Source organism: Aythya fuligula, chromosome 14, assembly GCF_009819795.1.
Source record: "Aythya fuligula isolate bAytFul2 chromosome 14, bAytFul2.pri, whole genome shotgun sequence".
Lineage (NCBI taxonomy): Eukaryota > Metazoa > Chordata > Aves > Anseriformes > Anatidae > Aythya > Aythya fuligula.
This window is the reverse complement of record NC_045572.1, coordinates 1,683,411-1,755,499: the sequence shown is the minus strand read 5'-3', so window position 1 is coordinate 1,755,499 and position 72,089 is coordinate 1,683,411. Positions and strand designations below refer to the sequence as shown.

The 72,089-nt window shown below is 36.7% G+C and overlaps 1 protein-coding gene across 3 annotated transcripts; it reads right to left on the bottom strand.

Annotated features, from left to right (window-relative positions):
• Positions 1-21,434: 21,434 nt before the first annotated feature.
• On the bottom strand, positions 21,435-64,000 carry GABRA1 (gamma-aminobutyric acid type A receptor subunit alpha1). 3 transcript variants are annotated; one of them, XM_032197237.1, is made up of 10 exons: positions 63,904-64,000; positions 61,638-61,725; positions 57,675-57,787; positions 45,650-45,717; positions 39,245-39,465; positions 37,424-37,506; positions 33,009-33,152; positions 28,348-28,500; positions 25,485-25,687; positions 21,435-22,613 (listed from the first exon to the last, which is right to left on the bottom strand). In XM_032197237.1, exons 2-10 carry the CDS (start codon positions 61,709-61,711, stop codon positions 22,305-22,307), a joined length of 1,368 nt encoding a protein of 455 aa, XP_032053128.1. In that variant the 5' UTR covers positions 61,712-61,725; positions 63,904-64,000; the 3' UTR covers positions 21,435-22,304. The 3 variants fall into 3 exon arrangements, with proteins under 3 accessions (XP_032053128.1, XP_032053126.1, XP_032053127.1); XM_032197236.1 differs by lacking the exon at positions 21,435-22,613 and adding an exon at positions 24,342-24,475 and having other exon boundaries at positions 63,904-63,938; XM_032197235.1 differs by lacking the exon at positions 28,348-28,500 and having other exon boundaries at positions 63,904-63,938.
• Positions 64,001-72,089: the final 8,089 nt, after the last annotated feature.

Below are 72,089 nucleotides of genomic sequence, written 5' to 3'. Positions count from 1 at the left end.
GAGGTTCTCACAGGAATCACTAAGGCAGAAAGAAATCGAAATGAAATTGTTACAGTAACATATTTTCTGGTACTGCTTTCTTAAAACTTTGGAACTTTTTTCCAGTACCTTCTGAAATCTAAAATAGACTTTTCATTAATTCAGGAATTTTATTTACAATGGAAATTGTTGGCAAATTTAAAACAGGTACCTCAAATCTTAGGAAAGGTATCTCTAAGAAAGTAGGTCTGTACAAATAAAGTTTAAGTTTCAAGATGTACTGTACTACTCTTTGCAAGTTCCCTGCATAAACTTCTTAAAGACTGTTTTCCAGGTTCTGTCCGCATTGCATGTTAACTTTCTTCTCTCCATTTCTCCTTGTCACAGGAGAGGATGGGCTCATAATTCTGAAGTTTGGCATGACCTTAGCAATCTGGTGTGCTTGAACTAACTAGAAATGAGATGCAGTGGGGTAACCTCCATCTATAACAATGCAAGAAAGTCATAGTACCAAAAAATTCCCTTACACTGGAAAAAACAAGTTGAGTTATGTTAATGCAGGAGATGAGATTGAAAAAGGCCATGAAGTCAATAGTGTTTTGCCTGCTTTGGGACTGCAGGGAGCAGCCCTAATACCAGCAGAGAATAGTAACAATTTGAAAAGGGTCACTAATTGCTCAGCTTTGCCTGAAGTATTCTACTGCGTATTATAAATAGGAAAATTGTGCATTGAACTCATGGAATTATGGGCATCAGTTACACATTTGTGGACTTCTAGTCAAGGCAAGACCACAGTAGATGTCCTTGAATATGGCTCAACCTCTTCCTAATTAACTGCCTTAATGTTGGTGAAATCTGTTTTCCCCTCCTCTACAAATACTGAAGTATTGAAATAGTATATATAAATTCTTTGGGATCAAAGTAATGAAAGACAGATATACATTTGGGCCTTTATATACTCCAAGAAATAAACGTAAGCAATTATGAAAGTTGAGAGTGGGATGCTTTTTGAAGAGATTAGTACTCTGGTTTACATAAGAGACAAATTAAAACTAAAAAGGTGACATTGTTTAGGCTTGAACTGAATAGATGATGACAGATTGTTTATTATTGGGAAACATCTCACTTCCCTCATCTATATGTACTTTTGCAATGGAGCAAAGGACAGATTTTGAAAGTAGTTCCTATGTAGGACTACTGAGATGTAGCTTGTTCTGAGAAGGTATTTAGTTCTTTAAAAATCGATGGAATATCACAGAACTGAACTGTAGGGGTTGGAAGGGACCTCAAAAGATCATCAGTTGGACCATCATGGTAGGCGTCCAGACAGGCCTTGAATATCTCCAGAGAAGGAGACTCCACAACCTCCCTAGGCAGCCTGTTCCAATGCTCCGTCACCCTCACCATGAAGAAGTTCTTTCGCATGTCAGTGCAGAACTTCCTGTGCTCTAACTTGCAGCCATTGCCCCTTGTCCTATCCCCACAAACCACTGAGAAGAGGTTAGCTACATCCTTCTGTCCCCCACCCCTCAGATATTTATATACACCGAGGAGATCCCCTCTAAGTCTTCTCTTCTCCAGGCTGAACAGACCCAGGTCACTCAGCCTTTCTTCATAGGGAAGATGCTCCAGGCCCCGTATCATCTTTGTGGCCCTCCACTGGACTCTTTCCAGGAGATCCCTGTCTTTCTTGTACTGGGGAGCCCAGAACTGGACACAGTACTCCAGGTGAGGCCTGACCAGGGCAGAGCATTTTCCAATATTTGTTGCATATTTTTAAAAGTAAAAATTTAGATTAATAGTTAGGTAACCTACAAACAGCAGGGCTGTGCCCAGGTGTTGCCTTACCTCGATGAGGTGTTGCTGGATCTCATGAGAACATGCCCCTCTTATAGCAAGGGATGAAAGCATTAAAAGCAAATAATCTTTCTTCTTCTCTGGTGAAAATTGTATTTGAAAATAGTTACACTGTTCAGAAATTGAGTGCAGAATAGGCACATCCTCTGATTCACTCTTGTCTGGTGTTTTCTGTGGCTCCTTTTTTTTGGGTACAAGTAAACATAAAGCACTGTTGTGGTTTGTTAGTCTTTTAACAGTCACTTTACTTTCAGTTTGTGCCAGTGTGAATTATGATTGTCAGTTCAGTGAAACTGAACAATAAATCAGAATTTATGAAAAACAGTCACTTCAATACACTGTTAATTTCAGTTGCCTGTCTTTCTGGCTATGCAATATGCTGGAAACATTTTCCTCACCAGTTATCACAGTAGTCTGAGCAGTTTTTTCTTTTGATTTCCCTAGGCCTGTTTAAATCATTTGAATTTAATTATTGTGATTCAAAGCTGGTGGTGGATTTGTAAATGAATCCACTGCAATTAAAGGAGCTGACTGCTGTAGTATAGATCCTTCTATGTGCAAGTACCTCAATTTTCTTTTTAATTTATGTATCTTAAAGGCTATACAACCTGTTAGTGAACAGGTTTTGCATGTTGTTGTCTTGTGAACCAAAGCAACACTTTTTTCAAAATGAAAAAAATTACCCAAGTCAAAATGAAGGAGACAGGGATGAAAACAATTGAAGAGAAACAAGCCTGAGTATGAAATGAACGTTAACATTTTTTGTTGAACTTTAAAGTTATTGTTTGTATCTTATCATTAAGGAAAGAAAGTTTGCAATCAAAGATACAAAGAAATTGAGAATGAGCTGATATCTACTAATATAGCATCAATGCATTTTATCTGCCTAGAATCTGCATCTCGTAATTCCTGCAAAACAAAATGATTGTCATTTTATTATCTCAAGCATACGTATTAAAAAGGTACAGCTCTCCGAAGAGCTACAGAAACTGGAAATAGATTCAGTAAGAACTCCTTTGTCATACTTGACTTGTATAAGGGAGCATACTGTGTTATGGATTGCAAGTTATGATAGAAAATCAAGATGGCACGCTTGCAATAGTTTGAAATTGGTCTTTAAATTTTACAAACTAATAAATCAAGAGCAAAAGTAGGAAATAAAATATATCATGCCTGTGTGTATTCTAATGAATTCCCAAAGCAATTATTTACAGATCTATAGTTTCTAGCATTCTCTTGATCAAGGAGAGAACAAAAAGCAATTGCCTAGCAGAGTTTGTATATGAGACAAAATGAGGAGATAGAACAGGAAGCATAGTAAATCTCACCAATAGAGGATTATCTGATTTCTTTAGATGACAGTTATGAAAGAGCAATACACACGTTATTTTTATGAGTTTAGTAATACAGGCATCCCGTTCCTGCAGAATTGGGTATGGGTACTTGCTCTGAAAAGTGCCGGTTTAAGGGTTGCGGTAGATTATGAACTGAGTAGGGAGGGTAACTGGTAGTCAGAAGAACAATCAATGCAACTTAATGCAGTTTCCCTGTGGTGACTTGATTGCACTTTACCTCTCTGTCACTGATGTTGGCAAGTATGAAGCCTCAGTAACAAAACAAGGTATACAGGTATAAACATCAGGCTCTTTTGAGTGGCTGCAGTTAACTCTGAGAAAAGAATATCAAAGCTTTAGGGCAAAGCAGCAGCAGACAACTATAAAATAGGAGTAGCTGAAATGAAACTTTGTGCTAGGGGAGCCATATTTATTTATGAAATAAAAGTTGTTTGCTTATGGAAAAGAAATAAACTTAGGGAAAAAAAATGTTGCAAATGAATACAGCCAATGAATAGAATATGCTAATTGATTTGAGTTGAATGACACATAATGTTGACTTGTGTTTACCTGTGGAAAGAAAGGTAGCAATATGAAACCTTGTCAGAATCCATCACTTGCCTCCCTCTTTCCCACTGTGCTGTTGACTGATTGCCCAGTAGTTTGTATAATATAGAAATGGCATGTCTGACATCTGGCTCTGTGTCTTTTCCTGGAAGAATCAAACAGAGCAGTAGCTAGAGTAAATGCTTTCAGGACATTGCTTCAACTCCTGGGCATCAAAACAAACAAGGCTGTCTCTAATCCTTCTCTGGGTTTAATCAAAGTATAAAAAATGGAACACTCCCCTGAAACATCAAAGTGTTTTGGTGTTGTGGCTATTTAGGTATTGTGCCTTCAGAGGAAAAGGTGAAGCGTCAATATTTCTTCTGTTATGTCTCTGTACCATTTTTGGCTAATGTTCTCTGCGTAGTAGTCAGGTGGTCATCACACCTAGTGGGCTGGCTGTCAGTAACATCAGGTTTATTAAGAAAAATACCAGAAGGGAATCTTAAGTTAAAACACAGAAATAAATGAAAACTTTTGGAGTAAAACTGCAGTCTTCCTTGAATGGTGGAGGGCAGTACATATGTCCTTGCTGCCGTGGTTATTGTTGAGTGTTGAAAGGGAAGAAGGAGGTTGTTATTGAGTGTAATTGCAGATCCTCAAGTTTTGATGGCAAGAACACTGGGAACAGCGTGTCCTTCTTCATCTTTCTGTCAGGGGAGACTGGAGCCTACCCTATATTTAGGTAGCATATGCAAATTATGTGATATAATTTGCATGATCAATCACTATTGAGGTACCTGTTTTCAGAAATGTTGGCTAACAGCTTGATTACAAGTGTAAATGCTAATACAGTAGCCCAAAGTGAGTTTTAGCAAAGAAACTTGTGTTATTGACACGTCATAAGTGTGCCTGTTCCACACAGTCTCTGAGCTACCCTGGCAGGGGGAAAAAGGTTACTGGTTTGGATGCTGATACCTATTCTGCTTTAAGTTCTGAATGGGCCAAGGTATGGCAATGTATGTGCAATAGGTCCATGTTTATAGCTACTGATGATATAATGAAGCAGGATTTAAGCTCACAGCCTGGTTCAGTGCTATGGTATAAGTACTCTAGGCCTAGAGACTTAAAAACAAATTGAAAGCAGGTCACCCAGCTAAAATGAGCTTTTGCTAATCTGAAATATTTCATTAAATTCCAGGCTTAAAAATTTTGTCATAGAAAACAGGACAGTTTGTGCCTATGGCATCTATGTGAGATGAGGTACTAAAGGATCATGCATAATGCTATTGATGAATAGATATTATAGTTGTTCAGATACTATGTGATCCGTATTAACCATCTTTTAGGTATTATAGACAGCTAATTTATATTTGCCTTTTAAACTTTTTTTTTAAAGAGGTGCAACTGGTACAAAAGTATTATTTTGTCTTATGATACTGAAAATAGTTGGGCCTCCTCAACTCAAATATTTCTCTAATGTGATTAGAAAACTTTCAAATGTAAATATTTATAATATAAAGTTGCAGAAAATTTTACCTTTTTATTTTCTAACTGTATCCTCTCCACTTCTATTAAACGCACTTAAATTCTGGATTATAAACTAATACACTGGAACTCAAAATGCTAAAAAGATAGCTTACAGTCTCTCAATAACGTTATTACTTAGTGCTCTAAGTTAGGTCTTAATTATGGTAAAATAAATGACTTATTTACTAGTTCACAGTCTACTGTAATTTGTTACTTTATCTCACTAAGAATAATTAAATTCCATCCAAACATCCTATCGGTTAATCCTCACTAGAAAATGAGCTCATTAAATATGTGTGAGAAGGGTACTCTATGTCAAAATTTTTCTCCTGGTTGAATAAACAAAGCTCTATTTGTATTGCTGAGTTAGGAACATCTTGAGTTTCTTGGTGACACTTTAATAATTACTATTGATGCTATGATTAAGAGCTTAGTGAATCAGCACAGTAAGACAACGCCTGTCCCAAACTTTGTCTAGTTGTTGCTTTCAAGACTTTTTTTTTTCCTATCTGTTGCATGGGAACACATGGAAGGAGGGGGCTAACACAGATGTGGTTCTTAAAGCACGGAAAATTATATTTAGGGCTATTATTTTCAATCTAGACAGGTGATCTGAACTGCAATTGCTACTCTGACAGCTTTTCTACTTCCATTTGAGGACTGGTTGTACACTAGGCGAAATTCAGAGTGCAGAATTTCTAGAATATAGCAATTCAAATGCTACTGTGTGATGTAGTGAACAAATGTTGCAGGAAGAGAATTGCAAGTCTGAAAATGAATGATTACAAAATTTCTAACTTAAATACATGTATTTGAATGAATACAAATATTATATTGTCATATGTCTGGCACTCTTAATTTTAGGAATTTTCAATTTCAGGAATACTATATTCCTTTTATTTTTGTTCTTAAAATGTGCGTTTCACTTATTTCCTTTTTTTTCTTTGCATATGCTGTCTTCAGTATTCTAAGCTATTTCAGAGATTCCTTTAGAAACTTTTTTTTTTTTTTTTTTTTTTTTTTTTTTTTTTGGTGCGGGGGGGAAGTCTTTTAATTTTTCATTTCTGGATGATGGCAGTTACCTATAAGTTTCAGTAGATATTTCTATTATGGAAAAACTGGCTCTTTCTTTCCATGCTGGGCTTAAAAATCAATAAAGTATTATACGCAATGACAAAAACTCGCAGTGAACTAACAACTTGATTACTTACCATAATTATTTTCTATCACTTTTTGTTCCCTGGTCTCTTTAGATACCTGTTGTATGGAATCCTGTTTATGAACCAATCTGACAGCTGTCACTCACAAGCTACTTGGAGTGTAACTGTGCAAAGAACTTAGTTTTTGTTGTATGTTGAAGAAAATGCCTTGGAACTAACCTTGACTTCCGTTACTTTTAGGTCAAAATTAGCAAAACTGTTAAATTTATAGTAATATCTATGATTGTTTTTAGTTGTGTTCATATTCATTAAAATAAATGATTTAAAAAAAATAGGGAAAGGAAGTCCCTGAAGTACTAATTTTCCATTTATCAATAAGTGTAGGGAATAGAAATAACTAAGGCATCTTGTTCTTTAAAAAGGCTGGAGCCATTGTGAGTTAACATAAATTTCAAGTCCCTTTATGATGAACTCTTCATGATAGTGGGATTATCTGGTAGAGTGACACCACAAGTGAGCTGGGATCGCTTAAATCTACTTATAGTAAGGGCTATAGCACTTTGATTAGTAGAGGGGTTCAGAAAGACTTATTTTAGATTTCAGAATGGCAAGGGGCTGTGGTGAGCTGGGAGGTTGGGAGATTAATTTTTCAGAGGTTATACACAATCATTTTCAGCCTTTCAAATATTTGTGAAATTATTCTCATAAAGCTTTGAAAGTGAGCTTCCAGTCTGTTATCTTGCAATCTTCTGGTATCTTAAAAGGACAAGGCGGGCGGGGAGAAATAAAAAATTATTTGGGACTAGGAGAGAAGAACAAAAGGAGAGCAAGTGGTGTAAATTATATATCCTGGGTGTGACAGATACAGTATTGTATGGAGATGACACTGGGCGATGCTCAGATGTGCTTCTCATTCTGATATTGATCTGTTCTCTTAACTGTGTGTCTGGTTCTTGCTTCAGACTTTCTTTTGCTTAGTTAGTGCTGTTTTCTTGAAAACTTGTCGTTGAAACAGTCACTATACCAACAGAGCTACGGCATTGCCTGGGGGCTCTGGGCTATATGGAGTGCTAACAAACTAAAGTTCCTTCCAAGGGGGACCAGATGTCTTTCAGATATTGAAAAAAGCATTTCCAAATCTCTTAACTGTGATTAACTGATCATTGACCAGTATAACTTACAATGAAGGCTCCCAGACCAGTTTGCTTATGTGTTTCTCAGCAGTCTGAATTAAGCAAAAATTAGCACTTCTGGGTTCACGCTTGGCCACTTGAAAAGATGTGATGATGAGGAAGATTAATTTCCTTCACTTTGGATTAGGTATGGGAGCTTTCTGATAAGCAATAATTCTACCTTTAATGAAAATATCCCAGTGGGCGTATTAATTTGAATTTGCTATACAATATTAATCTGTCTAGTTAACTGGCTTCATAATGAAACTGGCTTTCATTTTCTGTTTCATTGTCTGACCTACTGCACAGACTTTCCTTGTTCTTCTTGCCACTGCATTTTAAACTTCCCTGTTGGAGATGTCCTTTTTTTTTTTTTTTTAACAGTGTATTTTAAAAATTAATTCTGATTAGTATTACACAATGTGATGTACATCTAGGTATGCTGCTCAGGCACTCCTGGGTCACCTCTTTTTCATTCCTTGTCTCAATTTTCTCATTTGGGGTGGACAGTATTTCTGCATTTACATTGTAGTGCTGTAGGATACCACCATCAATACTCTTTCTTACTTACATTCCATTTCTGTCTCTCTGGAGCTTTGCTTTGTATTTTTATGTTCCTCCTCCATGACAGCAGTGCACTGTATTCAAGTCTGCACATTTTCAACAGTAACTCCCAAATCCCTACCCTGGTCAGTATGCAGCAGTATAAGCCTAAATGTCACATCAAAATCTTTTTAGTTTCCATTTATTTTACTTTTCCAGTTCTGGCTTGGAGGTTTTCCTTTTATTGCTAAATTAAAGGATACTACTACCTGCAATCATCTGCAATTTCTATCATATAAACCCAGGAAGTAAAATGATACTATAATCCACTTCCAATCATATTACAACAATCCCCATTAATTTAATCACCTCATAAGAGATGAATTTTTGCTTAAAAACTACCACCTTAGTTGAAAATCTTACTTTGCTGAAAGTCTCACTTGTGTGCTGGGATACAGTATTTTTTCACACATGACTCAGCAACGTACTCACAACCTGTGAACTGTTTCACATTACTCAAATCTCTGCTCAATGCTGAGGTGCAAAAAAAACCACAGCTATAACCCACATAATTTTAAACTCTGAATGCATAAGGGTCTAAAGCTGGATGGTTGAAACTGATTTTCCTAATTAGGGCTGCAGTTTCTCATTAGATCTTTTGGCCAGGTAGGAGGTGATAGTGGCAATTATCTTGATGTAAGTGCAGGTTTTTCTTTTTTCTCCAGATGTCTTTCTTCCAAATGAATCTGGAATTAAATTCAATTGTATGCTGGCTCAATTCCTACAATAACAAAAGTTTTATGATGTAGCTGGAGAGGGGCCTGATTACTTAGATAAAATCACTGCTTAGATCTTGGTTTCTCAACATGAACTGAAAATGAAGACATGCAAATACATTCCAGGACTTTACCATTTAGCTGTACAATAACGTCTTCTGATTTCTTTACCAGGGAATGGGATTTTGTTCCCTGTTTCTGATGCAGCCTTTTTGAATATTTCATTTCTTGCACATAGGGTTTTTTCACTTCATAGTTCCCCTCCTCCTCTCCCTGTCCCGTCAGATCTCTAAAATCCAATACTGTGCTGCTTATTTTCCTTGACAGGCCTCACTACTCATCATCTTGCCTTTTGTAAATAGTATGTTTTTACACTATTCCAGAATCACAAGGAAGACTTGGCAGGAAAAAATCATTTTATGTAGCAGAATATATCTAAAACTTCCAATAAGTTTCATTAATTTCAGGGAACTGATTTGTCAGCTATTCATTTTCTGTGAACCATTTGATACTATATTAATAATGCTACACTATCAACCTCGCATTTAAGTCATCGTATTCAGACTTTCACATTTCTTTTCATAGCATATCCTTTATTCACTTGGAAATAAAATTCTTACAACTTCTCATCAGTTCTTTTAGAGCAAGAATATATTGCTCAAAGTCAAATACATCTGTATCTTTAAAAGTCTGCAGGAAAAAAAAAAAAAAAAAAAAAAAAAAGTGGTCAGTCAGGTAGATTTTGATATACCAGTATTTAACAAGCTATTTCTCATAGAATCATAGAATGGCTTGGATTGGAAGGGACCTTAAAGATTGTCTAACTCCAACCCCACTCCCATAGGTGGGGATGCCACTCACTAGATCAGTTTTGCCAGGGTCCCATCCAGCCTGGTCTTGAACACACCTGGGGATGGGGCATCCACAGCCTCTCTGGGCAACCTGTTCCAGTGTCTCACCACCCTCTGAGTGATGAATTTCTTACTAGCATCTAATCTAAATCTCCCCTCTTTCAGTTTAAAACCATTCCCCCTTGTCCTATCTTTACCTACATGAGTAAAGAGTCCCACTCCATCCTTTTTATAAGAACTCTTTTAAGTATTTAAAGGCTGTAACGAGGTCTCCATGGAGCCTTCTCTTCTCCAGGCTGAACATCCCCAGCCTTTCTTAACAGGAGAGGTGCTCCAGCTCTCTGATCATCTTTGTGGCTCTCCTCTGTATGCGTTTTAACAGGTCCACATCTTTCCTCTGCTGGGGGCCCCAGACCTGGACACAGTACACCAAGTGAAGTGGAGATATTAAAAAAAAATCTGGTGAGAAATATTATCTTATCCTGTGTTATAATACTAAGAAGCTTGCTGTTTGAAGACCTTATATAGCACCAACTATAAATCAGTCAAAGAGAGGTACGTGATTGCTTTTTTATAGTGGCAGATATGATATATCTCAGATTACACATGAATTAACTCTTTTTGGTGAGGTAATTTTGGTCATGTGTCATAATATCTCTCAGAAGAATAAAAGCTTCTAAAAGCTTATTTTTTGTCAAATACCAAGACACTTAGTTAAAGATAAGGTTTTCAGAATGAGGTGGGGGCAGTAGCTACAGATAACAGATAAGAGTTAACTAAGCTGTTTTTTTAATTATTATTATTATTATTTTTTTTTTAATTTTTATTTAGGCTATACACAGTTGTTATAAGTCACAGCCATGAGGCTCTGTTGTCCTGGGACTATTGCTTTCTAATCCTGACCCAGGTTGTCTGCAGCTACACAATGTTTCCACAATCTCTTTGTGGTTTTTGTCCAACAGTCCTTATAGCATAATCCAATCCATCATCTCAGTTTTGTCCTGAGTCCATTCCCTATAGTTAGCCCTCACAACTCAGCAAAAGGAAGAGTGAAACAAAAGCATGTAATTAAAACTTTAGCAAATTAGAGTGTATCAGAAAGAAATTCCAGTTCAAGTAATACTGCACAGAACTGTGTAATTTTTGCCAACATGGTCTGAGACCCAAATTTTTTCAGGCAACCCCATTTTAGTGTTTCTTACAAGTTAAGGATGAGATACCTGGTGATCATATGCTCAGCCACATTAACTTTCATAGTTCAAATGATTTGACTCTACCTAGGTGAACATAGCTTGAAAAACAGGTTTTTAGAAAAATCAGAAGACCTTCAAACCCAATATGCATCTAAGACCATTATCTTAAGAAGCAAGGAGGAAGATGGCAAAATAGAGTAGCAAAGCAGAATGCAGAGCTCTACCTCTATTGTAAGTTGCAATAAGCCTTTTAAAGCCTTTTAGAATCAGGCTTCCAGGATAGGGATGTAATTGATTCACACATATGAATAACTTGCCAGTTTTCTCCATGGGAAATTGGAACTGAGATCTGGGGTTACTCATGGAGTGCTACTCTAAATGCTAGCTCATTTAGAATTGTGGTCACAGTTCAGACCACGGATTTAGAGAGATTCTCCACAGCTGTGCCTGTGTTCACAGTTTGCTCAGCCAATGCATTCACAGCAAATCAGAGGTGTACTCTAGCTGGGTAGAAGAAATGGGGTTGGAAGGTACATCGGCCTCAAAGGTTGTCGTGCCTGTGTCTCAGTGGCACTGTGCAGTTATACTCAAACATGCACTTGGTATTGAAGATACTTAAATATACTAAACAACAATAAACACCAGATCAGAAAAATTACTTTTAGGGTATCTTACACTGTGTTAACAAAATGTTAATAATTACAATTTGACAAATAAGGAAGGTTTTCAGGTTATGTGTACTGTTGCACCACTGAAGTCTATGAAAACAAATTCATAAACTTACTAAATTAAATTTAATCAAAATCACCATACTAGCAGCTGTCAAGTAGTGGAATGTTGTACCTGACCTGAAGTGGATGCCAAACCCCAAGCTTTCCATTTATTTCATCGGGTTTAGTAGGAAAATGTTACCATTTACACTTCTCGAGAGATTATGTAAAATAGCATAATTTGCATGAAGGCTGTTGTGTTAGTAGGTAACTAGACAGTAAAACTTAAGCAAGTACAAATGAACACTGAAGCTAAGGATGAGAGAAGAACCAGCTGAAATTAGGGAGGAAGTTAACACACGTGTGTATTTATATATAATATCTATATCTCTATACTTATAAACTATTAACAGTATTCTAATCAATTGATTACAGGGTTAGTGTTGTTTCATTAGGGTTGACAGAGCCCAAATCATCCCCCTAATCTGAGCTCCAAATATACATATTTAATACTAAGATGTTTTGACCAAAGGATGTTCTACCCTTGGCTAAGTCCCAGAGATGATGCAAATTTGTCTAAGGGTCAGAATGTTTTACATTTCCTCTAATATTAGCCACAGAAAGATCATAGTGTATTTTGTACAGATATACTCTACCACTTTTTCCCTGAGCAAATGAGAAGAAATGGAGGGGGGAAAAGTGTTCTCAAATCACAAAGAATAAGATCTTATATTTACTGAAAAGCAGCCTCACAGTATTGTTCATGGAAGATTCCCATGCCATAAGGCAACTGGTTGTATTTAGTAATCTTCTGCATCAGTAGCTTTGCCTTTTGGGCTCTGAGATTGATTTTCCTTATCTTGGCACATCTTTACACATCTTTACAGCTATGTCCCTTGACCTATTGCACTGCACTTGCCAGTAGTGGCATGAGTAGCAGAAGAAATGCAAGTCAGACTGGTGATTTCTGAGACCTCAGGGCTTGTGGTTTCATGAGTAAACAGAGTTGAGGCATTTATTTTAAAATATATTACAGCTGTGAAGCAGTCACACAAAAAGCAGTTCAAATTTCAGAAACTTTCCTCTTCGTGGAGAAATCCCATGAGTAGGAATGTGTCTACCCTCTACGTGCTCAACTCCTAGTAATTTTGAACATGTTTTAGAATTCTGCTAAAGACTTTATGAACTATGTGAGAGTCATCTGTCTCAACCCACCCGCTTCCCCCCTCCCCCCCCTTTTTTTATTACAGAGACTTGCTGGAATAAAAAAGCCTCCACAAAATGAATTCCCGTTTTATTTAAAATTTCTTAAAACTGTCTTAAGCCACGCTATTCTCTTGTATAGTATTCAGTCATGTGGGGCAATAGCTTCTGTGAGGATTGTTGCCCTGTGTTTGGAGCCACAAGGGGAAACAGGACTGTTTCTTGCAGCCTTATTTTTTTTAATGCTGTCCTTGTGATGATACCACAGAGGCAGCCCCATGCCAGGTTTTAAGATTTTCCACAGAAACCTGTGGCTGGTGTGATCCTGCCCTGTGCTCAGTTACTCCTGTTTGGCTGTGGCTAGGGGAAGCTGGGCGATGCAGGCACTGGTGGCTCAGGCCACTCTGGGCTCCTGGCTACTGCTGAAGCCCTGACCAGACCTGGAGTCACGAAGAAGCAGATCTGACAGCTGTGGCATTGCCTCTTCCCCTCATATACAAATGCATTTGTCCGCTGTTTGCCAACCTTGTTTGACCTGTGTTGCGCTGCTTCACCTTTCACTTTGCAGCCTCCTTGTCTTCAGTTCCTCCTGGTCCTGTATAGGCCAAGTCGTCCCCCCCCTCTCCCCCGAACACTTATGAGAACAATGTGTCCATTGTCCATTCCTATAACTGTGCATAGGGCTAGAACCCTTTGTGTAGTGCTTGAAGTAATGGAGTTGAAATCTCAGACAAGTTTTTCTCTGCTACAGTACAAAAACTAGTAATAATAGAAACAAGGTATATTTTTGGTCTGGGTTTGGGGACAAGGCATATTACAACTCAGTTTCTGCTGTGTTGGTTTTCTGTTCAAGCTGTTGACCTTGAAACAAGTTTTCCTTACTTCACTGATGCACGCTGTCCAGAGGCAGTTATGATGTGAAGTGGATGATTATTTGCACTGACCATGGTTTCAGATACCATCAGCCTTCATATCTTTTAAACATTACTTTCTAAGCTATTGAATATTAGATATAATAAAACAAAATAATAGCTAATAACCCATCTAGCTTGCCTGCTATACAGAGGTATAATTGCCTGTCTGAGATTTTTTAGAGCCAATATTTACCTTTATCACTGGTGTCTCCTGAGACTTATTATTCATGTAATTCCCATTAAGAGGCAGTAGTTTGTTGTCTTACAAGTGTTGTTGCCAAGTACATGGCTTACTAATAAATATGTCAGATCATGCTATATCAGAGAATTATTATTTATCTCTATACATTTATAAATAAATGAATCATGTTTGTTTATAGTCTTCTTTTCACTTAGTTCATGCAGTGGCCAAATGAAATTTCATTTCTTCAGGAGAGCTTCAAGAAATATGACCATATACTACTTTCTACCCTTTGAATCTAAGGCTGTAAAAAAAATAACATTCTTACTTTTTAGAAGTCCTACTTTGCAATGGACTGAGAATGCTCTTTAAGTTGAGGGGAGGGGGGAAGCACTGAACTATAAATGTCAGGTCTAGAATAACGCGAAAGGCCTATTTCACAAAACTGAGTTAACTTGTTACTTCCACTTGTGTTATCAAGGTGTGATGCAGGATGGTGATGATTAACTTGTGTTTCTAATTTGATCTATGGCTCCACAGAGTTTTGTGGCAACCCTCAATATCAGTCTTCCAGTTCTGATTTATAATTTAAAAAAGCTTTGAGAGTGGCATGAACACAACTAGAATTTTTTCTCTTTCAGACACCTGAGACACAGGTTTCTGTGGCATGCCAATGCAGTATTCATGGCACTGGTCCTGTGCCTACCGGAATAAGATTTTTAGCCCATGTACTGGCAAAATACAAACTAAGAAAATCATCAGCTGAACTTGCTGCAATGTCAAATTCTCTGCTTTCTGTTGCTTTCTCTTAAATATTATTTAGCGGCATAGTATGCTTTAAAAGTCATTCTGTGTATGGATAGAAATATGAAGTAAGGTTTTCAAAAGCACCCAATGCTGGTTTTATTCTGCTCTTACCATTTGAAAAGATTTTTGTTGTGTTATATAATCATTTTGCTAGTACAAGACCAAATCTGTCTAAGAGAAATTCTGTCTAGGAAGTGTGTGAAGCTGTCGATAGTCAGTACTAAAGCTGGAACAAACCTCCAAATGTGAATTTCTGGTTTACCAGATTTCTGTAATATCTACAATCATCTTTCTCTTCTGTTTCAATGTTATAAAAACTAATTTGCTCAAAATTTAAACTTCTAATGACAGGAGTTGCAAGCAAAAAATCCTTCCATTGAAGAACCAGAATGGAAGCGGATACTCTCAGCCCTGCTACCTCTCTTGAAAAAGAAGGCCAAGGAAGGTTTGAGGCATTTACAAATAAACATAACCATTGAGATTCAGTAACACAATGACCAGGGAAAAACTCCTTTTCTTTCTTAGAAGTGTGCTATTAAAATCATGGGTGAGAAGCTCTGGAATTATCTTGTGGAACTGCAAAAAGACTTTTCTCTGCTGGGAATCTGGCGGAATATTTTATCTGGCATTTACATATGGATGTAGTAAAATAAGCATATTCAGGTGTGAAAATTCTGGCTTTGCAGCTATCTAAATATACCAATGTATATATATTACTCACAATACACAGTGTATCCTTTTAAACTGTTGAAATAGTTGTGTTCATTTGTTTTCTGTGCCTTGCTGCAGAAGAGACACTTAGGAGAGAAGATAATAGCAAACAAGCTGGTAAACACCCTGATGACCCAAGGACATATTTTGCTTAGTCTAAATTAGCCCAGCTCTTACAAATCAAGCAAAATAGGGAGGAGATGATGGAAATATGCAGAAATCAGCAGGCTGACTTACAGTAGGTGTTGTTTTCAGAATAGCTGTGCATAGCATATTTTTTTTCATCAAAGCTTGCTTTAGCTGTCTGGTATAAATGAAGAAACAAAATCCTATCAAGCCCTTGCTTTTATATTAATCTGCGTATTATTTTGTTGTCTCCATGAGGCTTAGCTGAACATTATGAGTTAAAACAGCTCTAATATGGCAGTATGAAACAATTTTTATGTAAGACTCCCACACTGTTGTGGGATGTACACAATTACCTTTTGGGAACTGTGTCCCTCATATCTCCATGCCTGCTTTAGCCCGCCTGACAGGAAAGAAAGGAAGCTGAATTTCATGGGTAGCTTTTTTGCTTGTATTTAGAGAAACAACATCAAAGTGGGGGGGGGGGGGAGAATCTAAAAGGGCTGCTGAAACTAGTGAAATTGTACCATTTTCATCCAAAAAGTAGGTGGTGTCTTTTGTTGCTTAAAACCTATTCCAAAATGTTACTTAAATGTTGCTTAAATTTTTGCCCCCATGGCTGGTACTAACAATTGGCAGAGATATCTCTACTTCTTTCTCTATTTGTTCTTTCCCTTATTGAAATTGTGCGTTCACTTAAAATGCGCCTTGTCTACTATGATTTTTTTTATGTTTTTGATAGATTTTCTTTTTTAAGAAAAGGTAAATTCATGAAGAAAATAAGGATCTTTCTATTGTAGACTCACTTGTTTTATTTGTGATTTTAGATGACCATGAAATATTTTTTGTTTCATTTTTTTTGATGGAGTTTTTCATATCCTTGTGGAAAACTTGTTACATTAACAAATGTCTACAAGGGAGAAAAAATCCTAGAGGCTTATTTAGAAGTGGTGTTCTGCTGTTGCAAGCAGTAATCAAATAGGAGCTTTAAGTTTTGGTATCTTCTCTGTTTTTAAGCACCTTACATTAATTACCTAGCGGGGGAATGTAAAACAATAATGTAGTAAAGCAATCATGTAGTAAGGATGGTGCTTTCTGGGCAGCAATCAGCAAACTGCTTCTAGCCAAATTCAGTACCATAGTCCTAGTTCAGGTTTTAGGCTTGTACAACTTGAGTTTAATTGTGTCCTTAATATATGAAAGCACTTGGAAAGAAATTTGTCCTATCTGTTTGTACTCAAATGTCCTTGTTTGGAGCCAGCGTTCAGCAAATACATCTTTCCTCCCTTGAGACTACATTTAAAAATCAATGTAATTTGGTCAGTCAGAAGAAGATTTTTAGGGAGGTCACATCTCTAGTTTTTGGGTGAAATTCCTGTAACAGACAGCTGTGCTGCAAGTGTAGAATCTACTCAGAGCATCTTCAAGTGCCCTAAAGCAATTGAATCAAATGAGTTTACCAGCACCTGTGAAGTCATCCTGCCTGTTGGAATGGGCCTGTAGCCTGACTGAATGAGCCTACAGAAACTTGTCATTCAGAGGCTTTTACCTCTCTCATTGTATTGTACAGTTTGTAATCAGATGTAACCTGACAGCAACAGCTTGACAAGCTGATAATACACTTCACTAGCAAAATTCATGTGCTAAGAATGTGAACACATTTATATTTAAGCTGTCTCCTTTATGCATAGTAAGTTTTTTTGTTGTTTTCCCCTTGTGGAAAAGGAAATTCCTATTACCCTATCCCTATTACATCCCTATTACACAAAGTCTGAGATCTTGAGATTTTTTGTCTTTTAAAATGTAGCCAATATTTTTCCAGCCTCTAAGAAAAAGTTAAACTTTCCCCAGTCACACTAATTTATTTGGACAGTCATTTTGATACAAAGCCAAAGCTGAAAGAATTTGTCTCATTATTCGCTCCCTGAAGCCTGCATGCCCCATTTTCTGACTGTTAGTGTTTCATAAGCTTTTATTATTTGCCATATTGGTGGAGAATACGAGGAGTTAAAGAGAAAACAGTTTTTCTCAGGTTACCCATCTGTCAATCCAAGCAAACTAATATAATTAGCATTTTTTTTTGTGGTTTTCTTTGACACTCCGAATATTAAAAATCCCATCAAAACATCAGAGTTCTTTGCCTTTGTTAAACCTGTCAATAGGTGTGGCTTATGCACATGCATTTCTGTGACTAAGACTGTATAAAGTATGGCTGCCCTTTGACACTGACTGCTTGGGCTGTTGAACCAAATGGCTACCAGGTTGCTGATGGATGCTTCAGCTAAGCACAGGTATGCACTCTGACAGCAAGTGAAACACTTATTCCCTCAGCCAGACTTGTTCAGCCTGCTGTACTAGTGTGGCATTAAGTGTAGCACACCAAATTACTACTTGAGATTCTGATAATGTGATCAACCCCTGAAGATCAAGACAAGTAGAATGTACATCAAAAGAGGTTTATTTCTGTAACCTAATGATTAGGTTATCCTGGCCTGTGGACATGGTCTCCTTCATCATCTCTCCATTTCCACGAGAGGTGGCTTATGACTGAGAGAAAAAACATTTTATCCTCTGCCAAAAAATAAGGTTACAGAAGGAGGCACCAGCAGATTTCAAATTGAGCTAATCTTGTTCTCCCACATTTTTTCAGTAGCTTCCCAGAAAAAATAGAGGATTTTCCCCTATTGATGTAATATCATAGAGCAATGCCACGTCGGGGTGTCATTCTGGACTGTCTGGTGACTGAATTTGCCATCTGGCAGAGCTGTTTTTCCACTCCGTGAGGCTGAATGGTGCTATATGTTTTTCTGAGTCAAGTCCCGTTTCATCTTTGTATTTTTCACTCATTTTACTCAAGTTCTGTCCAAGAATGTCTGAGCGGTGATAAAGGAGGTGGGGGAGTCTTCATGTATGCTCTGCATCTGGCATGTGAACATAGGAGGTGGATGTTCGGTGTCACTTGCCACTTCCCTACTCCTCCAGAAAATTCTGTGTGGGTTTCCATAGGGATTCAGCTCTGCATAGTTAGGAGGAGGCAAGGAACAGGGATTCTGACTGCATAATTCTCTTTTCTCAAAATAGAGGAAACCAGAATAATTTATATATATATATATATATATATATGTATATATATATATATATATATATTTATTTATTTTTTGAGTGAGCACATATTAATGCTATCTTTCCTTCTACTTTGGTAAGTTGCTTTGTGAGACTTAGTTTCTTAAGAGTGCTGTAAATCACAGAATCACAGAATCACAGAATTTTCTAGGTTGGAAGAGACCTCAAGGTCATCGAGTCCAACCTCCAACCTAACGCTAACAGCCCTCCACTAAACCATATCCCTAAGCTCTACATCTAAACGTCTTTTGAAGACTTCCAAGGATGGTGACTCCACCACTTCCCTGGGCAGCCTGTTCCAGTGCCTCACAACCCTTTCAGTGAAGAAGTTCTTCCTAACATCTAGCCTAAAACTCCCCTGGCTCAACTTAAACCCATTCCCCCTAAATATTGTTATATATATTTATGAGAGTCTTTCCTGCTTTGGATCCTTTGTAAAATGCCTGCCACTGGTTGTTTTTCTTCCTCTACATAAGAGCATGAGGCTTGCTCCCAGGAATTTTCCCAAGAAAACTTGAGGGCTGAGTGCACTTGAATGACTTTTCCTGTATCTGTATTCTTCTATGTGGAAAATAAAGACTTGAGTATTTTTAAACTATACATGCTCATGTCTAAATGCTATCCCCATAACTCATTAAATAAGTGAAATAGTGTTATTTTATACCACCTGAGGTCCTGTCCTAACAGTCTTTCTTAGACCTTAGATCCATATTTATATGACATCTATAATAAAAAGGTCCACATCTTTACTAATGGTCTATCAGCCAGTTTAGGTGGGAGAGATCATATTTTATTCTCTTCCTACCACATATCATATTCATTTTGTGGTACTAAACCTCACCAATTGTTCATCAGATTCAATTTATTGCTTTACTGGAAATACATTATGTAGACTGAACAATATTTTTTTGAAAGTCAAATCAGATTTTGGAAATATTCCCGTTGAAAACACTGAACAGAAAATTACAACCATTAAACTGCATTCATGACAAAAAATCCACAAAAAGTTTTTTGAATGAATAGCAGTTTATAAAGCAATGCGTTGCAAAAAGCAGTAACTAAAGAAAACCAAAGTAAAACATTCACTTTCATTATTGAACATTTTTAGCTTTATTATTATAATAGAATTACAGTCTGACATAAAATAAAGAGCTTTTGCTAAACTCTGTAAAGCAATACATGCTTCTGCCATAAACAACCTCTATTAGATTTAGGTTTTATTGCCACATCACTGCACTGAGGTGCAATAAACATTCAATGTCATCTTTTTAAAATTATCCCAGGAGTAAACAGAAACTGTCCTCTATAAGAGTGTATCATTATTTTCAAGGAAGACTTACTATTATTACATGGTTTAGCAAAGCACTGTAAAAAAGCTACATTGAATACCTTATCTTTGATAAACTCTGCAATCAAGTTTGTACAGTATAATACTATTGGCATAGACTAACAAACTAAGAGGTGATATTATGCAGTCATTGCATAGCAAAAAGCAGACTAGTTAAGTAATATTCACATCTAATGTGCAAAATGCAGACCAAAAGGTAGCTATGAATTACTAGAAGGATAAAATGCCATAAATGAACACACTAGTTTAACGCCAAAAATAACAAGATAAACAAGTACACTGAAGTTAAAGAGCCATAGTTTATTTTTTCTATACATATATCTACACATGATACCAGAAGATGAAAACATCCCCTTTTAATAAGATCCAATCAGATATCTTATCAAGTTTAGACAGGACTAGATGTTAGACAGTGAAGCGTTAAAAAGAATCAAAAAAATAAATAAATAAATAAATAAAACATTAACTATTTCTTTTTTTTTTAACATAGAGAATGTCAACTTTCTGATTTATTGAGAAAGTTTATAAAACATTGCCTGAAACACGCCTATGAAATTTGATTTTCATTCGCAGTTTCTCTGGAGGTCCATGTAGTATTGTTTTAAAATTCATTCTGTACCATGTATTATGGTTTTTGAATTGATGCTTGCACCATCATTCTTCCCATCTCTTTGAAAAATCTTTATCTGAAATTTTATTTCTAAGAATCAGCAATAGCGATACTGTCTAGATTTTTTTAAGGGAGCACAGTACCTGTAAAATGGACATCTTGTATTTAAAGCCCTTACATATTGTTCCTACAAATATATTGCTACAGTAAAAATGAAATGTTATAAGTTTACTCAATAAAATCTATTTTCCTGTACATTCTTTTGTGTATGACTTCTGTTTTTGTATTTAATGCTACATATATTACATCACTTATTGTAACAGTTATGTATCAGCAAATATAGCAGTAATATACAGATGAACTTCTGTCTTAATATTTCACCATTTTTAACCTAGCAAATATAATCCCTTCCTTTATTATTTATGCATGACCTGAGCAGACCAGTTGTTAATCTAATAGTAAACATCAGATGACATTGTCAAATTGCAAACTACTGTACACTTAACCACTTTACAAATGGAATTAATTCCAAGCACTTTCTATGTATTTTTTTATGCTTTCCAGTACCAATACTTTTTTCTTCATCTAGGCTCTAAATATGTTTTATTGAGTGTTAAGTAACATATTAAGAGCTAAGAGGTGAATCCTAAACAATGTTTTAAGATCAAAAGTTTAAAAAAGTAAAAAAAAAAAAAAAAAAAAAAAATTACAATCTCATGCTGCATATTTACATATATTATTTAAATACTATATTCTGTCTTTCTGCTATCCATAAATTTCAATCTAAACCTTTTTTAATGTATCATTTTATAAAAGAATACATTCAACATCTAGAGCTTGCGACTTTTTTTTAACTCTCTAAAACATAATGATGAATAAAACCTATCTGTAAAAGCATCCAGGATTTGTTTGGATTACACAGGAGATAGAGGGGACTTGGGATATGCACTTGATTGTGCAACTCTTTTTAAATCTATTCTAGTGACAACTCAATGCTTAGAACAAGACTTCAGTAAAACAGCAGATTAAAGCATTTGTTACCATTAGATCTTATGTGCTATACAGTGATAAACTGTACCTACAGTGAATAATTTCCCTTTTTTTTTAAAGATCATTTAATATTATAAATCAGGTGGTTTGGAGTATAGAAGGGACAAAGGATTAAGAAAATAACATTTTATGTTATTTCGGCAAGGACGTGGCAAATGGGAAGCTTTACATCCTTGAAGATTATAAACAGCAGTTGAATGGTACAGCATAGTATATGCAACATGGACTTTGTAATACTATCCTGCTCCTCACAATCCATTGAATAAAAATATCTTTTTCATGTCCATATACAGTATCTCCTGGGGACAGTCAGTACTTAAGGTATCTAAAATGCTTTCCTTTTTTATTATTAGATCTTTCCCTTTTTAGGAATCAGTTTGTTAAATTATATAGCATGTATCGTTCTCTCCCTTGGACACAGGGTTTTTACGTATACGGATATATTTTACTTCTGGTTAAACGAAGAATCCTTTATTTTCTTTAAGACAGAAGCAATGAAGCAAATGGGAATTACTGTATGTGAAAACTGGAAGCAATTCCCAGAGCAAAAGACAAAACAGAGCTAGATGAATAAATGAGGTTATTGGTGGGGAGTTGGGGCTTTTAACTGGGGCTCCCGGTTTAAATAGGTAGCCCAGTAGACTAAATTAAAGATTCCAAAAAGCAATGGGAAGGCTATTCTTGATAGTCGATCAATTTTGCTGACGCTGTTAAAAGTTTTCTTGGGTTCTGCAGGTTTTGTTTCTGTCTTAACTTCTTTGGGCTCTATTGTTGCACTTTTAGCAATGGTTGCCAGCCCAGGGTCCCTTGCAATATTAGGGGTGTAGCTTGTAGCTGCAGCTGTGTATGTGTTGTTTTTCTTAATGAGAGGATCCTTCACTTTCTTTGGCTGAAGAAAGAAGAAAATATTTTATTTGTACTGTTTTCTCAATAGATAACAAACTGAAAAAGCACCATGAGCTTTTGCAACAAAAGAAGAAGTTTATACCACAAATTGTGATAGGCTCTAAGGAAGAAGCTAGTATTTGGGCACATAACTCATGCAAAATATTTAGATGAAGATATGGACAAAATCATCAGTCTGGATTACTTGTATTAGTTAAACCAACATATGTGATTGATAAACTATAATAAGGACTTGTACTGATAGCTAGGCTTACTAATACACAAAATTACCTTTAATGGTAATTAGCAGTGATGATCGACTCAGAATTCAACACTGCCTTAATCAAACAAACTTGACCAGGCCAAAAGCTTTAAAAGACACTTAGTTTTTAAATGTAGCTTTTCAATGTTTAAACAAATAATGTTTTTTATAACGCATTCTCACACAGTTCATACATAAAAATACGCAATACAAATATAATGTGATCATGCACTAAAAGAATGAATTATTTAGGAATAGGTAAATCTACTGGTCTTTTTACACTAAGGATACATGCCAGAAGCATATGAATTAAGGAAAACAAAATTGAAGTTCATGTTTGAGTGTTACAACTGGTTCCTAATGGATGAAATGTCATTCTGAATATAGGGCCCTAAATAGCTGTTCAATTTTTTAGTGTGGTATAGACCCAGTACACCTACCTGTATTGCTAAAGCAATAACATATTGAAAAGCTTTCAGTGGTGAACTATTGGAAAGAGTATCTAGATTGTCAAATGGGTCCTTGTGTTTTCCAGTATTTTAGTTAGGAGAGAAAAAAAAAGTCTTGTGTGGGGATGTCAGCTGGAATTCAACTGTCCAGGTTGCAGACAGTCTGAACCCTTCTTCCAGCACTGCACAAGGATAAATATAAAGAGATATACTAGATGGATAAGGAGGTGTATAAAAAAGCACCATTTACGAGGAAACAGATAAAAAAAAAAAAAAAAAAGACTAGAGGGAGCTTAGAAAATCATTAGGCATTGTTTGCTCCAAAAGGCTAAAGCAAATGTTGATCATTTAGTCCTCTAGAAGGTAAATAATAATGCTATGGATAAAGAGAAACAGCCACATGTGATTTTTTTTTTTTTTTATTACATTTCACTAAACAGCAAGCATAATTCTGTTTTCAACTTGCACCTATCCCAGGGAGGGAGTGTTAGTTTTTTTTTTTGTTTCACTAGTTATAACAGATCAACTATAGATTTATAGCTGTATAAACAAGCCAGTAGTTGGCTTTAGTATAAAAAAAAAAATCTTGTTCAAGTGGTGAACGTTTAAGGAAGCAGAAGCGTTCCTTCAGGACACTTGAGAGTATGCAGAAAAGCTACAAACGCATCCAGACAAGTGGAGAGAGGCTTGTAGAAGCATCATATAGAGTCCTGCACAGGAAGGAAACATAAGCTGAATATTGCGTATTTAGTGTTGTTTTTTTGTTTGTTTGTTTGTTTTGCTTTGTTTTGTTTTCCCAAAAATAATAGTTTTATTTGAAACAAATGAAGTGGCTGGTAATAGTAACTTATGCTACCAGGTAGGCTATGTTCAAAAGTCAATATTTAATATTCAATTATTATGTTTTATTAATACCACCTATTTTATTAAAAAATAGATATCATGAAGATAGGGGCAAAAAAGAAGCAAATAAATTACTTTCAGTAAAGTAAAAAAGTTCATCAATAACTGAAAACTCAATATTAACAAATTGTCATGAAGCTCAATACTATACTTTTAAGTTACTTCACTTTGTTCCGCAGTACTTTTACGTTTGTTCTCATCTTGTAAATGTCTTAATTTTATTTCTGTTCTCGCATTGAGAGTCTTATGCGACTAAAATAGGGGAAAAAAAAGATAAAGAATATTTATATATAGGCATACATTCCTGAATTAAACACATATATTCACATACCAATGACTAACATCTGCTCCTTCAAATATTTATTCTGCTGAATCTCTAATCTGTGAATGTTCATAATAAGTAATTAGGAAAGTTAAAAGTCTCTTTCAAGATCTCTTAAAAAAAAAAAAAAATCAAAATGAGCTTCCTCACAGAAGGAGGTCATGTGATATTTCATAGAAAATCAGAAACTTTCTCTTTCATCCTGTACGCACCCTCAACAGTTTGATGCATATGTGATTTACAGACAGTCTAATCCCATACCAAAGGAGTCAATGTGATGTCCTTCATTTCCTTGAGGAATGTGTGGAACAGGATTACAGAATGACAGTCAGTGCTTCCCCAAGAACAATTCAATTTCTCCTATATGCTAAGAATTAGGAATAACATTTTTCTGTTAATAGGGAAAAAATAGGAGGCAAAGGAAATAAAAGGCTCGGTAATGATCATGGTTACACGGTAACTCTCTTGAAGTTTAAGTTGGGGAGCCACACAATTTGAAAACTCTCAAGTACTGCAGTCACAAGATTTTCTTTTACGTATATATTGAGGCATGAACATTTTCTCTTGATAAAATATTAGAGAACGAATTGCCTTCCCTTTAAAGAAAAAAAAAAAAAAAGTGTCTTCTTCCTGCTTATCTGCACAAGTCAAAATCCCAGAGCCTGTTTGCAAAAATGTTTTTTTCTCTATGAAAAATCAGAGACTATGCAAATTTTTTATGATAATAATAGCACTAAATATCATCCAGAGAAGAAGACTGCGTATTGAGGTACTCAGTGTCTAAGCAATTATTCTGTGTGTGTGTGTAGAAATGCTGTGTGGGTGAACATGAGGAAACTTTTAGAATAACTATTTAAATTGTACAGGAGCTCTAATAGGCTAAAATATACGGAGATCATGCATGACATAATATGACCTGTTGGAATTAAGTGGTGTTACCTTTTCAGGAACGACACTTTTGCCATCCCATGCATAACCTCTCTTTGTGAAGTAGTTCACTGTTGCAAATTCGATGAGTGCAGAAAACACGAAGGCATAACAAACCGCTATAAACCAATCCATAGCAGTGGCATAGGCCACCTTAGGTAGTGAATTCCTTGCACTAATGCTCAACGTAGTCATTGTTAGGACAGTTGTTACTCCTGAAAAACAAACAGTTTTTAGGTCTTTATATGAGTGGCTATGTTTTGAGTTTCAATTCTCAACTACCACAATAGAAGTGAAACCCGTATTTCTACCCCTAATTTTTGTAGACCTCTACACTTAAATTCACTTAAAATCAAATTTCAATTTCTGTGGAAGTTGCAGGTTCTTTGTAACATCTCTTCTATACCTTTTGTTCTTTGACATTGTTTTAGTACAATGGTATTTTTTTTAAATGGGGATAGAAATAATATTTTGCATTTTGGACTGGATGCTACTTTATGCTTCATGGAATTTGAGGAATTATTGTCGCTGTTCCTTATCCAAGCCCTGTGAATTGCACTGCAGATTTAATTATTTCATATTTTTAGTTCTTTCTTGCAACAGTTCTAGGATAATAAGATATAAATATTGAAAACCTATTGTTTTCATGTTACTCAGCCTGATTAATGGTAGTTTATGTAGCATATGTTCCTTCAAACCTATACTCAAACATACTAAGCTTTATGTGATATATTCCATATATTTAAGTTGATGGTTTTAGAGATCTGTCCTTTTATTTACTGATTCACTGAAAATAGCAAAGAACTTATATAAGAACAGTAACAATGCTTTTGTATTTCTGATATCCGCTTGTCCCATTGCTGCTGACACTTTTTTCCTTAGCTGGCCATGGAGCTTTCAGTGAGTGGCAGGGCTGTGTTGAACTCATTCTGCCTACAGCAGCTTGAAAAAAATCTACAAGCGTAGGCTAGATGTTTACATCAAATCGTATGTCCACAAGTTACCTTGACAACTGCAGTGTCACATATTGAATGTGCTTTGCTGGTACATCTTCACTGCACTGAGTATTATTGAAAACATGCAGTGGTATAAAACAGGGCAAATAATGAACAATGTATTTATGTACTGGTGTAAAGAACTTGAATTTTTAGTGCCTAGTGAGGAAGCAGTTTCTTTCCCCAAGAGACAACCTAATCTCATCTTTGACTCATTATTAGTGAGCTTATATTTCTCTTATGTAGTAGCCAAGCAGGTTTTATAATTTATATGGTCTGTGCTAGTAAGAGTGGGCTAAAATATCTAAGCTGTGCTTCTGTATGTATACATACATGCAAAATATTGTGACATTTTTTCAGTCATTAGGAAATGAAAAAACCTATCTTGTTATGTTACAATAAAACAAACACAACACTATTTACTAAATAGTGCCTTCTAAGAGGAAAATTTTGAGATATCTCAAGATAACAGCTGCAACGTCATACAGTATTATTTACTATTCATTATGAGACTAGAAAATTTTGTTCTCCATCTAGGGACAATGAAGTATGGCATTGCAAAATGCTGATCTGACATTTATTTTTAAATGGCATATGCAAAGAGAGATAAAATAGTTACAACTTCAATAGCTTTGAGTACAGAGGCTCATAAAAGTCCCAGATTAGTTATCAGTGATAAAACTTCTGAACTAATTTTAGACATTAAATCATATTACGTAAATCAAATTTAATTTTCTTGTGCTTTAAACCATTCTTTTGTAAATGCAGATCCATACATCTACAGAAAGTCTTTACTTGGTTCATGAGGTCTAAGGTTATGCAAGTTATGAATTATTTCCAGAGGCTTTGGGAAACTAAAGCAAAACTATGAAGAGAGCAAGAGAAAGGTCAATACATGTAAAAGCAACTCTTGTTCAACAATAGCTGAACAGTGTCTACATGTTTCTCAACATCAGGCCTTGTTATTCTCTCCAGTTTTGCTGTGTACACTGTAAATACATAAACTCTTTTCAGCAAAGGAGAAGGGCCCATGGCATCTTGCCCCAGCACTGTCCCAAGGCAGGGAAATGGGTCTAAAACCCCACTTGGCTGTGTGTTTTTCCACCTCCTCTGCCAAAGATATTCAGGCCTCCCACAAAAAGACTAGGTCACATTTCAAAAATCTTAGGTTCTATTTTCCTTAACCAGATTTGTTATATATACATATAGATGTATATATACATGTGTGTATATATATATATATATTTTTTTTTTAATTTATTTTTTAACCATGTGCTTGACTTGGAATAATAGCTTCAAAAAACATGCTAGTTGTTTTTTTTGTTTGTTTTGTTTTTTCCTAATTTTAAAATAAGTGTTTACAGGCAGCAGTTAAAACACTAGGGACCAACTGTATAAACTTAGAATCCCTCAGACTTCCTCCTTACTGCATTCATTAAGTGCATCTTTTCACTGCTATAAACCCAATAGATGATCTCTGATTTCAATAGGAGACAGCAGCCTACAAAAGGTGTTTTCAAGATACGAATTTTCAAAGGACTAACACCCATTGATTAAAACTTTTTGACAATCCCCGCCATGAAAGCCATTGCCATTTATCAGAAATTTTTTATTCATATATTTATTGTTTTGGAAAAGTAGAACTGGAATAGATTGTTTGAGATATTTTCAGGTCTGTTTTTACAGTCAGTTTAAAAGCTTTGGAACTTGTATCAGCTTCTGATGCATCTTCACAATGGAACACGTTAACTGTTGTGTACTGCACTGTGTACAGACTCCTGCTGTTCTCCAATATCACATTACACATAACCAGTTTTATCACAAAATTTCTTAAAATTATCTGGCATGTGATTGCCAAGGAGTTTATAGATCTTTCTTACCAAATACAGTTCTTGCTGGAACAGATTCTCTGTTAAGCCAGAAGGACACCTGTGACAGTATCACTGTCATGATGCATGGCAGGTAAGTCTGAATGACAAAGTAACCAATCTTTCTTTTCAAATGAAAATGTGTAGTCATAACAACATATTCTCCTAAAAAACAAAAAACAAAACAAAACCAACCAACCAAACAAACAAAACAGAAAAAACATTAAAGCTTTTATAAATAAACAAATTACAAGACCTTATAGGAACTCATTATATATATCTAATTTTATATAGTTATATAGTTATATAGTTATAACTACATAGTTATACAGTTATATAACTTTCATCGTAATCACTACTGTTATAAAAATAAGACCTCAGATCAAATTGGGTCAGCTCTGAAGAAAATATTTAATAATAAAAGTTCCCCCATTTAATAATAAAGTTCCACTAATAATACAAAACTAGACAGTTCTGGGAAATGCTAATTAAATTACCATCCTTTTCATCTTCTTCACTGAGTACTGAATAAAAGTCTGCATTAACTGGTGGCTGTTTAGGCCTCTTCTGAAAGGTTTTATTCCATTAGAAGATGGAAACACACTGTAACATACACATGTAATCATCAAACAATGACTGAATGGAGACAGGAAGTCAGAAATGTTTCAGTAGGGCCAAGCTGTAGTTGTAATTGTTGATGTGATTATGTTTGTATTATCACTGTTAGTGCTTTATCTGCTGTGAAGATTAAGCATCCCTATACCACTAATTCAGTACCTTACTAAATTAATATTCTCTCCCATAGTAAATGGCCAACACAAGAATAATGTATAATATTTTCATTACCGGTAACTTTTAAGGTGCTGTAAGAATATATGATCTGGGTATTCCAATTACATACAAAAGGCATCTTAAGTATTTATATAACTATATAAATCATTTCTTCCAGAGGACAGCAAATATTTACAGATATTGACAACATCATTGAAAACAGATTTTGAGAAACAGTATATAGACTGCAAAACATATACTTGTGACATATTGTTCACCGAAGATTGATTCTTTATTCAATAGACATTAGCTTAGGAAAGAAACAGGTGGAAATGTGACTGGATGAAAACCTCTGCCTAGATTAGAGATGATGTGAAATTGCCATTTCACACTCTCTGGAAAAAGACTGTTGCACTTGTACAGAAGAAGAGACTGGAAAGAGACTGTTGTATTTGTACAGGAAAAGCTTAAATTGGATTGAAAAACTATGTCTAGACATTGACTGCTTATGTACTAAGCATGTCAAATGCCCTTTTCTTTAATTCAGAGTGTAAAAGAACATTCAGTTGAACAATATTTCTCAATATATAACCCTGAGGAAATCTTATTTATAAGACATGACAATATTCCCTGTATGTTTTAATATAAAATAGAAGTCAGTAGCAAAGGACAGAAAAGAGAACCAATTAAAAATTGAGAGCTAGAGCAAAGGACATACAAGGAAAATCTTCTTTCAGAAAATAGGACTTCAGGAACAGCATGGGGGGCATTGACTTGATTTTTACCCATTATTCTGTAACTTTCACCAGAACAACCAGTAACAGAGATTATAATTTTCTGAAGGGTGCCAGTCTTAGCTAGAAAAAACAATAATTAAATTTCATCTGCTCTGATATGTCATGGGAAACTATTTTAATGCAATCAGATATAAAATGTTCACAATGATGTGTCAGAATTAATTCAGTGATTATAGCTGGTGAGCTAAGAATATAGAGTGAATACACCACTCTGCTCTGAAGCTTTACTTAGCTGCTTAAATTATGAAATTATTTTTAACCCCTGGAAAATGAGAACAAGATTCGAAGCATGAAGGCAATTTAAAAGACAGGGACTACTCTCATCTGTTAAGAAAATAGTTCTGAGCTAGAAGTCAGTTAAAGGTAATGTCATGAGCATCTCAGGCAAAACATAGACCTAGAATAATTCTTACAGTTTAGTTATAAGTCAAAAACATTTTTGTAGGTCTCCAAAATACCAGTGGACTGGAGTCATTTATTAGAATATAATAGATTTTTAATGGGACTTACTTAAATAACTATAAGAGATTAAAACACTCCAGTTATTTATGGAATCTTCAGTTTCCCATATTTTGTCTTTAATTAAAATATATGGCCACGTGACCACTACTGACCACTGTCCAACTTTCAACCAATTCCTCTTCCACTCAGAGAGATGTGGGGTTGCTCAGCCTGGAGAAGAGAAGCCTCTGGGAAGACCTCATTGAAGCCTTTCAATACTTGAAAGGGGGCTTATAAAAAGGATGGAGGATCCTCTTTACTCAGATAGATAATGAAAGGACAAGGGGGAATGGTCTTAAGAGGTCTTAAACTAAGAGATTAGACATTAGGAGAAAATTTTTCATTGTAGAAGCAGCGAGGCATGGGAACAGGTTGCCCAGAGAAGTTGTGGATGCCCTGTCCCTGGAGGTGTTCAAGGCAAGGCTGGATGGGAGCCTTGGGCAACCTGAGGGGGGCTGGAGCTAGATGATCTTTAAGGTCCCTTCCAACCTGAGGCATTCTATGATGTGTGAATAACTAGATTGTAAAAGCATTTTAGTATTTGAAAGACTATCTTGAAGACAACAACAATTGCAGATCTCTTTTCATGAAAAAAAATCAGATTGTATTTATCTTGTTCTAGACCCCGAACAAGAAAAAAAGACCCTTTTGTCAGATGAGTCAATCTCCATCCCTCTAAAAACAGGGAGGGATTTCACAGTTTTCATTACGTATGTCATGTCTTAAAACAGAGATGATCAGAGGATAAAGATGTGCTGGAGGATTGTGTTGAGATAGCTGCCCAGCTATCTGAATGTGAAGAAAGGCCATTACCCACTTCTGACCCCACCACTATTTTGGTGAGGGCAAATGTCAAGAAGCACTTTTCCTTGAGATATTGAATTTGCAAGCAATCAATGTTTCTTCCACTGTATATGTTTATCAGGTGTTAATTTAAGAGAATTGCAAGTTTTGTACTAAAAGATTATTTAAACAGGCTTGGTTTTAGTTTTGATAATCATGTATTTAATTTTTTATAACGTTTTTTCTGCATCTAAACAATAGTATATTTGTTTTAGTAAATAATAACACTTCGTTTAACTTTATGGATTGGCATGGTAAAAATTTCAGGCAGAAAAAAGGAGGCAGAATTCAAAACTATGAAATATCATGGGCAAAGGAAATGTAATTTAGTTACTTCATGGAAATATATAAAGAATTCTTACATTTCTTAGGTTTGCCTTAATTCTATTTAAACACCTATTTTCTGACTGTCTTATGAATTTAAGAGTGCTTCTCACATGTACCATCTAACTACCATGAATTATATCTGCTATTATCTGTTCAGTTAATATGTTCCCAAGTTGGAGTCTTTTCTGACTGTCCTGCTGCCCTTAAATGCATCGGGTAAGCAGGGAATTGGAAATGAGTGCAAAAGGGCAGCCATGCAGGTTGCTGTGGTCTCTCTGAGTGAATAGCCTCCAAAGAGAAAGAGCAAAGAGCTCAGGACCCTTGCAGTCCCTCACAAATTACACTGACTTGCCAGGAAAGGGCAGGTGAGGTGAATTACTGGCTCCAAAGAAATCAACAGGGAATATTCTGTCTGTGGCCAGGCCAAAAGTTCTCACTGCTTTTCTTTCTCTTGACCAATGCAGACCTCAGTGCTCAATAATGAAAGTGGTGAATCTGTGGAAGCAGTTGTGTTGATAGTTCTTATGTGAAGTCCTTATTTCTGCCATCCCACTTACTTTTACGATTACATCAACAGAAGCTTCCAAACAGTAACCTGAATAGTGGTCCACTGGAAATTTTAGTCTATGAGAAAATTTGTTAGCTTAATAGGCCACATGAACATATACTGAGAAGCTAAATAAAAAAATCAGACACAATTTAGGGTTCACCTTAAAGTGACTCACTTTCCTTTAAATATTTGTTCACTTTATGAATGACAGATTAGAAAGTTTGGCATAGGCAGGTACTTCTTCAGTTCCATTACAACTGCAGGGACATTCAGAGCAATACAGCTATGCCTAATGGAGTGCATCCCATTACAACTGCAGAGATATTCAGAGCAATACAGCTATGTCTAATGGAGTGCATCCCTCTGATTCATGGAACATTAATTCCAGTCAACACTTCAAGATCTTGTTCATGCTCAAAGTCAGTTTATTACTGTATTCAGATTTTTGTGCCTTCCAAAGTAATAAAAAACTAACAAGCAAACAAAACAACAACAACAAATCACACCCAAAGATTAAATTTTGAAACAGCAAATGCAAAGTGCAAAATTTTTTAGCCAGCTTCAACATTACACTTAACTAATACTTTAAACAAGGACTATATGGTTATATTTGTGTATCTCAGTTTTAATTGTTTTGGAGTAAAAGGTAGTGGCAGCATTAAAGTACCAAAATACTATGTTTGGATGTTCCAAATGTTTTGTTTTGTTTTGTTTTTTAATTTGGTGACATATTTTTTTTTCACTTTCTAAATACCTCCTTATGAGACTATATGCTTTTTTTTTTTTTTTTTTTTTTTTTTTTTTTTTAGCATCTTATTTCACTGCCTCCAAGAATATTATCTTTGAGATCTCATTTGCTATAACTGGTAACCCTTTTCACAAACCTGTACTGGACTGAACAATTCCAGAGTCCACAGTTTGTCCAAGCAGATCATACTGGTTCAGTCGAGAGCCATCTTCAGCCACAACCACTGATCTTGCAGGTTCCCGTGTCCATTCATACACAACCTCTGCTCTGGTATAAGCATCTAATTTAAAACGAATACATTGCATTTCAGCTTTTGTCCATCTACCGCTATGTCTTTAACAGAACAAGGTTTTGAGCAGTACTCTGAATACTTAATACTCTGTAATAACTTGTAGAAAAACCATGATTAGCATACTGGAACTTTCTGATTATGGGGAATATAAGTGATTTTACAGGTCTATCCATATTATGATCAGCTAAATAGCTGCTGTAGGGCTGGATTAAGGTTCGCCTTCAATGACATTGAAAGTCTTTCTCTCTCTTACATCATTACCACCTATATAAAATCTGAATAACCAGAAGGGAGAGTTAGACATGGAATTTCATGGTCATGCAAGGACTCCAGCTCTTATTCTAATTTTTAACTACTATAAAGACAGACGAGCCCCACTATTTTTAATTTGTGGTGGTTTGGTGGTGTTTGGGCCACTGTCAGAAAATAAGTCCTTTTCAGAGTAGCTCCAGTGACTTCTTCTTCAGCCTGGCTAGAACTCTCCATTTTGTCATCACCCTCTCACGGTGCCTTTGCTGTATAACAAGTATAGCAGATAGTTCTGAGGCTGCCTAGGCTCACATGAGTTTAAATCACAGTGAATCTATTTTCCTGTCTGGTTATTTCTGCGGAATGCTCACACTTATTCAAGTTTACATTTATTGAAGTCCTAAAAAGAGCAAACAAAAACCACTGTATTTTCCAGGCCCAATTAGTCTAGCATGTTATATAGATAATTCAGTAGTATCCTACGTATATCATCCAAGTATTTTGTGCTGTTATTATTGTACTATTTCTGTTATTTAATGAATTAAACTATACATAACATTTTTTACCTTAGTATTGTAATATTCTTCTGCCATTTTGTGTAGTCTGCAGTCTGACAGCTCTTGCTTTGAGCATTCAGGGTGGGAGTTAGTTGTCTACATACAGACATTGAGTGTCATTCTTGGCACCTAGGAGTATCCAAGACATGTATGGGACTGAATGTGTGATTAGAACCTACATAAAGCTTGTACCCACCAGAGGCAGCTGGAAGCCAGATGGGACATCTTAGGACACCTAAAATCATACTATAAATGTGTGTATAGGTGACTAACTGACTCCTACCTGCAGGATGAGATTTTCTCTGTGTGCTTTCAGAACAGGCAACCAGGAAAGGGAAAGTAACAATTTGATTCCCTTGACCTCATTTGTGAGTTAATAATTTTATCGTATCAGTGTAAGAGATAACAGTAATTAAAGAGGTGGTTTTGAATGGAGTGTGCTGGTAAATTAATTGCATGGTATTTGATCCCACATTATTTAAGTGGAAGGTTACTTTTGCCCTCAGACTTCTTATTCCCTAAACACTACAACATATACTTAGCTCTTTTGGAAGCAGTGGTAAATGCAAATCTACTTCTTAATAACTCCAACCTTAAAAATAATAGCCACAGTAAGTACAAGAATTGGCCTGCTAGTCTAGCCAAATAAAATTAAAAAAAAAAAAAAAAAAAAAAGATAATATTAATATTAAACTTTCAAGCATTTTACTTATTTTGGATCACAAGAGTAGTTTGGAAGAGAGGGGACTGATTTCCTGAGCTACTGGGAAACAGTGGATTAGGAGTCAGAGGGAAGGCAGCATGCTCACCAGTGCTGGAAATGAGCTCACCCCACCGGGTTCACTTCTCCATTTCCATCATGGACAGTCTGTTCTCCCTCCTACCTTCAGCATCCAGTTGACACATTGCATAAGTTCAACATACCCTTTTGCTCCTTTCAGTGCTGCTTTCCAGAGTGGCCTTAGTTTTAAACTGACAATCAGATTTTTGTGGGAAGAGCTGAGGACAGCAGCTGCCTTTCTGATTTTGTTATGCCAACATACGGCTTTTTGTTGTTCCAGAAGCCTCTTTAGCATTTGTCACATTGTATTTACATTGGAATAACCTCTAGCTCAAACTGTGATTTTGGCAAATCATTTTAGCCTTGGAGCTGGGTCAAGCATTTGTTGGCCTCTACAGTATGGACAGAGTCCATATATGCCACTCCTTCAAATGTGAGGCTTTTCTGAATCCAGCTTCAACAAGAGATGAGTAATAGTGGAGGATATGGAAAAACTCTTATCCAATTTAATTCAAAACAAACACTGCTGGGCAAACACTACCTTGGGGAGCTACTAAGTCTGGTATTGTAATCTGCACATAAGGAGTGTCTTTCATTACAACTGAAGGACTTTTACATTAAATTCTTCAGTTCATTAAGATGAATTTTATGAATTGCTTTAGTTGTTTGATAAAAACGTCAAAATGTATTGAAAGGAGATTCCTACTGAAAATCAGCAATTAAATTTAAGAACTGTTCTCTTTTTATATGTACAACTGTGAGACCTGTTTTCACTTGCCTGAGTCTAGCCATTTGTCCAGTGGGAGATAATTCTATTGGTATCAATACCTAAGTATTCAGACAGAAATATTTCATAATCTGATAACTATGTTGTATAATCTAATGGGAAGAATGGGAAAGACACGTATTTAAGGTCCTCTTTTGGACGGTGAAGTCCCCAGGCAGCGTTTGCAGTAAAAGCAGGTTGCGGAAGCCACTCCCCTAGATTAGAAACTCCTTTTAAATTAGTAGCAGAAAGCAAAGGTTCCCTGAAAAGACCTTGATCTTGTCTCATGGCCCTTCCCAGCATTTGGACTTACTTGTTTTGTTAGCTCCTGCTAAGAACAGCTGTCTTGAAGACCATTTGTGTTCAAAACACAAAAATACTCTAAATAGCCTGTAAAATATAATGGCCCATACCTGCATTCTGAAATTAGAATGTTAGTATTCACCTCTGAGTCTGGTGTAGAAAATGATATTTCATTTAGAAATAATTCTGTGGGTTTTTTTATTATTTAAGAAAATAAATGTATATAATGATAAAAAATACAGAATAAATTTAGATAGAAGTGTAAAATTCAGTCCGCTAGTTCACCTTTATACAAAACCTCTTGATGGTTTAACTTTATGTTAGCAGGTTTTATGCACAAGTATCCATCTTCCTAGCTTCCAGATCCAACATACAGTCAGCATAAACTCCTCAATGTGCCTTTCAAGAGAAATTTAGCTCTGTGACCACTTCTGATGTAACTGGGATCCTGGGTGATTCCAGGTGCACAGATCTGCTGTTATAGGTCCAGGACCCACTGCCCTATACTAATTAACATTTTCCCCTCATCTGTTTCACAAGAGATTTGGAAAGATTTATTGGAAGTGCTGTAAGAAAACTTAACATTCAAATAGTAAACTATTCCTGTCAGTTATACTCCAACTTTGTATGAGCTTTTTGTTCTGTATATCTTATCTAGGAGGCTAGTAGGTCTTTAAAGACAAAAGGTCAGTCCTTTCTCATTGTAACTATAGAGCTATTCAGCCCAAAGTAAGTTATCACCCTGTCTGGTACCACTTGAAGAATGAATTATGTTTTCTGTCTGTTGACTTCTAAAATGTATCAAGCCACTAAGTACCTGTTATCAGTGAAATGATCCATTTCTACAAGAAAAAATAGCCACTGAGGAAACAATTTGTACACTATTACATTTTCCACATATTTTTTTCTTCTATGTTTGTGTTGAATCAACCAGAGTAAAACAACTCTTCAATTTATTTATTTAATCTTAAAGAGTTGTAGCAGGGATTATATTTTAATTTATGGAAATAATATGTTTAAATTTCAAAGTATCAGTTACAGGTTGGCTACAGTTCAAATCAAAATTCTTGGGAGAAATTCTCAATTTATTGTAAGTGGTGTCAGTTATTACTCCGGTTTCAGTTGCATTATATTTGGTCAGTGTGTTCCCCATCTAAGGTTAAAAATGCTGCAAGTGTCACAAATCTCCTAAGAGAGTCCTACATTTTCCGTTTCCAGATGTGTCACATGATTGAAATATGAATGGTATTGCAGTCTAAGACAAAATTTTGTTCTAAACATAGTAAGACTATGGTAGCAAAACTATTTTTACCTAAACCAATTGAGTTATCCACAGTCCATATTACTTCTCTCTAAAATTGATTTGGGGACTTAAAAAAAAATAAAGCAACTGTAAGATTAATGTTTTCTAAGCTATTTTTCTAGAAGTTGAGTGTTAACATTTTTCTCTTTGTGAATGTCCAAGTATGACACTGGAGGATCTTTAAGACACATATTTAAGACAGAAAAATACACAATTAAAACCTTGAATTTTGCCCAGTTGCAAAATACTTTTTTAAAATGGCCTTAAAATGGAGAAACCTCAATTTAAAAATAAACTTACAGCTTCCAAATTTCAAAGGGCAAGCATGTACATCCATAGGAAAGTCTTCTAAATGCATTGGACACTCTGCTCTCACAGTCAATCTATAATGTGAGTAAAAACACAGATTTATTCTAGTTTCATAGAAATAGCAAATAGACTTCTGTAAAGACACATAACAGGCATTATACTATTTTTATGTAATTAATAAACAGCTAGAACAGGCCCCCTCTAGGGGCGCTGACAGGCATGCTGACAGGCTACATGTGTAAACACAGTAGTGGGACTGAGTCTGCCCCCTACCTTGGCTTACTATACAGCAGAAACACACTCAGACTTGTACCTTGGTGTGAGGATTAAGTTCTCTTGGAAACTAAAATCATTTCCCTGCTGCTGTCACTCAGCTGGCCCATTCTGGTTGTTTGGACATTTGCTGAAATCATTATGATGCTATTGGCTTGGATGCAAGCATGTTGCTTAATATGAGAGGTTAAGTAAACTAGAAACATTTGCTGAAACAATTGCATATCAAACATCAGCAAGGAATGGACAGTAGCATTGACTATCAGGCAGAAGACTTCAATAAGGCACTTGCAAAGATGAAGAAATAGAAATGGTTATGGTCAAAAATGGAGACATGAACCACGTGCTGCCATGGTAGTGTTCTTGTGGATTAAATCCCTAGCAGCCCAAGCATTTAGGTAGACCTGGACTTCTCTAAGCACAAGCCAACCATATTCTACTGTAGCCTAGGGAGCCTTGAATGATGTTTCAGATACATTGAACACACTTAACAAACTTCCAAAAATCCTGGAAATGTTGTTTTCTCCAAATACTTGTATTGCTTTTAAAAGCATTTTTAGAATTGTAAAATGAAAGTTCAATATTCACCTACACACTAAACTATCCATCTTGACTTTGAGTCAAAAGATTCACGAACATGTAGCTCTGTAGACAGCTACAAAATACCATTTCTTTCATTGTTTAATTCAAGGTCTTTTTAATCCAGAATGTTTCCACCACTGTGTACCATCATTATTTTCAAAGGATATATTTACCCTATTGCTGACAACTGGTTAGTTCAATTTGTTATTGTCATGGAGAGTACCCCCATTTCCAGTAAGAATGATGCCAGTACGGGAATCTTTCATACCCCTAACTTTTCAAACACTATAGTGTATTGTTGTTACAAATGGAATAAGAAATGTCCATTTCTAGATTCTCATGTTCTGTATTACCAACTAGCACAAGAAATGAGAATGTGCAATGAATTCTCTGGTCATCTGCTAGTTCTTAGAATCTGCTTTCTATAGGAAACAAAAATTAGAGACCCTTATAGATGATCTAGAGGCCAGATTATGTTCAACTTTCAGTCTCTATTCTACTTCTACTGGAAATGGTCAAAGCCGTGCTGGATGGGGCTTTGGGCAGCCTGATCTTGTGGGAGGTGTGCCTAACCATGTCAGGGACATTGGAACAGGATGGTCCTTAAGGTCTCTTTCAACCCAAACCTTTCTGTAATTCTGTTTTGTTGATGGAATACTTGAAAGCAGCTCCAAATTAAGGTTCTTTGCAAACTGATTGATTCCTAATACTCTAGGTACCTTTTTAAAATTAAGTATTGAGATGCATCCAGGGCACATAAAGGTGGCACAGCAAGAGGAAAAAAATGAACACTGCAAATGTCTATTTATCCATCATTCTATGACCTATTGTGAAAATAATTACTAAGCAGGAATCAAATTACACTGAAAGAGGAACCTGTTTCCTGTTTGGAAAATATCTTGCTTTACAAAGTTATATTGTCAAACTAAATGAAGGATATAATATTTTAGGGCTCACCTCATTGTATACAGCAATGTCCCATCCTCTGTAATTCGTAGTAATTTATTTGGCATTGTCATGTTATGAGCCACTGACTTCTTTCCATTGTGGAAAAAGGTATCAGGTGTCCAAATTTTGCTGGCCATTAAATTGTTTAACCGGAGAACAGTCATAGGTCCTTTGAATTTTAATCTTTCATCTTTCCAGCTTTGGCGGAAAAATACATCTATAGTGTATTCCTACACCAATTCAAAAAAAAAAAAAAAGTAATATTGTCATATGTTGCAATACAGGAACTTGAAAATTATATTCTTACTGTTCCCTAAAAGCAAGACAATTAATGAAATTAGTAATTACCAGAACGTTCGTTCTTTGTATTACTTACAATGTATCTGCTGGTTCTTTAACAGTTACAACAACATTGCTGTGTTCAATAGAACAAATGTTGGGAAGAATAGCATATCAAAAGTTAAACAAGAATTTAAGGTATAATATAATGGAAACAACGTATTTTGCCCTTTTCTCCCTTTCCTTTCACCTTCCATAAAACTGTGACTTGAAGCTGTGGATATTCAGCCATTTTGCATAGCCTGCAAAGAATATGTATCTTAGAATAAAATAAGCCTGGTGAGACAGGATCTTACTAGAGCCTTTTGTTTTAGGTGTCTCATTAGCATAAAGAGGTAGTCAACCTGTGAAAAGTTCACACTACTAGAATTATGTGGTCTTATTTAAAAGACATGAAATGGCTCATTGGTCCATATCACTGGACTCAAGAGAGTGCAAGCTGAGGATTGCTTTGGACCAACAGTAATAGTTTGGTTATGCAAGGACTGAGGCAATGGGGAGGAGATGCACTGGCTGAGTCAGTGTATATAGGGAGAATAAAACAAACAAAAAACTTGCTATGAAATGAAAGAATTATTTTTTACAAAGCAATAGAAAAGAAGTTAAGAGGGAGACAGTGAAGTTAAGAAACATATGTTGGTGTATTTTAGATAAAACACAGAGTACTTTCCCACTCTGATGTGGTAAAAATGTGGAAAACTCTTATGGATAATTTAATATTTACCGAGAGAAAAATCCCATTCTAACATGGAAGTGCTGTATGAGATTATGCTATCACTCATGGTCAAGATTTTTGTGATAAATATCAAAAGCAGCTATCCAAACACTGTTCAAAATTACTCTGAATTATAATCATTTGGCTGAGAAGCTGAATCTTTGCTGAGATCCTGTGCCAATGTCTGATGGCAAATCCTGAAGGAAAATGGCTCTGGCACACTGCTACAAGTAAAAGAGCTTCCCCAAGGAATATGCTAGTAAAGAGAAACATTCTGGAATGAACATTTAAAAATCTATCCATAGCAGACTCCTTCAGACTCATGAATTTTGTTTTAACAAATTGTAACACTCTGTATGACATAAGCAAGTGTGAGCTGCTTATTAATTGTGCAACTATCAGCAAGCAACAATACTAAGTCTAGCAGTGGCTTTTTGGTTTTCAAGGCATGAAGTGACTATATAAATTTATTGTGGACAATAGTAGTAGTTCTATGGAATGGTCTTTGCTGTCATGTTTGTTTTTTTTGTTTGTTTTTTTTTTTTCTTTATATCTGAGACCCGTGAATCATGTTGATGCATATTTAATTGCAAACATAATAGTGTTTCCACTTTCTTAATCACATGCTTAGTGTGCTTCTGGAATTGGTATTTGTTCAGAGGAAGAGGCGTTAAAATATTGTATTTTCTCAGTGTTTTACTAGCTCCAAAGATTTCTTCGTACACATGTGAGAAAGGTAAAAGACAAGCCCAGAAGGTGGTATCACTTCAGTGTGCATTCCCTTTTTATTTCTAGCAATTGCAAAGTAGGAGGTGAGTGGAAAGTGATACAGGTTGAAAGAAGGGAGTTTGGTTCTTCCCTTTACATGAACACAATTTTTTTAGGCTGGAAAAGATCAAAGAGTCTGAGACATTTGGTAAGGAATATGACAGCAGAAGACAAAACTCAATTAAAAAATTAGCGGATAGGTCATAGTGCACACAGACTGCATCATTTTTGGCTGAGCTTTCTCACCTCCTTAGCTTTCACTACCCATTTTAACATGTACAGTAATTTCTCTCAAATGAATCCTGACACATGGATGATCTTTTACTCAGATTAGAGCTTTCTTCTACAGGAGAGTGCCATGCAGAACAAACCATGTACTATAGCACTGGTCTATGTGCAAGCAGATCAGAGAGATAGAATTCAGAATAAATTCTCCACAGAGGAGATTCTTCATCTCTTAGTGTGCAAGTAAAGAAAGAAGATTGCTATCTGCAATAAATTGTATAGCATTGAATATTTATAACATTTTGTCTTATGTGTGAGATCCAGGCAGGAAATAATTTAGTATTTTATATATTCTCTAATTCACTCATCTGTTCTCTCTGCCCAGAGACTGTTCATATACAGGGTAGAACACACCATGGTCTGTATTCTATTAGGTGCTGTACAGGAAGGTACGAAGACAGAAATTCTTTCCTGAAGAGCTTACAGTAGAGAAACAGTGAATGAAAGCTTACTAGAAAAACATCATTTTGTCCTTATGAAAAAAAAAAAAAAAAAGTGTGTGTTTTTATATGGTTCTTATTTCAGATAATATATATCAAAATTTTCACAAAATGATAGTGATGTGAGAATAGACAGTTATCTGATCATTAGTTCAATCCACCATCTGAGAGATCATACCTGAAAACTTGCGAAGTTCTTCCAAAATTAGACGTTTTTATTTTAAAAAGTGCTTTTCTCCTGTTTAACTTGATTCCCAGGTTTAAGACAGAGCCAAGGCATTCTCTTTATAGAATAGCAGGTTATGTCTGTGCTGTTCTTAAAAGAGTGTCTTGAGAGTGGGTAGGAACACCATGTACTGCCTGATATATCAACCTACTATCTATATAACTGCCTCATTGGATTCTTGCAAACAGATGGTCTAGGTATGCTGGTATCTCGCTGTGGCTGTAGTTTCATAACATATGGCGTCAGCTGGAATAGCTCATTCCCAGCTCCTATCCATCAGTCCTGGTCCCAGACAGCAGCACATCTTTCCCTGGTGTGCCAATACAGCTGCTAGTGAGGCTTCCCTGTGACTGTATCCCATAATCCCAGCAACACTGATTGTCAGTCTGCTTGCTGGAGCAAATTTGGGGTAGCCCTCAAATGGATCCTGCACCTGGGGGCAACAACCCCAGGCAGACCTACAGGCTCAGAGATGAGTGGTTAGAAAGCTGCCTGGCAGAGAAGAACCTGGGAGTGATTGTTGATAGTCAACTGAATATGAGCCAGCAGTGTGCTCAGGTGACCAAGAAAACCAACAGCATCCTGGCTTGCATAAGAAACAGTGTGGCCAGCAGGTCTAGGGAAGTGATTGTCCCCCTGTACTCTGTTGAGGCTGCACCTCGAGTACTGTGTTCAGTTTTGGGCCCCTCGCTACAAGAAGGACATGGAGGTGCTCGAGTGAGTCCAGGGAAGGGCAACAAAGCTGATGAGGGGTCTGGAGAACAAGTCTTCTTTACTGAAAGGGTTGTTAGGCATTAGAATCAGCTGCCCAGTGAAGTGGTTGAGTCACCATCCTTGGAGGTCTTTAAAAGACGTTTAGATTTAGTGATACGGTTTAGTGGAGGACTTGTTAGTGTTAGGTCAGAGGTTGGACTAGATGATCTTGGAGATCTCTTCCAACCTAAATGATTCTGTGATTCTGAGTATCTACAACCAAACTGTAGTACGTGTGGAAGATTTTGCACTAAATGTACACAGATAATAATCTAAATTTCTATTCTGATAAGGACTTCATTTGATCTTTCCCTCTCCGTTTTCCTTGTATTTCACACATTTCCTTAAGCAGAAGAGTTAGTGTGAGTAGGCTGTACACACATTACTTTTTCTGGGAGGTGAGTAGGAGTATTACACAAAATACTTTTCTGTAATCTCTTACTTTTCAAAATGTATGAACACCTGCCTATGTGTTTTTTGGTCACACTTTATTAAGATGTAGATAAATTCTTTCTCCTATATTAACTAAATGAAAATTGGGAGCCAATGTGTTATGTGTTTTTAAGTATTTTTGAGAGCCTTTTTTCATGGGTTATTAATATTTATGCTGTATTAATGCAGCTGAACTGAGGTCTTTTTTTTTTTTTTTTTTTTTTTTTTTAAATATACCTATTACTAATTTTGAAAGTAGTTGATTTTGAGCCTCAATATTTTATCCCTAAAAACCAAATCCTATACACATATCAGTTTTTCCCAGGAACATCAAATTAGGTTTACCTTCTACTTAAGAATTAAATCATCTGAAACTGTCGGGGATAAGTACACATTGAAGCCTATATGTGAGATAATACCAAGTAATTCAGCACGCCTATTGGATGCTCTCAATTTACGTCTTTATGTATGAAAACATACATGCCTGTTTATTTAGCCTGCTGTTCTGTACTGGAGTACAGATTTACTAGTTTCCTAGTAAATCTGACTCAACCAATCAAACAACAGTTTAGCCAGGCAACACACAGAATCACAGAATTTCTAGGGTGGAAGAGACCTCAAGATCATCGAGTCCAACCTCTGACCTAACACTAACAGTCCCCACTAAACCATATCCCTAAGCTAACAGAAAACAACACTAACAAGTATTACTTTGTATTTTCACCAGCATATATCTATTACTTTTTTTTTTTCGCCAACTCTCACAAACATCTGTGTGCTGCCCTATACTTTAAATTCGTTTAATTTTCAGGAACCTTTCAGTGTCTACTTTCCCAAAAGACAGATCTCTAAGAAAACAGAGAAACCTCAGATCACTCACAAACTGCAGCTGCTACCATTTTAATTCAATGCTTATTAACTAAATAACTAAATATATATATATGTACTAGTTGTATGACTGTGTTTGAAGTTTTCATTCAGTCTGATGGTGGTCATTTACCTACTTCCAGACAGAACTGGGAAAGCAAGATGAAATATTTTGCTCAGCTAATCACCAGAACACAAATGAGGGATGTCAGTGGCAATCTTTATACAAGAAATTTCCCATCTTTCAATGTATAATTTGGAGTAATAAATAGGCATTTTAATTTCAGAGGATTATCCAATAATAAAAAATAAAAATAAAAAAGCAGAAGTTATTGAATGATTGTTTTTTTGGAATTTCTCTTCTTAAGAGTATAGTGGTATAGTATCTAGGCATAGCATTCTGTGTATGAGCTGAGATGTCTTCGGTGTGGCTCTTTGGGTTCTCAGCAGAATACTAGTCAAAAAGTCTGTGCTGGCCAAGCTATTCTCTCTCAACTAAATATGATGCCATTGGTTGGAAATATAAATCTGACTGCAGTTTTATAACTGTTGTTATCCATGCAGTCAGGAAAATAGTGGCTTTGTGTAAAGTTCATTCAGGAAAATAAACTATCTTGTAAAAGTTACTTTACTAGAAGTGTTTAAGACCTGTCTACATTTCTAGTTTCAACTAAACAACTGACTATTTTGTAGTGGTAAATGGAACTTGCTTTCTTTCTTGTGATAATTTTTCCACTTATTTTTCTTTCTTTCTTTTGTGAATGTCTTTAGTTTAACATGGTCAGTTAAAATACTGAAGTGTTTTCTTTTTTGTTTTAAGTTAATGAGGATGTTTTCAGCATTCGTCCTAACACAGTATCCAGTAGATATTAGTAATCAAACCAGGCTTTCCCTGTCAGTAGCAACCTACTTGTAATGGCGTCATTTATATGCAAAATTTAAAGTATTTTATCCATATTTTTACACATTTTTTATTATCTCTTAAGACCAGAGATCACAAAATCTTCATTCAGTCTTCTGAACCTCTGAATCCCCTGCAGTTATCTAGCAATTTGATTTTCAAATTCGTGCCATAAATAAGTGACACTAATTCGCTCATTAATCTTCTCCTATCATTCAGCAGCCAAGTTCTAGGAAACTCACTTCCCACTGATCAGTAGCTTTTAATATAAAAATGCAGGTTGGACTGTATGGATGTCACACTGTAAGTGTTAATTGCATTTTAAGATGATGATCTTTCTCAGCAAATGAGGTGCCAGCAAGGACCTGAACAATCATTCTCAGAAGAGTACTGATCCAAACCATAATGCATTTCATAATATGTTACATAGTAAATATAAGGTCTATTAAAACACATCATTAAAGTCACTGAAGATGGTAATTTCAGGGCACTTAAACACAGTCACAGTTAACAGGAATCATTGCACATAAAAGTTGACGACATTTTGGAATTGAGTTTTAAAAAACAACAACAAAAAAAGAGCTTTAACAGCTTTAAAAGGAGTAAATAAATTATTGCATATATCTTCCATCCTTCAAATTGAAAAGACAAGAGAAAATAAATGCCATAGAAATACGCCATCACTTACCATATCATGGTCTGAAACAGGCCCAAAACTGGTGACGAAGATGTCAGTCTTCACTTCAGTTACACGCTCTGATGAAGCAGGAAATTAGGACAGTGAGTGTCTATCAACCATCTTCATTAGGTCTAACCACTACAAATTCTCACAATAAATAGAAAAATTATTTGCCTTGATTAGCCATTCTAAAATTGGTCTACCATATAGCCCTGATAATTTATTGCTTTGAGATGTAATTTTACAGTCAATATTGTCAGCAACACTTCTTTATTACATTGTTTCCACAGAACTTTTTGAGACATGACTTATGATGCTGAAGTACAGCAGCCATAGTTCTGCTGTTGTATAAATCCTGTCACTCTGACTAATAAAGCTTCTTGTCTGACATTATAAACAGTGCTGAATATTTTACACAGTACTCAAAAAGTCTCATTGGGTACTCAGTGTTTCTGGGCAACCTGATTGCAGATCTCTAGTAATTAACCCTAGGCTTATGAATTATGTATTTAATATTGAGACAGGGGAACATAGAGGAAAGAGAGAGGTAATACATCATGAAGTATACAAACATAAAAAATATTTTATTGCCATGAAAAGCTCCATTATTCTTAACTAAAATAAAGAAAAAACAAGTTAAAAATTTACCAGGTAAATATAATTTAAACCTCTCTACATCTCTTTGACATTTGTATAAACATTCTATTTTGTAAGTTTTAGGTGATTTTTTTTTGGTGTAAGTTTAGGTGCTTTAAATTACATTGGAACTAATGTTAGATTTCCCTTAAACTACCAAATTTATTTTATAGGCCTCAGTGACAGATTAGCATGAATAATAATTCAGTAATCTATACTGTGTACATAACATAGATCATTTGTATATGCTATTTCACCAAGCTAGGCTTCTCTGTGATTTGTAGGATGCAAATTTGCTTAGTGGCACAATGACCTCAGCCACTTCAGAAGAACCTAACAATTACAGGTGCCACAAATGTTGAACATGAGACACCTTCCTTCCTCTACACACAGACTGCCAGTCACTTTTGAATGTATTGGCATTTTGAATGTATTGGCCACACATCAGAAAATATTTACCCAAGGTGGCACAGGGAGTAACAGCACCTGGAGGAATAAATGCAAACAGTGTTGAGTGGAGCTAACCCCATCAGCTCTCAGAAATTTCAGTGATGTAAGTCTGAATATTTACTGTAGTACCATACAAGCCAGTGTGTTTATTGTTGTTATTGGTTTGTTTTTGGTACAAATATCAGATGTGGAAAGAGTTACGCAGTTCTCAAGTAACTTTCAAATAAAAATAAATAATTTGAGAAATGTGTGATAATAAAAGTAATATTAAAGAAAAGATGCTAACAGAAAAGGACATTACAGAAAACAAGTCATGCAGTAGGCAAAAACACTCATAAAAGTAAGAAACATGTGGCTATAACATCTATATAATATTATTTAAATACTGTAAACTAAATTTTTAAAAAATTAATACAACCCTCTGATTTGAAAATAATTTGGTCTGATTTTTTTTTTCATCAGTCAATAACAAAGATTAATAGAGTTCTGACACAAGAGAAGTGAAATAAAGAGTCATGTTTAGGAAGCTAGTGACAATATACATTTTTCTATATGACCCCAAAGTTCTAATGAGAATCAGTACTCTACAATGCACATAGGTTTTTCAATTACATTAAAAGAAGTCTGCAACTTCTGTTTAATCAGGTTTATATGAATTATTAATATGTATACAACAAAATATGTCCTTTATAGCAGTAATCCAGATGTAAAATTAGTTCTGATTCTACCTTCATTCTTGTAATAAACTGAATAACACTTGTTTTGTTTTAGCAAGTTGGTTCAAAAAATAGGTAGTAGCAAAAGAAATCTGTAGCACTCATTAGGAAAACTGAAGGATGAAATTATTAATGTATTATCTGTAACCATAGAAAGTAAGATACTACAGTGAGGTTGAGTTGACTAATTGTATTCTTTGGTTCTCTGAATCCATGGACTAAGTGTTTAAAATTACAGTGAATATTGACAAAAATGTCTCATAGGTGAAATTTCCTCCTCTGCTGTCCAGTGAAATGAAGCCGTGACCCTATCATTGCTAACAACCTTTTCAACTGACTAAGAGAAGTTTAAATATTTTCCTGACAGCTGCCTCTGGAATTAAGGAAGTTCACAGTGAACTTCCTTCTATTACAGGAAGAAGCATGTGGTTATCCAGAAGCTACTCGGCTTGGAAGAGTGTTCTTTCCTTCAGACCATCACTTTTACAAAGTTCAAGAGTTGAAAGACTGTGACCTTGTATGAAACAGCTAGCTAGCAGAAAAGGAAGATGGAGATTTCATGATGTCCGGTAAGACATTTGCTGAATAGATTTTTTAAGTTCCAGGTATTCTATCACCTCTTAAGTTTGAGAAACTAACATTATCATGAAATCTATTAGCCTTCTGGATATTGAAAAATGAAACTCAAATGACTCTTTAAAAGATCTTTCATTCCAACTTCCAGTCTCTCTATCTCCTTCCACTGAGGCACTCCTGTGTTGTTAGGATATAACAGATGGTGAAAGATCTTCAGTCCCATTGCATTCATTCTTAATGGTACAACCATTGTACATGGCTGTACATTGTACATGGTTGTACCAATGGTACAACCAACGGTACAACCACATCACAGCTCAAGCAAAATGGTGAGCCGCTACTTAATGTAATGCAACTATCTTATTACCTCACACAAACAGAGAATACACTTAATCAGCAGTGAATCATGTGGTGGTATCTGAATCTTAGTTTTAAGAGACATATTGTCATAGTACAGAGGTTAAGCTTAAGGAAATCATTTGTTAAGGAAATGGTAATTATTCATTAAGGAAAAAAAAAATGGAAACTGTAGAATTCCACAGTAAGATGGAAAATGTCTGAGGAAATTGAAAAATTAGTGGTGCCTTTCAGTTCTATATAGCATTGAAGATAATTGACATATAAGTCATAAATAATGACAATAGAAATGTAGACTCTGAAATCACAATAGACTGTTATTTTTCGTATCAGTTAGATTTTTGCAGACCATCTAATACCAGTCCTCCTCAAGTCCAAATAAAACCACTGAGAAGATGACTAGATAATTTACTTTTTCTTTGGTATGTACCTCATTTTCAAAAGCTGTGAAAAAATGTGTATGAGCACACAGAAAAGGATTAGCCCTTCCAAACATATGTAGAAGTTTCAAAATTTGTGTTTACTGTTTTACTAATTAGATGATTCAACTGTGCTTTGTTAAAAGCTACAAAAGTTGAGTCACTCCTGCACAGAACATACGTTTAGTCATACAGTTGGGATATATTTAGAATCAAGGTTAACCATGTTCAGTTTGCAGCTTGATATACCATGGCCAAAGTTGAAACTCTGCTTCAAATGCTCAGAATGCATTGAGATTTTTTTTCAGGCCCTTCAAATCCTGAGCTATATTCAATACCATCGCAATGTCCCCGAGAACTGGGGAAAATTCTAAGCCATGAACAAAAACCAGCTTAGGCCAGGAGCAGATCTTACTGCTGAGGATAAATCCATCGGTTGTGAAGACACATTAACCATGTCTCTTGACTGTACCGTCTATCTCATGACGAGAAATAGAATATAGGGATAGAAAGTGTAAGGATTTCAGTTAAAAAAAAAAAAAAGAAAAGAAAAAAAAAGTAAATTAATAACTTACTAGCTTTACAGTATGTTTAACGATGTACACTATAAGGCAACCATAGGGTCCAAGTGGTTACTAATCAGCACAATAACAACTGAGTTCAAGACCTAGACACTGGAACACAACCTCAGGCAATAAACTAGTTTATACCAGTGGAAAATGATTTTGATCCACATACGGCTATGAAAGCATCAGTCAGAGTGAACTGTTGAAATGTCACTGTTTGCAAGTACTGTGTTTTTCTAAGGATTCTAGACTAATGTAAACTCTCAAAACTATTAAGTGAAAACAATAAGTGTTTTGATTTAAACTCCCAGGGAGCTTATTATTTCTAGAATTGTGATAGGATTACAAATTGAGAACAAAATGAGAAGATTTATTTTAACAGCATGAAATAAGCCCATTAATCATAGGAAACTATACATTAACTATTCCCCTTTCTCACCTGCTGGAATTTGAGCACAACATTTATTAAAATTACTCACTTTGATAGTTTAAATTAATTCCATTTTTTCTATTAATGCACCTGCTCCCTCTGCACATCTTGTTTAAGCACGTGCTGTAATTGTTAAAATGGTGAAGAGTCTTCCTGTGGTTTTGACTGAAAGGGGTTTAGATGCCTGTTTAGCAGATGCCATTCCTACTAAGAAAAAAAACACACTAGTTGTGCTGCTGTTTTGGTTGAACCACAGCAAAAACACTAAGAAGAATTTTATGCTGCTGCTTTTACAGAAGCAGAGACCAAAAAGGGAGAAGAGTGAGCTGCCATAGTCCATGCCACTATGAAGCGATGACTGAGAACTGTGCAGTGTCATGCTAGTTATCCCCACAGCAATTAACAGCTCAAAGCTGCTCCTATCTTCCCCACCTCCTTACTGTTGTATCAAAGTAATTTTCCTTGGATCTTCTTATGGATTTTTACTGTTCTCTTTACATCAGTGCGGTGCCTATGGTGTGGAAAAAAGACCAAAATAAGCCCCTTAAACTTTTACAGAATTACATGTAATATCTAGTGCTTCTTCACCAGATTATGAGTAAGGGCCCAGTGAAAGTCTCTTTTTATTTAGAGTAGAAACGTTTGGGTATAACTAAATTTTTATTGCACATGCAAACCAAAACCATATTTTCACTAAACTCTAAGTTAGTTCAGATGTGAGTTCAAATTCAACAATTTCTGTTGAGACCGCAATCATCAAAAGGTAAGTTTATTATACATTAATATATAATGTTCTGATAAAACTGAATTTTAAAACCTAATTAACATAATAGTGTCAGGTTTACTCCCCATCATTTTAAATATGAGCACTCTATGGAAGTAATTAATTGCCTAAGAGAGACCAACTTTCCACCTAGGGACAGTCACACCCAGTTTTGATATACATCACAGTGGAGAGATCAACAAATTGCTCTTACTGATAACACCAAAAAAATATAATTCCGTTCAATACTAAAGTAATATTTATAATCTATTTGGTGTGACCTAATGGCAATTCAACCAAACTATAAAAGCAAATTTCAGTTAGAAAGATTTACTCTGATCTGCCTAATCAAACCCACTCTAGTTCTTCTTAGTTTTGTATTAAACAGTTTTTTCCACTGCAAATTTTGTAATTTTGTAAAAATCTGTATCTAAACTCGATTTCATGTTACTGAATCTCAAGCACTATGTGCAAAGAATCTCCTTTGTGCAAGCCCTCTCTGCCTTGTGGCATTCCAAACCTGTCTCACTGGCATCCCAGGGCTCGTATGTATGTATGTATGTAGAGCTTAGGGATATGGTTTAGTGGGGACTGTTAGTGTTAGGTCGGAGGTTGGACTCGATGATCTTGAGGTCTCTTCCAACCTAGAAATTCTGTGATTCTGTATGTATTCCCCACATGAAGACAATCCAGAACAAAAGTCAATGGAATATTCATTTATCCACAAAACTTACTTTTTTCCAGCATTTCTTGTTGCTTTCTATTTCTTTTAAACTCCCACTGTAGATATAGTGGTTTACCAAGAGAGGTCACCAAACATTAACTTCACTTTTCCTCTTTATTTGACTCCTTTCCACTACTATCTGATCCTTTATTTTCTTCAGGACTGTGTGTTTGAAAAGAGGACAGCATCTTGTCACTCCTAGTTCTACGACCTAAATAGTTCACTAAAAATTATATTACCCAAGTGACCTTACAGTTTATTTATACTTTAATGTCTAACATGATTTCCTTTTTTTCATTTTCAATATGTTACTCTATAAAATTCATCCTCCTTGCTTTTTGTAAATGATTATCCTCTCGTAGAGTAAATAGGTGTCCTCTAATGTGATTCAGAATGTTTTTAGATTAATTTTAAAAGTTCTGTTTTCCAAGCACAAGTAACTGTAAATGTAGTTATTTGTCCGTGTTTATGGATGGATGCAACAGATGCTATTTCCTAGCGATGCCTGACTAAGTGACTGTGCCCACGTATGGAGGTTGTTAGCGTCTAAATAACATAATTTATATCAATAATTATTGATAACAGGTGTAAATGTGTCAATGCATAACAAAGTACTGTGTGTGTTTCCTTTAAAGTAAAATCAGATTAAATTTAGCCACAATGTCATTTTTTCAAATTAGCATATTCAATTATATTTAATAATTTTTCCCCATGAGTTACATGCTTCATTTTTTAACTATTCTTTATAATGAGAAGTAACTCTTTGTTTAATGGCAAAATGCTCAGACCTGTTCACTTTATTTCAGGTATTGACTTATTAGATAATCTGGCAAATACTAACATTGATTACCTTACTCTTTATGGACCATAGGTGTTTTTTCATTTTCCTTTTTGAAGTGATACCTCAAAAGATGTTAAAAAAGAAAAAGGATGATTTAAAAGTAATACAGCACTGACTCCACACTTGGTGAAAGAGTGGTTCAAAATTTAACTCTTCTAGATTTTTCATTATCTTAACACCTCACCTTTTAACCTGTCTTACCAATGAATATACTGTATAGCTCTGATAATGTATCTTTATAATGAGATCTCACCAGGAGCTTGTTACAGATTTCATGCTGCCACTACGATCTGCTCCACCATGATATTTCCACATAACAATGAAACTATTCACCCCACTCAGTAACAGGAAGTTTGTGAACTTGGGAGAGAGAAATATCATGGGGTTTTATTTCAAAAAGGAGGAAATCACTCCTGCAAGCAAGTAGAGCAAAATGAAGATCAAAGCCCTTTCACAATTCATTACAATTTTTTTTGGTAAACAAACCTTTATTTGTCACTGAATTCTTCATGTATACAAATAAGAAAGGGAAAACAGACTGAAGAAACTATCATATACCTTTTCCTCTGTAGATGAAAAAAAGAGAAACTGGTTCTCTTTTCTGCTTCTGTTCAAGCACATAATTTGATTTTCTATGGGCGTATATATTTGCAGTATTATAGTACGTAAGGAGAGGTCTTACAGGGATAAGCACAAAGCTTATTGCAATCTGGCCCTTTCTGTAGGAGAAAGTAGCTATACCTTGCATTGTTTTGCTTCATCTACTGATTCTCAGAATGCACAGGGAATAGAGAATGGATAATTTTGGATAATTAGAAGACTGCTATAGTGTAATCAAGAGTAAAAAAGATTTACACTGTGCCTAACTGTAAAATTCATTAACATAATATGTATATATCACAGAATCACACAGAATCACAGAATTTCTAGGTTGGAAGAGACCTCAAGATCATCGAGTCCAACCTCTGACCTAACACTAACAGTCCCCACTAAACCATTTCCCTAAGCTCTACATCTAAACGTCTTTTGAAGACTTCCAGGGATGGTGACTCCACCACTTCCCTGGGCAGCCTGTTCCAATGCCTCACAACCCTTTCAGTAAAGAAGTTCTTCCTAACATCTAACCTAAAACTCCCCTGGCGCAACTTTAGCCCATTCCCCCTCGTCCTGTCACCAGGCACGTGGGAGAACAGACCAACCCCCACCTCGCTACAGCCTCCCTTGAGGTACCCATAGAGAGCGATAAGGTCGCCCCTGAGCCTCCTCTTCTCCAGGCTGAACAAGCCCAGCTCCCTCAGCCGCTCCTCGTAGGACTTGTTCTCCAGGCCCCTCACCAGCTTCATTGCCCTTCTCTGCACCCGCTCAAGCACCTCCATGTCCTTCTTGTAGTGAGGGGCCCAAAACTGAACACAGTACTTGAGGTGCAGCCTCACCAGAGCCGAGTACAGGGGGATGATCACTTCCCTAGCCCTGCTGGTCACACTGTTTCTGATACAAGCCAGGATGCTGTTGGCCTTCTTGGCCACCTGAGCACACTGCTGGCTCATATTCAGCTGACTATCCACCATCACTCCCAGGTCCTTCTCTGCCTGGCAGCTCTCCAACCATTCCTCTCCCAGCCTGTAGCTCTGCTTGGGGTTATTGCGCCCCAGGTGCAGGACCCGGCACTTGGCCTTGTTGAACTTCATGCAGTTGACCTCAGCCCATCAGTGCAGCCTATCCAGATCCTCCTGCAGAGCTTTCCTACCCTCAAGCAGATTGACACACGCACCTAACTTGGTGTCATCTGCGAACTTACTGAGGGTGCACTCGATGCCCTCGTCCAGATCATCGATGAAGATATTAAAGAGGACCGGCCCCAGTACCGAGCCCTGGGGGACGCCATTAGTGACTGGCCTCCAACTGGACTTGACTCCATTCACCACGACTCTTTGGGCCCGGCTATCCAGCCAGTTTCTAACCCAACGAAACGTGCGCCAGTCCAAGCCGAGAGCAGCCAGTTTCTTGAGGAGAATGCTGTGGGAGACGGCGTCAAAAGCCTTGCTGAAGTCAAGGTAGACCACATCCACAGCCTTTCCCTCGTCCACCCAGCGCGTCACTTTGTCATAGAAGGAGATCAGGTTCGTCAAGCAGGACCTGCCTTTCATAAACCCATGCAGACTGGGCCTGATCGCCTGCTTGCCCTGCAAGTGCTGCGTGATGACTCTCAGGAGGATCTGCTCCATGAGCTTCCCTGGTACTGAGGTCAAACTGACAGGCCTGTAGTTTCCCGGGTCTGCCCTCCGGCCCTTTTTTTAGATGGGCGTCACATTTGCTAGCTGCCAGTCAACTGGGACCTCCCCTGATAGCCAGGACTGCTGATAAATGATGGACAGTGGCTTGGCCAGCTCCTCTGCTAGTTCTCTCAGTACCCTTGGGTGGATCCCATCCGGCCCCATCGACTTGTGCACATCCAAGTGCCGTAGCAGGTCACCAACCAGTTCTTCGTGGATAGTGAGCGCCACATCCTGCTCCCCATCCCCTTCCACCAGCTCAGGGTACTGAGTATCCAGAGAACAACCGGTATTGCCGCTAAAGACTGAGGCAAAGAAGGCATTGAGCACCTCCGCCTTTCCCTCATCTCTTGTAACTAAGTTTCCCCCTGCATCCAGTAAAGGATGGAGATTCTCCTTAGTCCTCCTTTTTGTGTTGATGTATTTATAGAAACGTTTTTTGTTATCTTTAACGGCAGTAGCCAGATTGAGCTCCAGATGAGCTTTGGCCTTCCTAATTTTGTCCCTGCACAGCCTCGCTACATCCTTAAAGTCCTCCCTAGTGGCCTGCCCACTTTTCCAAAGATTATAAACCCTCTTTTTTCTCCTAAGATCAAGCCACAATTCTCTGTTGAGCCAGGCTGGTCTTCTTCCCTGCCAGCTCGTCTTTGGGCATGTGGGGACAGACCGTTCCTGAGCCATTAAGATTTCCCTCTTGAAGAGCGCCCAGCCTTCCTGGACCCCTCTGCCCTTCAGAACCGCCTCCCAAGGGACTCCACCAACTAGTGTCCTGAGCAGCTCAAAGTCAGCCCTCCGAAAGTCCAATACAGCGGTTTTACTGGTCCCCTTCCTGGCCTCGCCAAGATTAGTGAACTCCACCATTTCGTGGTCACTCTGCCCAAGACAGCTCCCGACAATCACATCCTCCACCAGTCCTTCTCTGTTTGTGAAGAGAAGGTCTAGCGGGGCACCACCCCTGGTAGGTTCACTAACCAGCTGCGTCAGGAAGCTATCTTCCACGCTCTCCAGAAACCTCCTAGACTGCTTTCTCTGGGCTGTGTTGTGCTTCCAGGATATGTCAGGGTCTATATGAGGGTCTCTGGCTTCTTAATTTCTCTCAGAGCTGCATCATAACTGATACAGAATGAATGAGTCTTAGGCCTAATTCTATAAATCTAAAAATGTTCTTGTATTAGTAAATAAAAACAGTAAATAAAAATCCTGGTCTGGATTAAATATTTAATAAGAAGCCATCGGTGACACTGCTGAGAGCAGAAAGGAAACCGCTATTACATATTCACATATATATAATTCACATATATTTAAAACTTGCAGCAAGCTATAACAGAAGGTTGTTGAACTTCCACCTCTAAAAAACCTGCCAAACGGATACATTGATTTAGACTTCTTGCTGGATATTTCTATATATGGAACATTTCAGCATATATTCCCCCATCATATAAAGTCTCTAAATCAAATATATCAAAATTGCATCATCTTGAGGTTCTTAGCTCATAGAAACCATTCCAATTATGCCTTTCCTCCACTTTGTATCCCCTGTGCTCTGCTCATTTTTGCTTTTAACTTCTAATGATGCAAAAGGCTATTAAAGTTTGTGAAGAAATTCATTTCCTCCTATAGAAGCAGTTACATAATATAGTCTCTAAGTAAGGAGTGAATTTTAACTGGACTGAGTGATCCTTTCATGACGTATTCAGACTTTTTCTTCTAATACACCCTTGAAGTTTGACTTCATAAAACATATTTGTAAACACCCATACCTAAGTGTCTACACTGAAGTGCTGAATTCTCTAAATTGCAATCCAGAGAATGAGAGAAGAATGAGAGAAATTCCTTTCCCTGCATCTCCTTTTGTTTGCTTTTCTAGTAGCTATAACACAAATCATCATAACAGCTACAAAACTCATAGAAGCAATCATTGTGTTCTCAGATTTTTCTTGTAGACATGTACCAGACTTTAAACAGTTTACAGAGTTTTATTTATTTATTGCCTTCTGTGCTATGCTTATTTACTGTGATATAGTAGCTTACTGAATTCTACTGTTGCATTAATCAAAGATTAAGGAGCATTTATTTTTACACTAATCTGAAGGATTTCAAGCAAACAGGCAAAAGTACTGGTAGATAAAAAGTTATATGTATTTTATGTATTATCTGAAATTGCACACAAAAAGAATACAGACCAACCCATTTTTAAGTGTGTTTCTTACTGGACACTTTATAAACAGATTTTTATCTCTAGCCATTCCTTGAAGTCAATGAAATCAAACTATAGAAGAAGTTGTCTCACAATTCAAGAAATATTGCATGATGGTAGTCATGAGTCACAGAATAAGCTTACTTGTAATTATCTTTCTTTTCATCTGCAGGAGATGATATCAAAATTCTTAATGCAATGCCCTGTTATTCTTATAATGCAATTCTCCTGAAAACTAGTATATGAAATCAGTTGAACTATACTTTGTGGATTGGGTGGGTTGCTTTGTTTTGTTTTACTTGGACAATCCAAAAGAAAAAAAAAAAAAAAAAAAAGTGATATGTGAAAAAAAGAAATAAAGCTGTCCTTTCCATGCACTGGAAAGAACATATTTTTAAAATAACAGACATTTAAAATATCCAACTTTATGAATAACGTCTTTTTAAGACCCGGTTTTGGACTGATATTACTGAAGAACATGTCAGAGTCAATTGGAATGTAGAGATGCTGATAAAGAGTAGACTTTGTAACAACATTTTTATAAAGATGTAATTGCTATGTGGTTTTATACCTTTTTATGGATTCAGCTCCAAGAGCAGAAGAAAGACATTTTACCAACCTGTGAAGACAAAATGTTAAAGAAACAAATTCTGACATACCCCCCAAAAACTTACAAACTTCTCTGAGACATTTATGTGACTAAGGTTGATTGATGTTTTCTCTTTGAAAAACAAGTCCTCTTATGAAGACAGTGAGTAGGATTTTTGCATATTTAGAGGTGCTGTTTTGGCCTAATTCATAAACTTTTCTCATTTGTCAGATCACATCTTTTATTCTTCGTACATTTGAAAGTTTAGTAAGTATTCAGAGGTCTTCTTGAATTGTGAACCATTTTCTTCTTTTTGAGTGCATAAATGGGTGAAAACAGTATGTAGAAGACAGAATGGCACTTGTGAAAAAAATGGATTTGAATATCAGCATTATTTTATGTATATATAAGTTGAATGAAAGTAAGTATAACTTAGAAAAATAACATTATTTTAACTGTTTTTTCTTAAGCATGTAACCTTTAAAATTTTAACACACCTCCCAGTCCTGGTCTCAGGCGGTTATCATAACCATCCAGCAGACGGTCCAATATTCTGGTAAACACTGTGGTGTTGTCTTTAAGTTCATCTTGTGATGAGGTTTGCCCATAGCTGTAGTACAGAACAGTTAAAATTGAAAAACAGTAATCAACCAATAAACTTACAAAACAATAATTCCAAAACGTGTTTAATCTTACTACTACTGACTTATGGTCACAAAATCTCCTCCATAAAACTACAATATAGAGCTTTATAGGGTCTTTTCACTTAAACATTTTCTTTTTAATTGTATATTTTTAGTAAAATCTTACAAAACTAGTACCTTTCCATAAACGGTGAGCAAATATAACTTAAATTGCTTAATGTTTATTTCATTATTAATTAATGTTTTTAATATTACAACATGTTCTTCAGTAAAAGGCTCATTTACAGCAAAAGTGTTTAATTCAATACAGTCATAAAGGGTTTGCATAAGAAAGATACAGTAGTTTAGAACACTGATATTTAAGTACTGAAAATAAATGCTAAAACAAAAATAAAACCCCACAAAGATATCCTTACAAGTAAAGCATTTGAGTGTATACTTTCATAGAACAATATATAATTTTGCCTTATTTCCCATTTTTCTCTAGTGATTTCATTCAGAAGAATGTCTCCAACTTTTCCTTACAAATGTGTAATGGAATCATCTGTTGATATGGAAATTTATCATGTCTATAAAGCTTCACTTACAGATCCCTAATGTACATCTCTAACTCAGATAAAGGTCCTGAAATTTTCATTGAATGAGGATAGAATTAAGCTCTTTGAACTCTGCTACCAACATCTTACTTCCATCAGTAGAAATCAGAATGAAGTCCTTGGGCTTGCTGGTTTCTGTCTGCTGCAAATGGCATAAGAATCAAACTTTTTTTGTAAATCTGAAACCTTCACCAAACACCCTGTCATGGATAATTCCCTTAATCATTGCTTACAGTTGTCTTAAAGCCAAACCCAGTACTATTTTTTCATTCAATGCTGGGAAGACTTCCATTATCAACACGTGTACTCATCACAACTGAAATACAAAGTGCTGCCTTCCAAAACAGCACTTTCTCACACTTGCTGCTGAACTGGATCAACATTTCAATACCAAAAGCTTCTGTTAGGATCAGTTCTAGCCACACAATTGATTCTTTAGGCAGCCTGTTATCCATACAGCTCTGGTGCTACATGGGTCTCAGTGCTCTGCCAGTCACTCCTGCTTTCACCAGCGAAGACCACCTTGCAAAGCATATTACTGATATTCAAAATAATATGTTTCTGTCAAAATACCTGCAACATTATTTTATGTAAACCACATCAGTCAGGTATCCTTGTGTATCTCGTGTGTATCAAATCATCTTACTTGTATCAAATCCAGAAAGAAGGAGGAAAGGTACACTGATACTGTGAATATAGATATTCTGGAAATGCCTCCAAGCTATGTTGGAGTTCAGATTTCAATAAATAATGCTACAGATTTGGACAAATTTTAAAACTGACACTCAGAGTATGTGACTGTTGAGAACAATTTTCAGGGTGTTTTAATGCATACACATCATTGTTCCTAACGAAGAAGACAAAATCTCTAACAGTTTAAAAAAAATAAAAATACTATGAATTCCTTCTAGCCATATATCATATAATTTCACTTGATAAAAATTAAGTTGGTCTATACTTATTTTTTATACCCATAGTTGCATTTTAAGTCACAGATGTTATTTTTTAATTTTTCCTATATGTTACCAAATAACAAGTTCTCCTGCTGGCTCCATTGAGCAGTATCTTTCAAAGGATCTTTTCTCATACATCTTATGTAGAATTGCAACAGAGGACTTTTCACAGGATTAAATTCTATATTACCACTCACCACCAGTAAACAAGCTGCTGCACGTACATATCTCAAGGATAGCAGAAGGTCATCAGGATAAAGGTGGCAAAAGGATATAATAACACTTCAGAAATTCTAGGGGTAAATAAATGTGTATATTTGCAGGAGCGGCATCAGAAAGATGGTTTAGTGACAGCGCAACATGAAAGGATGCAATACAATACACCGCTTCCATTCTGGCTGACACATTTGTCAGTACCCTTACCTGTTCCTTTCACCATTTTTTCAGAGGCAAAAAGCACCATTAGGTCTGCTTTTAACTGACATATGGTCACAACAGGAAGAATCTGAACATTTGTATACCTATAAAGTATACTGTAATTCCACAGAGATTGTAATTTTTCAGTCAAAATAGTCATGTTAAAATATTCTTAATGCCATTTTGTTTGTTTTTTTTTTGTGTGCTTGTTTTGTGTTTTGTTGTTGTTTTTTTAATTTATTTTTCATGAAAAGAATGAATGATACGGAAAGACTGTTCTGCATCACAGACACTTTATCTAATTTGATGATTTTTTTCTTAAAGAATTAACAGTGATCCAGAAGAAAAGGCAAGCAAAGTTACTATGACAAAATGACTTTAAAACAGATAAACTTAATGTAAATTATGTACATCTTGAGGAAAATGTGACTGTATATGATTGTGTTCATATTAAACCACAGTGTAATAAAACACTGTGCACTAACTCCATCTACAGGTCATTATAATAGTGACACACCATAGAATTTTTAAATACTAGTCAAATGCATTTAAATTCTCACATTAAGAACAGACTTGCATACATTACAAATACAATAGATATATGCCTACACATATATAGGTACAGATACAGCTAAACAGAGTTTCACAAAATTCTCTAGGTAGGCCAAATGAAATACTTCGTGAATACTTCAAATCTCACCTTTCTTAATATATTACCAGGATAAATTTATTTCTTATAAATGTTATCTTTATTCCAGATGACAATTGTTGCATTCATCACCTGCTTTTATTCTTTTTTTTCCTCTCCCCAAGAGAAAACACTTGTGCTGATGAACCTTTGCCCCTTTGCCCACACCTTTATATTTAAATACTTCAGGGTAGCCGGAAGAAGAGTTTATCTAGAGCCACTAGTGTATAAGAAGACACTATGAACATCAAGGCAAATACATCCTTTAGGTATTACTACTGACAATACAAAACTGCTAATACTTTTTGGTCATTACGTATCATTATTGGTGGGACTTTAATATTTTTAAAATCCAGAAATATATTTGTGAGTCTTCTCGAATCCCTTTACTGAATTCTGAATTGAATAGAGTACTTCAAGTATACTCCAAACTGCTTTGTAGTCTTTAGTTAATCTATTAGTTGTTAGGTAAGCTGTCATACAATTACAAATGATAGTCACTTTTAGATTGTGACTTCAACATGTATTTCATAGAGATTCAGTACAGCATTGTCTTTCAAATGCATCAACTGTTTGGGTGTTTGAGTTTGCAAATGTTTCCTTATTCAAACAGTCCCCTTCCCCAGGAAGGTTTGCTTTGGCTTTGCAAGAACAGGTACTAAATCAGGTCACAATCCTGACCCAACCAAAAAATAAAAGTTTTTCCTTGCTTGTAGGGATAATAAAGTTAATAAGTAGCACTTTAATTAAAAAAAAAAAAAAAAACAAAAAAACAAAAAAACAAAAAAACAGCTAAATTACTTTTTTTTCCTCTAAAGAAACTTTTATTTCTGAGCAGTCATTCTGTAAGAGTATAAAGAATTGCCTAGGTGTTTTAAAGGTAGTTTAATTTGTTTCAGATAGCTTTTGCTTTTTTTCATTCACAATATTGAAAAAAAAAAAAAAAAAAGGAAAAAAAAAAAAAGAAAAAAAAGATGTTACGCAAACAAATTGCAGTTTTCTTTCAATCTTCTCTTAGATTTAGCTGGGATTTGAACAGGGATTAACTTTCCCCAATACACTGAGTAGTAGTACAGCCCTTGAAATATTTGCTTTATGCTTCTATATTATTTAATAGCAAGGTTCCTAAAATATGTAGGTGCGTTAAAAAGTATCTCCTCACCTTCTTTCAGTCAGTGCATTTAGGAGGAGGCTCCAGGCCCAGAGGCAGTCACAAAGCACCAGGATTCTCTTCATGGCGGACTCTGAAACTGGAAGAAAAATAATCATCAATGACTCCTGCATTAAAACAGGTACAGTGGAAAAAGAACATCCAGTTTACGCAACTTTTACAAAATAATTTGATGTCAGACAATGACCTCACAATATTCTATTTCATGTCATTCAGTATAAAGGAGCATGGCCATGGCTGTTTTGTTTACCTTCTGCTTTTGGACATGGAAGCCTTGGGTGGGATTTATTTTGTGGTAAGGAGGCATTCTTGTCAGCATTATTCTTGAACTTAAAAACAATTACGAATTAAAGCTGCTGTCCACGAAGTCTGTGAGAGTTCTTATTCAGTTTCTTCCTGTATTGCAAAAGTGACAAGGCAGCTCCCTAATGTTTCCAGAGAATGAGTGTAATTGTTTCTTGTTTGACTTGAAGCAGCCTGAGTCCTTCCACAAAGGTATCAGCATGTGGCTGTGTGACTGAGGAGAGCGGTGCTTCCATCTCAGCCCCCGCTTCACTTTGGTGTGATGGAAGCGACTTTCTTTCTACCACTCCCCCTTCCCTAAAATATTTGTGTCAGAGAAGGAGTTACAAACACCAGATTCTGACTGTAATCTACTGCTAGGTATGCACACTAACATTTTTGTCAGGCTAAAGGACTCAGTTCATAAAGAAACCATGTGCTTACACACCATCTCCTAAGTCTCTACCAGTCTCTGATGGCTGCAAGGAAGTGTTTTTGCATTAGCAGCCTTTTCCTCTTCTCCAAACGTTTCCTGTCCTCTCCCCAGAGTGAGTTACTCTCAGCTTACCTTTGAGTAGAAAGTAATAAAACCCAGAACGTTTCTTTTGCTTTCCAACAAATCATAAAATACAAAGTTAGCTGGTATTTGTAGGTTTGGTGTTCCAGATTCAACTGATTCCCCAGGAGATGCTGCAGGTCTCTTTACATATCTCTTTACATATCTATACTGTGTGCAGGAATCCAGTCGATTTTTAACATTCATTACATTAAATAAACAAAATCTGAAGCCTGTAATTTCCCCACGATAGTGGAGTTTTCCAAGTGCCTGAGAATATGAAGCACTGTTCATGGAAATGTTTTGTATCTTTAAATAAAGCTACCCCAATTCACTGCACGCTCTCAGAGACATTTTAAATCAATAAAATATCATTACAAAGCTGCCTGTAAGCAGTGAGATATAATTAATACGTTTAAAGACAAATGATCATCAGATAAGCATCGAGTGGGGATAAGCTAACCTAACTGGGTGGGAAGGAGCTGAATGTGGCATGAAAGCAGGAATAATGATTTTCAGGGATGAGACTGCATCTGAACTTGTGCTGCGATCAGCCCCTTACAGAGAGAGGCAACATCTGTGGCTTCAAAATTTGCTTTCTCCGAGTCCTGCCAACTTCTGCCTTTGCAAAAGCCTTCTTGGGATAAGGAATGGAAAGTGAATTATTTTGAACTATCTTGATCTGTTGAGCTCTGCATGCGCTCCCCTCCAAGCCCCCCAACACCAGCCCCTGCTTCAATGAACCCATAAAGGTACTGAAAACCCAGGACAAGGAAAAGTTTCTTGCAGCTGGAAAAAAAACAAACGTTAAAGACTTGCACGGAGCGTCAGACAGCAGCAGCCCCTGCCCCCGGCCTCCCCCAGCCCGCACCGCCTGTGCAACCAGCGCTGGTTTTCCCCTTGAAAATGGGAGAAAGCCACGCGTCTGGGAGAATTCCAGCAGCGCTCACTGGAAGGAAGAAAAGAAAAGAAAAGAAAAGAAAAAAAAAAAAAAAAAAAAAAAAAAATAAAAAAAAAATAAAAATAAAAAAAAAAAAAAAAAAAAAAAAAAAAAATAGGTATTTTGATGCATTGTGACCCCCGGTGAGAGATTTTCACAGTTCTGAGGTGCAAATCGCGACTTGTTTTCCTCCCGGCATTTCAACTTTGTATTTCCCCCTCACCCTGAGCAAGCCACCCCTCCCACCGCCTCCCTCGAGAGAGAGAGAGAGGAGAAAAAAAAAAAAGGGCAAAAAAAAAAAAGCCCCCAACCCCATAAACCTTTTCCAAGGGGAGCGGTGCAAATCCGTCCGCGCTCAAAGGTGAAGAACCCCAAATACATTTAACCACCCATCGATCGCTGCGGCTTTTCCAGCCGGAGGGAGGGAGGAAGGGGGGGGGGGGAGAGGCAATAAAGCAAACGCCAGCGGCCGCCTGTACCTGCGGAGAGCGGGCGGAGGAGCCGCGCCTGGCCGCGGAGCCCGCAGCAGCAGCAGCCGGGGCGCGCTCGGGGGTGCGCTCGAGTGCAGCCGCCCTTGCCAAGAGCCCCGCGGGTCTGCTGCCCGGTTGTGCCGGGGGTCCCCGCCCGCCCGCGGAGGCTGCGCGGCTCCGGCCCCGCCGCTCACTCCGCCTCGGCCGCGCGGCTCCGGCCCCGCCGCTCACTCCGCCTCGGCCATTGCCGGCGTCGCCGCTGCTCCGCTCCTCCGGGCTTTTAGAAGCCAAATCTCCCTTGCCGGTATTCCGGCCGCCGCTCTCTACAACAAAAGCTTTCTCTTTAGCAAGACAGTAGTAATACGTCCCAGGGTAAACCGGATGTGAAATAGGCTGTGACTTCATGCCAGAGAGATTTTATTTTAGAAAGGAAGGTGGTACCAAACTCTCGTCTAGAGACCAATCCGCCCATTTTTTATATGCAGCACAATTTAACTTTCAGTGCTCTCGCCCTAATCCCTTTCTCTCTGGCTGCAGCCTCAAATCCTTCTCCAATCTGCAGCATTATTGTTATTGGAGGGGGTAGCTGCACGGCTGCGCGGGGGGGGGGGGGGGGGGGGGGGAGAGAGGGGGACGACTGGACTGGGAACCTTTTGACACCTACAGTTTACAAAACACTCTATTTTAAGGGCCGTGCATTACAAAAATACAAGCGGCTCGCGTTAGCGTTCAACCTTTGATCAAGCATTGAATCGCGGCACAAAGATGAATGAAGGCTAGCTGGAAATGTAGGAGATGCAGCACTACGCGTGTGCGCCTATAGACCGCATACACCTACCGAGCCGGGCCGGTAGCCTATGCATGTAGCCAGATGGGGCCAGGGATGCTTTGCAATCCTAATTAACCATAGGTAACCTGCGTTTGGGGCCAGACCCCGAGGAAACCGGTTTAGGGACCTGCTTCCCCCCACACACACCTCCCGGCGCTGTCCCACGCCCTTTGCCGGTGGGCGCCGCGTTTACGGGGAGGGCCCCAAAGCCGTGCCCTGTGTGTCCGTCCCGACCTCCCCCCCCCCGACCCCCGGTGTCCCCCGGGGACGCCCCCCGCAGCCCCTCGGGGCGCTGCAGCCGGGACAGCTTCCCCAGCTCTCGCTTCTGCCCGGGCCACGCGTGGGCTCGCAGGAGCAGGGCCGGACTGGGACACCCCCCCCCCCCCTCCCGGCCTCCGGGAGCAAAGCGGGAGCGCTGGGAGGGCGCCGCTACTCGTGCAGAGAAGCGACGAGAAAGTTGGGTGCAGCCGCCCCACGAGCGCGCCGCGCAGCTGCTCACCTGCGGGCACCGGTGCTCGGGCTCTAGGCACCTCTCATCGCTCCCAGCCTTCTGCTGAAGTGGCAGGCGCTGCGAAGTGCCGGGAGCGCGGCATGGTCAGCTGCCTCAGCTCTGCTCGGAGTAAAGATAATACCAGCTCCTCGCTATCTGTTACTTATAAGGCGCTGCCAGCATCCATGGGGGGAGAAAAATCCTCGTATTATATGCACCTACTGGATCTCAAATACTGCTTACTTTCCCTCTTCCCCTCCTATTGCCATCACCGATCCAGTTTCTGCTCCTTCCCATGATGCTGCCCCAAGGGATGCAAAATCCACGTATTTTGCCAGAGATAACTTGAGTTAGTATCCTATGTCACACTTAACCTATCTATTGCAAGCTTTACCCAGGTTTTTAAATCAAATATTGCACAGTCTACACATACTCACAGAACACATGATTTGTTTGTTTTTGTAACAGCATGAGAAGGATTTGATTTAATCCTACAAACCATAGCTAAGGCTGGCAATAACTTCCAAGGTGGCAGTCATTTTGGATGAATGCCTGACTTATAACAGGCTAAACACTGCAATGATTTCCCTAAGCACTAGGAAAGCAGGTTTTTTTGTTTGTTTGTTTTGTTTTTAATCAAAGTCCCTTAGTTTACCAAGTCCTGACAGTTCTTATCATCAGCATAGCCACAGGTTATTTTAAAGAGATCTGCAATGGACTTTTTACTTTGTTTCCTGGCATCTGCAATGTAGTTCATGTTAGTTTGCTTCAAGGTTGTTAGCAGTGCACAGAAAAGTAGGGAACAGGAAAACCTAGTGACTTCCCAAGGGAATTTTAAATGAGTTTTCAAATAATGAACATGCAGACTGTCTCTTAGTGGCTAAAGGTATTTTCCAAATATGCAATGTTTTCACGTTCTTTGCTAATATATTTACTATGCTTTTATTCTTAACGTGAAATGTCAGAGTTTTGCTTAAGCAACAAGTAGGCTGAGATCCTTTCCTGGGTTTACAAAAACAGTACAAGGTTTTTTTGTTAAAGTACATGGAAGTTGTGTATTGTAAAACAGCTCAGATTCCTTGCCCTATCACTAGAGAGGTAATTACGTTATCTACAATGACCTTGTGTGTGTATACACACAGAATCTCTTTTAGTCTCGACAAGTAGTGTGTTTGCAAAAATAAATACATTTTCAACATAGCTCCAGTATTTCACTTTCCCCTTATTTCGTATGAACAAATAAATTTTATGTATATTTGCTGCATTTATATGTCTGTAAACAGAGAGACAGACAGACAGATAGAGTAAAAAATAAATGATTCAATGGCAGAGGTTCATGCACCTCTGTGCCATAAAGAGCAAATGGGTAGCTGGAATAGCTTCAGAGCCAAAGAGACATAACCTCGCATCCCACATTTTCCCCTCTTGAATTATTTTAATTGGTATATAAACAATGGCAACTGTTTTTATTTTAGAAAAGTGTCAAGGGTTACACAGGATGGTCTTTGCCTCCACAGACATGAGTGCTGCATACCAAAGGATGACATGTTTTTCTGAGTTCTCCCTGGGTGAAAATATTGACCTAAAATTGGAAGTGGTTCATTCTGTCTCTAATTCTCATCTGCTCAGAAAGTAGGACAAAACTATTTTTCCTCCATGGCTGAGATTCCTGTCCATCAGTGCTCACATGTAACCCAGATTTTCTCTTTTCTTTTCAAGGGTTGTTATCACAGTTATCATGTCATTCCATAGTAAATGCTAAAAATATTTGGATGTAATCAAACAAACAGGCTGTTTTGTGATGGACCGTGGTAACAAAATAACTGACTTTTAAGGGAAAAATCACAGAAGAAAATGTCTAGTCTTTTAAAGACAAATATAATTTGTTGTTAGCAACAGGAATGCTCTTTCAAAGAACAAGTGCTAAGGGAAAGACACATCGCATGATGCTTATTTTCTTTCCCTGTCCTACCCAAACACAACTAAGGGTAATGCATTTATCAAGTCCAAGACTGTTAGGGATTCACTACAGATCTGTTGGTATCTCAATATAAGCTGATGTGCATCTCAGTGGAAAGTGTTATAGTCATATTTGGAAAGAAGATTATTTTTTTCCAAGCCAGCTTTATGTCCAGAAAGTTTTCAAAATGATGGTATGATGTTACAAGATAGTAAAGAGCTAAATCCTTTAAAAACAATATTATTAAATCTAAACAGTCAGCCCAAACTAACTTGGCACGACTTCTATGTGCAGTGCTCTGAGCTCTAAAGTTAGTGTAAGTGATTACTAGCAATCAAGTTAAGCCAATTGAATCCTATTTGGGCAAATTAAATTAAATTAAATTAAAATTGGCATAGAGAAAGATTTTTATAGTAGTGTAAAAGTTTAAAGTATTTAACTCCTAATTTACCACTATTTTTTGCTTTTGAATTTCTAGTAAACTCTTTTTAAAATCTGGCCTATTGCATGAGTATCTGCATCCTCTCTCTTTAGAGGTGTACATAACACCTATACAGAGGATTTATACAGGTCACCAGTGCAGGATTATTTTTTTTCAACATTTTGTTTTTCATATTCTTTGTGTGTGCTAAATATACATATGTTTTGTTTTAGTTTAGGAGTCTATATAAAACAGCTGACATTCTACAACAGACACAATGTGTCCTGAATAGCCAAGGGATTTGAATAAAGCAAATGAAACTCAGAGATTTACCGGCACACAGCAAATCAGATGAAGAATTAAAACAGAAAGCCCATCTGCTCCAGAGCTTTGAACTCTGTTATTTACAAGTCTTGCTTGTGTGATTACACAGAAATATTTTGTTAAATATATCATTTGAATTTGATTTGTAATTTAATGTGTTTCAGAAATATATCAAAGAATAGCTATTGCCCTTTCAGTAGACATAATAAAAGTGTTCCTTAACTTTATTTTTTCCTTTACTTTGCAGCCACTGTAAAGAAAGCAGGAAATATCATTGTCACCTCATGTTTTTACAAAAGGCACATGATGAGCTCAAACAGAAGTTCACTCTCATTACGCCTCTTTTAGTTCACAGTAGGGTTCTATCCAGTGCCTCTTTCCTCTTCAAAAGATGAGTAGAAAGAGAAGAACTTCCAGGGAGATACAAATGAGAATCTTCACGAAACCAAGTTGCACTATTTTCAAAGAGTCAATCTGAGATACAATGCCCATTAAAGAAATATGAGCTTTCTAGATCCGTGTTGAAAATTAAAAGTGGGATGTCTTTGAATCCATTATCTATTAAAAATGGAATAAAGATGTAAAATATCTGATGCCCGGAAACCTGGAGATGATGATTTTTAAAGTCTCCAAATGTGATGTTTCAAATGGAAAACCTTACTTTCTCAGAATTTCTAATCCACAGAAACAGCAGTTTCTTTTGCCTTCCCTTGCTGTTGCCAAACATCAACCTGGAAAGCCTAGTTAATAGGAATTCTTGCCTGATGTCAGAAATGAAGAATGGGATAATCTTCTGTTTTCTAAAAACAAAGAAACAAAGCAAAGAAAATCCACTGCAGAATTAACAAAAACCACGAGAAACAACAAAGGCCAAAACTGGGAGCCTGTAGGGATTACAGGAGCTTGGTAAATCCAGTGGTGATCACTGACCAGATCTTTTTCAGGAAGCTTTTCTTGCAACAGCTGGATTTATCTGTATTGGAATACAAACACCGTATGTTTTTATTCCCTGTTCTCTAACTCACTGCTTCCGATGAGGTGAAGTATTTACTGTATATCTACAACTTTCTGGTGCTTTCATAGAACCGTTAGTGTAAATTTAGCAAGCCTACTACATCCAGAAAGCTCTTCCACAGAAGATGGTGTGTGCTCTTGTCAATTTACTGTTCAAATATACTTCAACAGTGAGTGATTTTGTGGCTCATTGGCCTTCCAGCTCAACATTTGGAAGGAAATGTTTGTTTGAGACTCAAATCTTTGAATTATGACTGACAATTTGGTGTACTAAACAACAGTTCACATTCCTAAACAACAGTTCCTATTCCTATGGACCAATGAGCTACCCTGTAATTTTGTAGTTACTTGAGAAACAAAATCGATCCATAATGATGATTTCTCCTAAAATCAGATCAGGTAAAATCTATGTAAACAGAAGAACTAGACAGTTCTAGAACCTTCAAAGTTTCTTAAAGTTGAAACTTTTTCTTTTTTTCCTTTTAAGAATTTATATAACAATAGAACATTCAGTCCATTAATAGGCCCTTGTTACTTATTACTTGCAGGGAAAGAAAATCAGTGAACATGAAAAGAAAATAAATATTTCCAGACATTAGAAATGGTAAAATACATTTTTTAAATGAAGAAAAAACTACAGCAGAGAAAAACACAGTTCACCATTTTCCTAGTATATACATGTATATATTTGCCTTTGATTGAACTAAAAGATGGAGTGTCAGAATATCTCAGCCTGAATTCAGACAGATGCTTAAAATGTGTTTAAATCCATCCCTATTCAGCCAAACACTTAAAAATCCAGGTAATGCCAGTAGGCCATAAGTATTCTTAAACTTAAATGAGTTTAAGATACGGAGATGAATTTTGCTGCTTTGGAAGCCAAATACCCTTCTGACTTCTTTGGTGACCTTGGATACATTTAATTTCTTGGTGCTTTTATCTAAAATGAGAACACTGCAACCTGTGAAGTTCAATTAGCCAAAATTCCTGTAAATTTCAGTGGGATTTTTTCCAGTGAGTGTAGTGCTATGTTGAAGCTTTCCTGCAAATACTCTTTAGGAACCATGGAAAAGTTTATGAAGCAAATGTAATGCATACATTAGCTAGTCAGGTGCTGGCTCCCACTGCTGTAGAAGCACACCATGTTTGATTCACCTGTCCTATATTACACACCTTTCCGCACTTAAAGACAGTAGCCAGGAGGCTCTTCTGATGAGTTTGCCCTCCAGCTGGATATACCATATGTTTCCTGCCTGCTGGTGTTGTTGCACAGAGATACACTCGTCCAGTTGCAGTACACAGGCAAAGGACTCTTGCATACATTGTCTTGATCTCCAGTTGGAAGCCTGCTGTAGAAAAAAAAATGAGAATATACTGGGACAATAATTAACAAAGTAGTAGTGTAATGGTATGATTTTATGTACAGTTTTTGTGCTTGTCTCTTCTAAGGTCCTTATCCAAACGGTCCTAACGCAGCTCTTCTGTATTTTCCTTACATTTTAAAATTACTCATTTTTGGTTTTAAATCTGTTGAGAATTACACAGACAATATCCAAAAAACTGCTGTGCTGAGATGATTGAAGGCCCAGGTAGTGGCAGCCATTTACAGGCAGTATAAGAGTAGAGTGAGTTGCATGCAAGCTCTTTTCTGGCCTCAGGCTCCTGTTTTCTTTGCAATAGGCTTTTAAGGTGGGATTTTTCTGATTTATTCTTGGTTTCTTAGTGCTTGTTCATTTGCTTTTATTGTTGTAGATTGGAACCTGGTTTATATGTTTTGATTTTCTTTGCAGAGCTGGAGTTTTGATGTGAGTGGTGCTGCTTGATGAACTTAATTTTTTCCTTAATTGTTGTAACATTTCCTGTTTTACGTAATTCATTCATTTAAATATCCCTCCCAATTGCTATATCTATATGCCAATCTTTGCTATATGAAATCTGCATTTACAGTAGGCTTTGTAGTTATATTAGGAAACTATTTTTCATTCAAAAAGAGCTGAAATAATTTCTGGGCTATAGAGGCAAAAAAAAAATAAATATTGAAACTGTGGTTTATAATCAAAATCTGTGCTTTACCTCACTAAGGGAAAGCTTTAACAATATCATTTCTGAAGGCCTTTGATATTCCATAATGATCCAAATGCTATTTTAGAATGAAACCAGTAACTTTAAAGTTGAATAGTATAAACAACTTTGTAGATTTTCAGTTTAAGCAAGACTCCTTTCTAATTTGTCGCGTCTTGATTGTAAAAGTGGTTTTGTTATTTTAAAAACTGAGACTACTTGGATGACTTCTTAAACTAGCTAAGTTGAATGGTCAAAACTGGTGGCTCATCCTCTTTAGCAAGTCAAGAAATTAATGTACATGTAGCCCATCCTGTGCCTTACTCCCGCTTGCTATCTGGAACAGACCTTTCAGTTTACCTTGTCAGAGTAGGACAAAAGGTCCTTCTGTAGAATCAGTATTTTCTGGTTTTGTTGTCAGTGTGTACTGACAATGTATCAGACCTCAGAAGAAAGAATGAGCTTCAAATATAATTAAAACAAAACAGTCCATTAGCAGGAATAAAATACAAAGCCCCTCTTGAAAAGTGAAGAATTGTCCTGCTCTTTCTCTATGAATATTTGCATAATTTATCTATAAAACCATTTATGCCATTAATCAATGATTGAAATGCATGAGTTAGAATGCAATCCTGTGATTTAGGGTACCTCCTGTAAACTGATGTTTCATTTTCTGATGATGCATGGAGTGCTTTAGTCTCACTAGAAATGAGGAAAATACTTTGAACAAACAAAAGCCCCAAGAACGCCAACACCTGACAAGAAACATCTCTTATGTACTGGTCTACAAATGCTTTGCAATTATCTATCTTAAGCATGTTAGCAGTGCTGCTGAATTAATCAGGAATGCCTGATGTATGTTCATGTGCCTCTTAAGTTTAGGACTTAAAAATGTTTTCTCAAAATGTTCTTTTGGCTATTGTTGTAAACGTCTCCTTCTGTTGTTTTTATTTTCTGGAAATTTGTTGACAGAACTTGACACCAATGGTGAGATGGTGACTGTTTACACATAGGGAAGAACTAAAAAACAACTCTTAGAAGGAAAAAACTTCCTTCAATTGCATGATATATATGTATTGAAATGTATAAATTAAAA

Excerpts from the sequence above, each read along its gene's own strand:
- GABRA1 (XM_032197237.1), bottom strand. The coding sequence starts at position 61,711 with ATGAAGAGAATCCTGGTGCTTTGTGACTGCCTCTGGGCCTGGAGCCTC. Across the intron at positions 45,718-57,674 it reads CCTGAGACCAGGACTGGGAG|AGCGTGTAACTGAAGTGAAG; the intron begins GTGTGTTAAAAT and ends CTGCTTCATCAG. Across the intron at positions 33,153-37,423 it reads CCCTTTGAAATTTGGAAGCT|ATGCTTATACCAGAGCAGAG; the intron begins GTAAGTTTATTT and ends GTTTTAAATTAG.